Raw genomic sequence first — 72,089 nt, 5'->3', positions numbered from 1 at the left:
GTGCTACCTCTTGAATGGCATCCACCATGATGACTAGTACGACCCCCTCGTTGAGCAGTAAAGGCCACAACATTTGCATTATTATCAGTAAAAGGCTTAACAAAGAAGTCGTGGCTCTCAGCTTTGGAATGATATCCTTAAAGTGAGGCAATGGTGCGTGGGACAACATAGTGGTAGAGAAAGTAGAAAATTCAGAACCTAGACCACGTAGGAACCAATGAACTTTGTCTATGTCATCAATATGACAACCCATGGTAGCAAGTTGATCACAAAGAGTCTTGAAATCTCAAGAATATTCACTTACAGTACAATTGCCTTTCTTCATCAATTAAAGATCATCCTTGAGGTGTAATTCTCTTGCTTAGGATTTGTAAGAGAAAGAGTGTTCAAGAGCAATCCATGTATCACAAGAGGTTGTTAGGCCAAGGTCTGCACTCATTGCCTCTTCATAAAAGTGAGGAATACAATAGACTAAGAGTCAGTTGGCCAATTTGCTTATAGGAGAGATAGAGGATTCGGAACAGAGACATCATCTTGGGATATGATGGGTGAGGGTGGTGAGATTGTTCCATCAATATAACCAAGTAAGTTTTGACTAATAAGTAACGAAAGAAACTGACTTTGCCAAAGTAGATAGTTGGTGTAATACCCCGTATTTTAGCGTATTTATTTATTTCATGTGGAAGATTATTTTTTTTAATTAATTTAAATATTATTGTTCTTGTTTTAAAATTTATCGAATTTTCTCGTTGGATTTATTTTATAATTCTTAAATTGTGAAATTTACTTTGATGTGCTTTGGTGATATTAATTAGTGTTTGTTTTTAAATTTGCTTTTTTGCTTTAATGAATAATTTTATTGTTGGACTTTAATTATTATTGTTTTATTTATTTATTTATTTTCCCATGCACGGCACTACCCCATGCACGTCTCTCTTGGAAATTCTCCCTCTGCTCCTCCCTAAGGTTTTTCTTTTGTTTTTCTATATTTATTTACGTTACACTTTTTGCGCACACTGCACAACCCAGCCCCTCTTGCCGTTGTATTCATCTTCCCCAAGGCTCCTCAACCCCACGTTCACCACCCTTTCATGCCCAACCATTGATTCACGCACATCGCCATGCACCACGCTTCATGTGCTTTCACCTATCCAGCCATGCATAGCACCAGGTGATAGCCACTGCCCGAGCCCCACGAGAAACCGCACAACCACCACCGAAGGGTAGTCTCACTGCCAAACTCTTCCACAACACAATCCAGCCGCTGCCACCAGCGTCCTTCCCGTAGCAGCAACCCACGGATCAGACCCAATGCTACCGTCGCGTCCCGCCCTAAGCCATCGTTCAAGCCATTGAAGAAACCTTTGTTTTTGTCCCCGAAAACAGAGCATTTTTCTCCTTTTCTATTTGCTGTTATTCAACGCAAACCAGCCGAGCATCGCCGCCACACAACGAGTATCGTTGGGCGCTGCACTCCATCCAAGTTCGTCACTCTCCTCTCGATAAGCTACCCCCGAACTCAACTCTCCTCTCCTTCCCTCTCCGTCTCTTTCTCTCTGTCTCTGTCTCTCTCTTGCTCATCTCTCTCTCTCAATCTCAGTGCTCTGCCGTTGCGTGGACCACCTTCGACCTCCGCCCAGCACTGCCGTTGCGTCTCTAGCTCTTTTCTCGATGAGTACCTTGCACCTTACCTCGCCGACTGCTGCACCGTAGACTCAATCAATGTTTTTCTCAAGAATTTACGTAAACTTAGTTTTACACACTATTTGGGTATGAAATGACAATATTACCCTTATTATTGGGTGGTTTCAATTTGGTATTATATATTATATTAAATCTGTTTTTTTTTTTTTTACATGGTCTTTGTGGCAAGTATAAGAAATTTACAGAAAATAAATAGGGTTTTCAAATCGTACGATGGTAGCATATTATTTTTACAGTAAGTGGGAAATTTTATTTTGAACATTTTAATTATAATCTCAAAAAATCACTTAAGTATTTTAACTTGTTATTAAGTAAAGTTTTATTTTTAGGGTAAACAATATGGGTGTAATATTATTTTTTACACTTTAGATATGGTTTAATCTATTTGAAAAATATAGTTTTGGTTATTTTTAAAATATTTTGGGATAATTATATTATCCAGTATTAAACTTTATATTTGGTTTTTAATAATAAATAGGTCTGACTTTTAAATGTTTTAGTCAAGGTTATTAAATCAATATTGATGATTTTAGAAAGCGATGTTTTATAATTCGAGGTTATGAGATTTTAGGTTTTGAGGAATTAAATAGGTTATTTTAGGAGTTTAGGCTTACATATTGTAATACGTGATTAATTGGAAATTTATGGAAGTTACGTGATTATTTTATAGGTGACGATTAATATTTGTTCGGCAGTTTTTGAGGAAAATTCTAAAAAGCTAAGAAGTCCGGGTAAGCGGGGTTCCTATCCTAGACTTTGCATTAAATAAAATGAACTGAGGTCCTTTTTTAAAAATGTGCATGTTTTGCTATGAAAAGAAATCTGAAAACAACCTCAGATATTTGTTCTGCATTACTCATGAGATTCTGTTTAAGAAGAAAGTATTTTCTGTCATGACTGGTGTAGACATGAGCTTATTTTTGACATTCTGTTTCTGAACTTTGAAAAAGAGAGCGAATATGAAATTTTGTGTATAAGTTATGTTTTTGTGATCTGATTATGTTCAGTACTCTGTGTTGATAAGATGTGGCACTTGAAAAACCTTTGGCATGACTTTCTGATTCTGTTCTGACTCTGATTTCGATTCTAATATGGTGATTCTGATTCTGTTTTGCTCTGATATGTGGCCTTGTCATGGGATATAATAGTGACCTCTGGCCCTATCACGGGATACAATAGTGACCTCTGGCCTTGTCACGGGATGTAATAGTGACCTCTGGCCCTATCACGGGAGATAATAGTGACATCTGGCCTACCACGGGATATAATAGTGGTTTTTTGTTCTGAGTGCAATCGCTTTGGTAACACGGTAATTTATGTTCTACTTGGCTTTCCGCAGGATGCACAACCCTACCACGGGGATCAAACATGGTCTCTATTCTGATATGATATGATAAGACGAAGATGTACAGTCATGTTGTGCCAAAGGAGTTTTTGAATATGAAAAGTTGGTTTCTGAATATGAAATATTTGAGAAGTCGCTCTGATTTTCTGATAATATGTATTTTTTTGAGATTTGCATATTGATACTGAAATGTTTTGTTTCTGCATTCTGAACTCTGTGAAAATGCTCATGTTTACACACTAGTATATGTCATCTGCTTACTGAGTTGTTGATAACTCACCATTTATCTCCAATTATTTTTCAGATGATTTTTGAATAGACCAACTAAGGATCAGGATTATGGAGTATTGGTGAGATGATTTTTTAAGCATAGTGGATTACTCATAGAAGATTTCTGAGAAGTGGCGAATTTTATTAAGAGACTTTGTAGTATTCTGATAACGTTATATTTTGGAGTCTATAAAAATATTGATGAATTGTGAGTTTTAAGTTATAGGGAGTAACTCTTCGATCCCTGTAGGACCGGAGCGTTACAGTTGGTGGAGGTGAGTTTGATAGAGATCATATGAATCATTATATTGATAGAGAGAAGAGAAGAAGAAAATGAGGTATCTGAAGCCGTGGAAGTGGATTTGAATCCTTGGGGTCTCTCGTATACAATGAAAGGATTTTATTTCCCCACACATAACATAGTGTGTGATCTTGTATTATATAAAGTAAAATGTACAATCATTACGTTAAACACAAATATTACAATACTGAAATCTATACACTATCGTGCTAACATTCCAAAACCACACCAGATCTTTATACACGGTTTACTGCTGTCATGACTTTCTGATGAGGACATCTCCTATTAATGTTTTAGTTATTTTATTAATGTTTTGTCTATTTTATTTAGGGTTTGTATTGCCCTACTATTTACAGACATTTTTCTATTTTTGTTATTTTATTAATGTGTTAGTTATTTCATTTAGGGTTTGTATTGCCCTACTACTTAAAGACATTTTAAGGAATTTTGGAAGTAGTTGATTTTGAATACAAAGCTGATGCGCTAGCCGCCCCTTCCAGTCCCGCTTGCTTTCTTCTTCTCCCTCCCTCCTCTTCTCGTTCATTTCTCTTCTCTATTTCTTATTATTCTGTTCTACTTCTTGTCTCACTTCTATCCTACATCATATTGGTATCAAGAGCCGGTTCTATTGTTTTCTCAAATAATAGATTAATCCAAACCCGTCCATCTGAGTTCCCTTCGATCCAAGCCAAAGTAAAACCCATCGAAGACCTTGTCGAAAACTGGGTTCTCTTCAGTGAATCGGCCCTCTCCGATTCTCCATCTCGTTCTCTGTGAGTGGCCGCTGTCGCTACCCCTCTCGACCCTGAGCACACCGCCGGTAAGCCTCTCGACCTCCCCGTTACCTCCGTCTCACCCCTCGGCCTCTCCCGAAATACCCAGTGCCTAGATACCCAGAGACAACAGGTGCAAAAAAAAAAAAAAAGAGAGAAAACAGTACAGACCTCGCCAAAACCACTAGACTTGAGGCAGACGACGCCGGAAACACAACATCTCAGCTCCGATTCTTCTCCCTCTACCAGACGTCTAACTCTCCCTCGGGTTCTCCTCTCTCACGACTTCCAGCGCAGAAACAACCGAATGCAAAAGAAAGAAAGAAAGAAAGGGAGTCGGAGTGGCTTCAGCTTGTCCTTCCGCTTGACTTTCAACGATTGTGCACAATTATCGAGCAGAGGGAAGTTTTACTATCTCTTTCTTTGGTTTTACACTATCGGTTTGTTTTGAAAATGTATTAATTGTTTCTCTGTGTTGCTATTACCATAGAGAAGTTAGCCAAACCCGCATTTGCTACGGCCAGATTTATTTGACACTTGGATTTTGTTTTACTTCCTATGTCTTGTGTTTCCATTCTCACTTCCATAGCCTGAAGCTTTACTCTCATTTTTGCATTGATTGTCTTTTCAAAAAAAAAAAAAATCAGCATTGCTACGTGTTTGGACTTGTTTGATTAGCATTTGACCATTGCTTTATTATTTTAAACGTCAGTATTATTTGTTTGCCGTATTTTGAATTTACTTAATCCCAAAAAAAAAAAAAAAAGACATTATTATCTGGTTCAGTTGATATTTTTCATTGCTTGCATTTATTGTTCATTAATCTCTCCATTGCACTTCATTTAGCGAGTGTTGCATTGCATGCAGTTGCGTAGTGGTCGTCTTGTCACCTCTAGTTCCAGTACTCTTACCATGGACCCTTCCCAATTTGATGCCCTCACTCGGCAATTAGCTCAACTAGCCAATAACCAGCAACATGTACAAACTCAATTAGCGGCTATCCAAACTGAGATGGCTGCTACTCGTGAGGAGAACAGGGACCTAGCTGCTAGGTTGAACAATTTTGAGGAACTCCCTCATTCGTCTGACAACTTTGAAGTGTTCCAAAATAGACGCCATCGTCGTCGACGAGGTGATCGACAACATGTCAAACATGATCGTGGGGGTAGGGATTATGATCGTGAGCAAGAACGAGACCATTACCGCCAAGGTACTCAGTCTCCTACTCGCCATGAGGAGCGTTTATTCAGAAACATTAAGCTAGAGGCCCCTACTTTTGATGGTTGCTTAGATCCTCGAGTTTTTACTCAATGGATTAGGGATATGGATCGCTTCTTTACCTGGTATAGAGTCTCTAAAGATCGAAGAGTTCAATTTGCTAGCCTGAAACTAACTGGCACTACCCAACTCTTTTGGGAAAGTGCAGAGGATCTCCTTGAGAGGCGTCATGCGCCTCCCGTTGGGAGTTGGGAAGAAATGAAGCGTCGTCTTCAAGAGAAATACCTGCCCCAATCTTACAGGGGTAATTTATTGGACCAATGGAATGCCCTTACACAGGGCAATCAGCCAGTGACCGAGTATGTCACTCAATTTGATGAATTCCGAATGAGATGTCATATTGTTGAGGATGAGGCCATGACTTTGAGTAGGTTTAGACAAGGCTTAAAAGATGACCTTAGACGCGAGCTTGTCCTTCGGGGTGTCGCTACACTTGACCATGCTTACTCTTTAGTCCGAGACTATGAGTCGGTCATGAGGACTCCGTATGGAAGGCACGATGACAACCGCCCTTCCATCACCCCAACGCCCACCCTTTCCCCTAAGTCACTCTTAGGACCTCCGCCATCTAATGTTTCCCCCTCATGGGAAAATAAGGGTAAAGGTCCTGAAATTCCAAGGACTTCCTCCCGCTTGCAGTGTTTCAAATGTAAGGGTTTTGGTCACATTTCTTCCAATTGTCCTAGTCGAACCCTAGTCATTGAGGAACTTGAGGGTATAGTTGATGAACTGTTAGAAGATCAAGTCTATGAGCCTAATCTTGAGGAGTTTGGTGATTTAGGTGATGATGAGGGTACCTTCTTAGGTTGTATCCGAACCTTTCCTGTGGATTTAAGTTCTGTACCTCATGCTCCCGACACACCCAGATTAAGTGTTGTACGTTGCACCCTTACCCAACCAAAAGGTGCTGATGATTGGCGCCGTCATGCCATCTTTCATACTTATATCAAAATCAATGATAAGGGTTGTAAAATCATTGTGGATAGTGGGAGTTGCATTAATGCGGTTTCTGTGGCTACTGTGTCCCGTCTTGGATTACAACCAGTGCCTCACCCTCAGCCGTATAGTGTTTCTTGGGTTGATACCTCTTCCATAGCTGTGAAAGAGCGTTGTCTGGTTCCTATCCAGTTCTTAGAATATAAGGATCGTATATGGTGTGACGTCATTCCTATGGATGTCGGTCATGTCATTCTTGGCAGACCTTGGTTATTCGACTTAGATGTGACTATTCATGGTCGATCCAATTCATGTTCCTTTGTGTTTAATGGAAAGAAGATTCATCTTAACCCTTTACCTCCAAAACCTGTTGGTTCACAACAAACAAAGAAAATTGTGGAACAAAAAGGGTTAAATATCATTAACTCTACGGAGTTTGAGAGTGCACTCGTGAGTGCTCCTGTTGTGTTTGCTGTAGTTGTTATGGAGGTTCCTGTGGCATCTCCAGTAGTGGTCCCTGATGAGGCCCAATCATTTTTTCAGGAGTTTCCAGATGTCTTCCCTGAAGACCTCCCTGACTACTTACCTCCTCTACGAGATATTCAACATGCCATAGATCTCGTCCCAGGAGCGTCCCTTCCCAACTTGCCTCATTATAGGATGAATCCCACTGAGCATGCTGAGCTCCAAAGACAAGTGGGTGAACTTCTTCACAAAGGCTTTATCCGTGAGAGTTTAAGTCCTTGTGCAGTTCCTGCCCTTTTGACTCCTAAGAAAGATGGTTCTTGGAGGATGTGCATTGATAGTCGTGCCATCAATAGGATCATAATGAAATATCGATTTCCCATCTCTAGGCTTAATGATATGTTGGATATGATGGTTGGTGCCACAATATTTTCGAAAATTGATTTAAAGAGTGGGTATCACCAAATTAGGATTCGCCAGGGTGATGAGTGGAAGACTGCCTTCAAGACGAAGGACGGCCTTTATGAGTGGTTGGTCATGCCTTTTGGACTAACCAATGCCCCAAGTACTTTTATGAGAGTGATGACACAAGCTCTTCGGCCTTTCATGGGTAAGTTCCTCGTCTACTTTGATGACATTCTCGTTTACAGTAGGACTAAGGAACAACATCTAGATCATCTCACACAGGTTTGTTCCACTCTTCGTGAGACAAATCTGTATGCTAATGTGAAGAAATGCTCTTTCTTCACCGATCGGGTTGTCTTCCTAGGATTCATTGTGTCTTCTACTGGAGTATCTGCTGACCCCACAAAGATTCAGGCCATTGTTGGTTGGCCTGAGCCCAAGACTATACATGATGTCAGGAGTTTTCATGGTCTGGCTACATTTTATCATCGTTTTATTAAGGGGTTTAGCACAATCATGACTCCTATCACGGAGTGCATGAAGAGGGGAGAATTTCAGTGGACATCGGAAGCAGCTAAGGCTTTTAAGTTAGTCAAGAAGCGAATGACGGAAGCTCCTGTCATGCGACTTCCTGATTTCTCTAAAGTTTTTGAGGTTGAGTGTGATGCTTCAGGGGTAGGAATAGGTGGAGTTCTTAGCCAGGAACGCCACCCTGTTGCTTATTTCAGTGAGAAGTTAAATGATGCCAAACAACGGTACTCTACCTATGATAAGGAACTGTATGCGGTTGTGCAAGCTTTGCGCTATTGGCGCCATTATTTGCTACCTCAGGAGTTTGTTCTTTATTCAGATCATGAGGCCCTCCGCTACCTCAATTCCCAGAAAAGATTGAATTCTTGGCATGGCCGTTGGGTTGAGTATTTGCAAGCTTATTCTTTTGCTTTAAAGCATAGGAAAGGTGTTGAGAACCAAGCAGCTGATGCCTTGAGCCACCGTATCTCCCTTTTGTCTATCATGAATGTCAAGATCATAGGTTTTGAAAGACTTAAGGAAGAGTATGAGTCTTGTCTTGATTTTAGGGATACTTTTTTTGCTTTGCAAAGCGGGCAGTCAGATACCACTGATGGTTTCCGTTTGGAGGATGGTTATCTTTTTAAAAACCAATAAGTTGTGTATCCCTCGGACTTCAGTTAGAGACTTTATAGTTTGGGAAGTTCATGCCAGAGGCTTGGCTGGACATTTTGGACGTGATAAGACCATAGAAGAGATTGAACGTCAATTCTATTGGCCTAGCTTGAAGAGAGATGTGGCTAAGATAGTTAGCACCTGTAACACTTGTCAATTAGCCAAACAAAAGCGACAAAATACTGGTCTCTACACACCCCTTCCTGTCCCTAGTTGTCCTTGGCAAGACGTTAGTATGGATTTTGTGTTGGGACTTCCACGCACTCTGAAGAAGTATGATTCTATTTTTGTTGTAGTGGACTGTTTCTCGAAAATGACTCACTTTATCCCTTGTAGCAAAACTTCAGATGCGTCTAAGGTCGCTAGGTTGTACTTTAACGAGATTGTCAAGTTGTATGGTCTTCCCAAAACCATTGTTTCAGATAGGGATGTTCGTTTCACAAGTCATTTTTGGAGAACCCTATGTTATATGGTTGGCACTAAATTGAAATTCTCCATTGCTTACCACCCCCAGACAGATGGTCAAACTGAAGTTGTTAACCGCAGTCTTGGCAACTTATTAAGATGTCTGGTTCAGGAGAATCTTAGGAATTGGGATTTGATCCTCCTTACAGCTCAGATTGCATATAACAGTTCGGTGAATCGGTCTATAGGTATGAGTCCCTTTGAAGTTGTTCATGGTTACAAACCTAGGAAGCCTTTAGACCTTATTCCCATGTCTCCTCATGCTCATGTATCTGTGTCAGCTGAGGCTTTTGTTCAACATCTTCATGACTTGCATATTGAGATCAATAAACAACTTGAAGCTAGTAATGCATCATATAAAATGCAAGCTGATTTGCATAAACGACATGTTGAATTTAAAGTTGGGGATTATGTTATGATTCGAATTAGACCGGAACGGCGTCCACCTGGATCCGCTTCCAAATTGCAAGCACGTAGTGCTGGTCCTTTTAAAATTTTAAAGCGTGTTGGTCCAAATGCATATATTATTGATCTTCCATCACATTTTGGTTACCACCCTACTTTCAATGTTGAGGACTTAGTTGCTTATAAAGGCCATTTCAATCCCTCCAGTGATCCTTTTCTGCCTCCATCTGTGAACCTTGATCCTGACCCTTTTGTAACTCCTAATCCATTACCATCCATCACAGCACACAAAGATAAAATTGATACTATTCTAGATGAACAGATTGTGTTGACCAATGATGGAGAGGTTCAGCGTTTCCTTATTCGTTGGGTCGGTCGACCAAACTCTGACTGTACATGGATTCCCAGAGAGACACTACAGCAGCTTGATCCAGATTTATTGGAGCTTTATCGGAGCCAGCAGGACCTTCCTTTGCCTGGGTCACCAGCCACCTGTTCTAGAGAAGTGGGTAGGGACACCAGATTCAGACCTCCACTCACACGTGTTTATGGCCGTCGGAAGAAGCATGCTCAACCACTTAGCTTATGGTTGGGTGATTGATTGCAGCCTTAGTGTGACTCATCAACTCGACAGAGTCAAGCTTTTCCACCCCGGGAGAGTTGATGAGGACATCTCCTATTAATGTTTTAGTTATTTTATTAATGTTTTGTCTATTTTTTTTAGGGTTTGTATTGCCCTACTATTTACAGACATTTCTATTTTTGTTATTTTATTAATGTGTTAGTTATTTCATTTAGGGTTTGTGTTGCCCTACTACTTAAAGACACTTTAAGGAATTTTGGAGTTAGTTGATTTTGAATGCAAAAACTGATGCGCTAGCCTCCCCCCTTCAGTCCCGATTGTTTTCTTCTTCTCCTCCCTCCTCTCTCGTTCATTTCTCTTCTCTATTTTCTTAATATTCTGCTCTACCTCTTGTCTCACTTCTACCCTACATCACTTTCCTTGTGTATGTGATTGTGCTGAGTTAGTTGACTGGAGGGCTCCAGCTGTATCCTTAACAGGTTTGAATATAGTTCATTGTTTACAATCTCACTTGGGTTTTGTATCAGATATTTTGAAAACCATTAATCGCCTTCCTCTTTTCCGGGGTAGTACAGATTTTTTACTTGCTCCTTTTGAATACTTACCGATTGGCCTGTTACTCCTCATCATCAATTGCAGTTCAAATGATCATTCAGGCTGCCAGGATTCGATTTAATGACTTGGAATCATGATTTTGCCAGGTGGAATATTTATATGCGATATTGGTATCTGTTGGAGAAGGCAATTGACATGAAGACGTGATCAGTTGGGAATTAGGCACCGAGATGAATGCACAAAAGCGCAGGGTTGGTACTAAACTACCTGTACTTAACCATCTCCTAATTCCCTGTCATTCTTTCGAGTTTCTATGATAAAATTATTGGCAGAAACCACTACTTAAACTCACATCTAGACTGCATATATGGCGAATTTCCTGTTTGTTTGTTTGTTTGTCAGCAGTTTGCTGTGCGCAGTGCAGAAATGGCTGGAGGCGCAGATCTAAAAGTCCCTTCTTTGGTGTCAAAAGCTACTAATGATCGAAACCAAGAACATGAAAGTGGCGGCAATCACACCTGGCCTGGTTCTGATGTGTTCGTGTCTCCCAAAGTGCCCAAGGCAGTGTCACCAGTTTCATCTGTAGCTGAGGGGGAGACCATTATTAGGCGGCCTCGTGGGAGGCCAGCTGGTTCTAAGAACAAGCCTAAGCCCCCCATTATTGTCACCCGAGATAGTGCCAATGCACTCCGTGCACATGCCATGGAAGTTAGCTCTGGCTGCGATGTGAGTGAAAGTTTGGCCAATTTTGCTAGGAGGAAACAACGTGGCATCTGCATACTTAGTGGCAGTGGATGTGTCACCAATGTCACACTGCGACAACCAGCCTCCTCCGGTGCAATAGTGACCCTTCACGGTCGGTTCGAGATTCTTTCATTGCTCGGATCAATCTTGCCTCCACCAGCCCCGCCGGGCATCACCGGCCTGACAATATACCTGGCTGGTGCTCAAGGGCAGGTTGTGGGCGGGGGTGTCGTTGGTGCACTCATTGCTTCTGGCCCTGTTGTGATCATGGCTGCATCATTCATCAATGCCACTTTTGATCGCCTGCCATTGGATGATGATGAAATTGCTGCAGCTATGCAAAATCAACATTATCAAAACGGCCGTAATCATCCCCTTACAGATATTTCCGACTTGTATGGAATCCCACAGAACTTGCTCACCAATGGAACCATGACCCCTGAGTTGTACTCTTGGGCACCAGGCCGAACCATGTCCAAAACCTAGACCTGTTTGCCGAAATTCAGTATGTCCTATCATGCATAAACACTAAAAAATGTTGTGAAACTGTAATGGTGAAGGTCATGTAACTCGGTAGCGTCACCAGCCAATCCATATTGCGTTGGTTGTTATACTTATACATATAACTGCAGTGCTAATTAACAACAAAAAAATAAAAAATAAAAAAATCACGAAGTTGGTGTAAATATTTTGTTGAAGGGTCTGTGCTCTGGACTTTGCCTCAGACTTCTGACTGTGTACACCGATACGACATGCAACCCCTACACTTCCCCGCACCTACAGAAGTATGGCTCTGTCTACATAGGGTCATAGATGTACTTTGTGCAACCTAGCTCCACGTGTGTTTGAGAATGCAGATCGTGAAACTGTCTATCCGATGTAACTTGGATCCTAAAATTCAAGATTAGTTACAATTCCATAAATATTTTGATTTGTCTTGTCTTCTTAAATATATTGTTCTCACAGGCAATCAACTCCCAACATCAATTTTTCAAATTTTCACAAAAATAAAGAATGAAATATTGAAGTCCAAACCAGTAACTTGGATGTTGGCAATTGAGCCAATATGACAAACAAAATAGTGAATAGGCCTTGTTCCGGTGATTATTCAAAACAGTGGGCAAAAGCTCAGACTGGGCAACAAAAGAAGTCCAATTTAGTTTTAGTTCTTCATCTATCATAAGTTCGTCAATAATCTTGTATGGACATGCCTCATATCAGACCTTTTCCATCCCTTGCAATGCCAGTCTCAGTTCATTTAACAATGAGTATATCTCAGGCGCTCTGTTATGCAGCCTGCCACCAGAGACAAACTCATGAACTTCTCCATCGACTTCAATCAAACTACATCCTGGTTCTTTCTCAATGTGCTTCTCCTTCATGGAAAGCCTTTCCTCCATTGCTTCCTCAAAATGACTGGAGGCAGCATAAACATTAGACATTAGCAAATGACCACAGCTATCATTTGGATCCAACTCAATCACATGCTTTGCTGCCCGCTTGGCCATCTCAATGTTTCCAGAATTCCTACAAGCTGAGAGCAAAGACCCCCAAATAATGGCATCTGGGTTTACTGGCATACTTCTTATTAGCTCTTCTGCCTCTTCAATGAGTCCAGCTCTGCATAATACATCAACCATGCAATTATAGTGCTTTGTTGATGGCTTGATCTTGTATGTATTTGTCATTAACGAGAAATAATAACTCGCTTTATCCACCATGCCCGAGTGATTACAAGCTGTGAGAACTCCGAGAAAAGTAACATAATCTGGTTTCAAATTCTTAGACTGAAGCTTAGAGAATAAATGAATTGCTTCTTCTTCACAACCATTCATGGCTAGGCCAAAGATCATTGAGTTCCAACATGACAATCCTCTCTTTGGGGTGGCCACAAAAGTTTGAAGAGCCTTTTCAATGCTTCCACACTTGCAATACATGTCAATTATTGCCGTAATAACAATGATATTCAACTCAAAATTGTTCTTCATAATATAATCATGAACCCACTCCCCTTGCTTAAGTGCTCCTAAACGAGCACAGGCATTTAACAAGCTCACCATTGTAAACTCGCTTGGCTCAATATTCTCCTCCTGCATTTTGGAAAAAAGCTCCAATGCCTCCATAAACATCCCATTCCTAACACAACCACTAATCATGGTGTTCCACGAAACCGTATTTCTGGATGGTATTTTATCAAATAACCTCCTGGACTCGTGAATTTCTCCGCATTTAGCAAGACCAATAATCATGGAATTCCATGCAACAACATCGGACTCAATATCTTCGTCAAACAGTCGACGTGCCTCGCTAAGAAACCCGCCGTTCGAGTACATATGTAAGATGGAGTTTCGTATAAATGGATCATTCTCAAGACCCAATTTTATAATCCTCCCATGGAGCTGAGCTCCCTCATGGGCTAGTCCAAGTTGAGTGTAAGCTTTGAAAAGAGAGGGATAGGTCAACCTTTGAGGTTCAACAGGTGAAGACATTAGCATTTCAATGAAAAGAAAGAGTGCTTTTTGTGGAGTTGAGCTTTGAGAGAACCCTCTAATGATGGTATTCCATATAAAAATGTTGGGATTTTGGATATGAGTGAAGACCAAGTATGCGTAGTTCATGTCGCCGGCGGGTGAGGCACAGAAGGTCAAGATGCGGCTAGCGGCGATGGTGTCATTTGAGAGGCCAGTTTTGATTAGGCTGGCATGAATCTTTCGAAGGTCTCTCATGGTGGTGCAATGTTTGTCAAGCATGGTGAGGTAAGGTTGGTCCGAGATGAATTTGGATATGGAGGCTGACGATGGAGTGAGGGAGCAACAACATGGTACCATTCCGTGTGGTTCCTGTTTTCTGTCGCTCCGTTTCTCTTATCTACTCCTACGGGGAATGCATAGTCAAAAGAGAGAGGCAGGGGTGGGATGAGATATGACATGTTGGGATTGATGAGAAATTTGTTTTCTCGTTGAGAAAGGATTTGAGAGCATTATTTGCATGTTTGAGTTTATTTAAAAGAACTGTTCTATTCAACAGTCTTATATTATATATTTATTAAAAAAAAAGATAAATAAAAAATAAAAACAGTTGTATGATATAAAACTGCTGAGTAGAATTTATTATGCAAAATTTGCCCGAAAATAAAACTTTTATGTGATTTGTTTGTAAAACTTTATTTTCATAAAAATTTGATGAAGATAATTAGAGGAGATTATATATTTATTAAAAAAAAGATAAATAAAAAATAAAAACAGTTGTATGAGATAGGACTGCTAAGTAGAATTTATTATGCAAAATTTGCCCGAAAAGAAAACTTTTATGTGATTTGTTTGTAAAACTTTATTTTCATAAAAATTTGATGAAGATAATTAGAGGAGCCTTTTTTAAGAGTAAAAAATGATAGAATTATTGTTCAGATCCTTGTTATAGATAGATAGACCTCACTTAGTTCTTGAAGACTGGTTTGGGGAGTGAAATGAAATGAAAATTTTGTGAATAGTAGTGAGATAATTTGATTTGAATATTTTTTAAATTTTGAAAAAATAGAGAGAAAAAGTTGAATAAAAAATATTATAAATTTAAAATATTGTAAGAATATAGTTTTATAATATTATTTTTGTTTAGGGATTTGAAAAAGTTGGAATTGCTTTTATTTTTTATTTGAAAGTTTGAAAAAACTGTAATGATTCATTTGAAAAGTTATAATGATTAGTTTAAAAATTTTGTATTTGAATTATGCTTGGGAAGAAGATAAGATGAGATGAAATCAAATCAAATGAGAATTTTGTCTCATTTTAGGCCCCAAACAAGTCTAGTAACTTCTGAGCAATTTTACATAGCTCTTTTCCTTCTTTAAATCACGAATGCCGAGGTGAGTCTATATCAAAGAGACAGATGATAAGTTACCTCCGAACTCCCCTCCTTGATAGTCTATGAATGACCATTCATTAGGCAACGTTTGGAATATGAAAGCAACTGAACTCATCTTAGTTTGAGTTCAAATTTAAGCCTAGCCCAACATCCAAACACAAAACTCTCAAATCACTAAACATCACTCAATTCAAGACCTTTTTACACATGAGACTCACAACCTCTTTCAGCTGAAGACCTTTTTATATGTGAGACCCACAACTTTTTTCAACTGAAGACCTCTTTACACGCGGGACCAACAACTTTTTTTAATTTTTCATAAGTACATCTAAACTCATCTTAACATCCAAACACATTTAAATTCATCTTATGTGGGCCCCACAAAACTCACTCTACCATCTCAAATCACTACTATTCATAAAGAACTCAACTTATTTCAACTCAACTCAACATCCAAACGCAACCTAATTGTTGAAACTGAGTAAATCTGGATTCATTATCTTTCAAATAAAAATGGATGCATGAAAACATTTATGAAAACTCATGACCCCAAAGCTAGAATGAGGGATTATTCCAGTGGAACTTCCCAGTCTACTCCAAAGTGTCTAAATTTGGAGTGATATCCCACGGGTTAAAGACAAACAATCATGGTAACGACCTCAAGATGTTGGGGTGCCCTCCTAGGGCAGGGGCTAGAGATGTTGAATGCATTCTTGAAACGGCTCAAAGATACCACATAGGATATGCCTAGGAAATCTCTCGACCCATCGTCATCATGAGGACTCTCTCTTTCGTATTAAACTCGTGGAAATGTGTCGTAGGATTGGCACGGGAACTCCTCAATCCGTCCATGATGATTGACACATGGTAAGAATTACGCACCCAAAAATCCACATCAACATCGATCCGAACCACTCAAACCCATAATATCAAAATCACAATGTAAAGATAGTCCATAAGCATAATGAAGAAGATGTATATTATTTGGATGAGAAGAAAGGGAAAAGTTACAGAATATGCAAGGCTAAATCTCACAACATACCCACAACATTGATGTTGCTCCCTCCGTTGTTCTCTTTGAAACCACTTGCTTTCTTTGAAAACTCTTACTCTAAAGAAACTCCAACGTTTACGATCTCATAAGTGATATTTTGTCCCTTGTCCAATCCCTTATTTAGGGCAGGACCATCAGCTATCCCTCTGACCTGCTTTTGACTCCAGACATGCTTGAATAAGAACCCTACAGTCTCTATCATCCCTCTGCAAGATGACAGAGAAAGATTGACAGTACAAGACATGCACGTTCCCGCGGCTTCCCTTTAGTGTAGTCCGCAATCCTTCCCCGAGTAAGGGTTTCCCATGTGGCAACGCATCCATACCTCTAGGGTTAGATGATATGACTTATAGAGTTGTAATCTTCCTTTGGCAGACTCACTGCAACTGTGACCTTTCAAGTGGAGTATGGGCCTCTATGTATGACAATGCTACCTTCTGAGCACTTCTGGCAAAATCATTTTGATTGTCAGAATTCAATTCAAGTTCAGTTATGCTAATACTCCTGGCATAATCATTCTGATTATTAGGGTATCTCATTTAAAATACTCCTGATGGAATCATTCTAATTGTTTGAGTATCTCTAACGGAATATGTTAACCAGAATCATTCTGACTGTTCCTTATTCCTGACAAAACGACTGGCAGAATCATTTTGATTGTCAGAATCCAAGTCCAAGTTCATATTAAGTAAAGAAGTCAGTTAAAATTCATGTAAAGTTAAGTTTCAGTTCAAGTTCAAGTTCAAGTTCATGTCAAGTTAAGTTTCAGAATTCAAGTCCACGTTCATGTTAAATAAAGAAGTATGTTCAAGTTCGTGTAAAGTTAAGTTTTAGTTCATGTCAAATTAAGTTTCCGAATTCAAGTTCAAGATCATGTTAAGTCAAATCTCAGATTAAGTTCATGTTAAGTCAAGTCTCAAATCAAGTTCATGTCAAATCAAGTCTTAGTTTAAGTCCAGTTCAGTTTAAACAAGTCAAGTTCAATTCACGCTTCAGTTTAAGTTATGTCAGTTATGTTATGTTGTATGTCAAGTTATGCTATGATTACTTCTGACTTTGATTATGTATTCATGTTTTTACTGCCATGCATGCATCATTAACCTGTGTGGAGGTTTTATGTTAACTTGCTGAGATTTGTAATTAAACCTCACTGTGGTAGTTTCAACTATCATTCCCCCCCCCCCCACCGAATGGTAGATCTTGTTACAGGATATGAAGGGGAACCGAGAATCGACCAACTGGAAACGATCGACTAAGCGACGGTGCGATGTCGATGATGCTATAGTAGTTAACTTAAGTTACTACTTGTACTATGGAGTTGCATCTCCAGTACTCTTTTGATAATAGCCATTTTGGACAATGTTATGATCTCAGTTGTTTAATATGTCCTTTAGTATTAAGTATATTTTAAGTATTTGGGATATTTTCAGTTTGGTGCATAGTATTGCTAAAGAAAAAAATTATCCTCTGCAAATATTGCATAATGCTATATGCATGTTAGGAACATTACAATCTTATATGTCATGAATGAGAGCAGATAACCTTGTATTGCATGTCTAGACACTTCAAATATTCGTTCGACCCCAAGCAGAATTTGGGGGCATCATAGGGTGGTATCAGAGCAATATTTCTCCGGGTTTAAATTCACATGTCCTTAGGAAATGCACCAAATATTAGGCTTGAAATCTTAGTCTTTGTTAGGCATGAATTTCCTGAAGTATGAAAAGTAGTACGAGATTATAATACGTGTACTCGTGTGTTTCAAAACGGGACACATGACTCGGGGCAGAATACCTCGGAACCCTGAGGGGGACAACAATCAAGAGAATCAAAATCCCTCGATGGATGGAGGATTAGGTTAAGCTATTTGTATGCTGACTGACGTGCTTAGACACCAGCAGCAGCAGCAAGTCCACGTATGCAGACTTGAAGTTAGGGGTTGTCTGTATGAGAAGTTTGTGATTCATCGTTACCCGAATGTTTCTGGTAATGAAGGGCCACTGAGATGCGAGAAATGGATTATGGATCTCGAGATGACATACGAGATTTGGAGATGTAGTAAAGACCAAAAGGTCATATATGCTGGATACTTATTCCAAGAAGAAGCTGGAATATGGTGAGACACACGTAGGTAGCTTATGATGGATAGACGAGTTATGTCAATCATAAGAGATAAAGTCTTGAGATTAGATTAATACCTGAACGATCATCGAGGTACCACCTAGAAGGTGGAATAATTAATTTTGATTATGAAGAAGTAAGCTAGTCCAAGACAGATGGAATACCTTGAGGAATTAGAGAAAGTGATTTCAGTTATGTATGGATAACTTTTTCTAGCTGAATTACAAGGACACTTGAAGTATATCGCTTATATTTTTCTAAGGAAAAGTTTTGGAAGATTATCCACTTGGAGTTTTAGATTAAGAGAGTATATCAGTATGACTCAACCTACTTTGCGGAAGGACTCTATTACCAATTGTTGATTAGAGTGAGAGACTTAAGGAATGGCAGAATTTTCGTGATGCAAATATCTGTGGTGAATAAATTTTTTAGAAGTAAGGAAAGTAGTGATTTCACTTAAGCAATAATTCAGTGACCTAGAAGGTTAGCCTAGAAGTCATTAAGTTTAGGCAGTAACCTTTGTGAGTGTTATATTTTTCTCTTTTATGGTGATAGTTATTTTGTGTAACCATGTGATGGTTATAGATTAGAATAGTATGGACTACGAGAGAAAGGCATTACCTCATGAAGAACGTTCCCTGCCTCTACACTCGATTACGTCGATAAACCAAAATAGCTTCAAGGCTAGGATGGCACAGGACCAAACAGAGTCCAACAGAGTAGCAAGGAAGTGTGTAGCAACCGCCAACGCTAAGGCAGCAACGTCAGGCTCATCCATGTCATCAACTCACAGTGGACATTTGCTAGTTGAGCGTCAGGAGCCAGAGAGTGAAGATGAAGAGGTCATACAGCATCCCGACCCAGGTTACCATGGCAACATGGTGTATGATTAAAAGGAAGACACATTCAGTGATGGACAGTAGGTTTGGTGAGCATCATTTTCTCCTTATCTAATTGATGGTTACTTGCATCGATTTCGGGGACGAAATCTTTTTTTTTAGGATGGGAGATTGTAACAGCTCGCTAGAAATTTAAAGGTGGAATTTCTATTAGCTTTAGGAATCTCGTGAAAACCCCATAAGTTTTCACGAATCGACCAATTGCATAGGTTTTAGTCTGTCAACATAGTCAGTGTTATCACTCACTATGGTGCCAGAAGTGCGATTCTAATTATTTGAGTTAGTTATAAGCGTCAGACTGCATTATAGTCTTTGCCATTAGACTTAATTGATTATTTAGGACTTTAGGGCGCAATAAGTCCATTTTCATATTCTTAGACGAAACGCATGTCTGAAATTATGAAATTATTTTTAGGGACACTTCGAGGTTGAATTTCGACAAACGATTTTCACTGTAGGTAAATATGAATATTTAGGATTTTACAGTGTCAAATTTATTATTCACTTTTCTGGAGTGAATAGCAACCTCAGTAAGTGCACCGAGTGCAATATTTTCAAAATCACAGTGTGGAATGTCCAAACTAAATTATAAAAGTTTTATTTTGACACTCGGCAAGATCTTAGCCACACATAGTGAATAGTGCTAGACATTTGGCACCATGAGGAATGTTTCACGGATTTGAATGAATCAATGTGTGACATCATGCCACCTAAGCATAAATCATATTCCATCCGAACAATCAATTTGTGCCAAACCAAAGAGGATTTCCATCCTAGTGAAATCCTATATGGTTGGAATCCAAGTGAGAACCCAAAAGCATGATTGAAATCGAAATCCTAAACGGTTTTATGCAAACCATAAAGTTGACTTCCAAAACCTAAAAGAAGCAGTTTTTAGCATTATGTTTAATCGCTTGATTAAATTACTTCCACATGATATTAATCCTTCAAATTTGTGTTAGAACATCATTATCCAACCTTGTTAACCATGTAAAATTGATTGGGTTAAGAGATATTGGATTTGGGCTTGATAACAATCCAAACTCTCTTAAAACCCTAAAATTTAGGCTCATTCGGTTTAGGCCCATTAAGACAAATTTGGTCATCTTAGTATTGATTTTTGACTAAGCAAGTTCACTCCCCACATGCCTAACCAGATTTGTTCAAGAGGGCCTAAAAAGTTCTTGAAGTAAAAGACTCAAGGGCCACCTCACTCTTTCACTTCTACACTCCACCAAGAGAGATATCTTAGGCTGATTTTTGTATAATGTAATGGGAAGAAAAGGTCAACACTCAAGCTTTATTTTAGTCCTATCACTTTCCATAACTAGTGCAAGAGCTCTCCAGTCCACTTCCCACAAAAAGCAACCCTTGTTTACACTTTTCTTTGATAGAACATAAAAAACACTATCGGTTAGCTTTCTAAGCTTTTCTAAGGGCAGGTTTCGATGTGGGATGAGACACAAAATTCTCATTTCATCATTACACATTTTTTCAAATTTCCATACAAAATATAATAAACAATTCCACTTTTACAAATCTCAATTCAACTTTTTCAAATCCCAACACAATAACAATACAAAAACATAATATTTTAAACACTAAAACAAAACACAAAATTCTCATCTCACCCCCCAAACCTGCCCTAAGTGTTTTGCACAAATTTTCCTTCATAAAAGTTGTTTCCTTTTTAGTATAATTTACGTGGATATCTTATTTGTTCCATTGGAAGATCGTTTGATCTGTCAAATGTTGTTTGAACTCCAGAAAGGTCATTCCGGGTGATAAACTGGAGAGTGTGTTATATTTTCGAGTTTTTGACCAAACTAATGGATAGATCTTGGTCCAAACTTTTTATGGAGTATTTTTAACATGTGAATATGATTATTTGTTGAGGATTTTTTGCATGATTAAAAGTTTTGGTGAAATAGTTTCTTAGATCTAGAAACATAGAAACTAGAAGAGGAAAAACAATTTCTGTTTTTAGAAAGTTTAAATTTTTTATGGTCTAATTTTAGTCCAATGGCTTTGATATTTTTATTTGAGGATCCTAAGCCTCTTATATATATGTTAGAATATTAGTTTAGAGAAATTTGATGTTAGATTCAAAGATATGAATTTGTATGCAAGAGGATATTCGGTTAGGCTAAAGTGTTGATGTTCTTGGTTAAATCCATGTTTTGGTTATTTTTAACAATGTGATCTTGAGTTTAAAGCTTAGATCTATTTTAGCATACCTTTATAACCATGTGATGTTTTGGTTTGAAGATCACATCTTTTAAGTCTTGGATCAAAAGGTTGATCAAAACAAGTTAGAAACAAAAATCTGTTTTGAACTTGGAAGAAAAACCAAATTGTTCAAGTATGTTTCTAGTGATTTTAATGACTTTTGTTCGTGATTCAAAACAGGATTATTCTTAGGAATATGTTATGAGTATATTAGAAGAAAATATTTGGTTTAATCATGAGTGTTAAAATTTGAAAGAATTCCAACAAAAAGCAAGGGAATTAGCTTGCGTAAGTTTCGGCCCTATAGAGTTTTAATGGTAGTGTTTAGTTTTAAATTTTCTGAATTGATATTTGACTTTATGACAAAATTTACATGAGGTATGTGAATTTTGGTGATTTTTGGAGTTAGGATGCAAAATCCTTAAGTTAGGGGTAAAATGGTCTTCTTTCACTTGTAGAGGGTAAAATGGTCATTTCACTCTCAGTTCATATTTTTACATATTTCTAATTTTTAGTGATTAAGTTCTAATTTTTAGAAATCACTACTTTCAGTTCCTCGTGATCGTGCCTGGGTTTTGTTCAGAAACACGAAGATCGAGGTAAGTTAGCTTTTAACTTACTAGAAGTTTAATGTGTATGAGTGATAAGTAAATGAACTAAATTATATATATGTATGCTATCATATGTGTCATGCCAAGTTATTACATATTTAACTGTTACATAGAATTTATTCTATCACCAATTATTCATCTGTTACACAAGATATTCTATCACGTATTGCTATACATTACTATACATTGAAAGTATGCCATGTTAAGTTAAGTATGTCATCTATTACACAAGTATGTCATGTTAAGTATGTTGTATGTTACATGATATGCCATGTTACGAAATGTTTCTATCTCAAGTAAGTTATATCTTTTGAGTTACGTTCAAGTCAGTTATGTCTAGGATACTCACGATGTAATCACTATGATTGTTTGAGCATCTCCATTTGTAATTCACGCGAGATACTTCTTGCGAAATCATTTTGATTGTCAAAATTCAGTTCAAGATCAGTTATGCAGATAATCATGGCTTAATCATTCTAATTATGAGGGTATCTCATTTAAAATACTCATGATGAAATCAATCTAATTGTCTGAGTATCTCTGACGGAATATGTTGGGTGAGCTCATTTTGATTGTTCATTATTCCTGATGAAACGACCGGAGTAATCATTTTGATTTTCAGAATTCAAATCCAAGTTCATGTTAAGTAAATAAGTCAATTCAAGTTCATGTAAAGTTAAGTTTCAGTTCAAGTTAAGTTTCAGAATTCAACTCCAAGTTCTTGTTAAGTAAAAAAGTCATTTCAGGTTCGTGTAAAGTTAAGTTCAAGTTCATGTCAAGTTAAGTTTCAGAATTCAAGTTCAAGATCATGTTAAGTCAAGTCTCAGATCAAGTTAATGTTAAGTCAAGTCTCAGATCAAGTTCATGTCAAGTCAAGTCTCAGTTTAAGTCCAGTTCTGTTTAAGCAAGTCAAGTTCAGTTTACACTTCAGTTTAAGTTATGTCCATTATGTTATGTTATATGTCAAGTTATGCTATGATTACTTATGACTTTGATTTTGCATACATATTTTTACTGTCATGCATGCATTATTAACCTGCGTGGAGGTTTTCTGTTAATTTACTGATATTTGTAATCAAATCTCACTGTGGTAGTCTCAACTACCACTTCCTCCTGAATGGTAGATCTTGTTATAGGATCTGATGGAGAGTTGGGAATTGACCAACTGGAAACAGTCGACTAAACGACAGTGCGACATCGATGATAGTATAGTAGTTAACTTAAATTACTACTTGTACTATGGAGTTGCATCTCCAGTACTCTTTTAATCATAGCCATTTTGGACTAGCATTACGATCCCAGTTGTTTAATATGTCTTTTAGTATGAAGCATGTTTTAAATATTTGAGATATTTTCAGTTTGGTGTATAATATTGCTAAAGAAAAAAATTATCCGTTGCGAATATTGCTTAATGATGTATGCATGTTAAGAATATTGCATCTTATATGTCATGAACGGGGGCAGGTAACCTTGTGCTGCATGTCTCAACAATTCAAATGTTCATCCGATCCCAAGCAAAATTTGGGGGCGTCACAAGCTGTGTGATAGAAGCTACGTTCACTAACTTCTGAAAATCTTGTATCAAAAGATAAGCCACTTGTCATGGATCCCAAGTGGCTTATCTTTTGATACAGATAGAATCTATATTCACTAACTTGCCTATTGGCACCCCACCATATCGCCATGTCCCCTTGGAGCAGATAGCTCGCATCAACACCTATTAGTCCTCTATAAAACCACACAGTTCAAAAGTTCTTTCAATGGCCATAATCTATCTTTCCACTCTCATTGGTCCATCGTTACCAAAGAATCCTGGATAACGATAAACCAAAAATTGTTCATATGTACACCCCTGTTGTTTGTGCCTAGGATGGTTAACTTGTTGTATCTATATCTTGCGTTGGAAGTATTCTTGTTCCTGTTGGAGTATATCTAAAATATGGTTAATTGCTCGTGCTACTTTGTTGTCTCCTTTGCCATGGGGTTCGTTTTCCCCACTGTTACACATTTGGCGCCTGTTTTCGTGCAACTCTCAATTGCACCATACTGGAATCTTACCATACAACCCATGTCTATTACTTTCTAGTCTATCTCTCATCTAATTACTACAGATCAAACCCAGTCATGCCTAAATTCAAGCGTATGTTCCTACAGATCAATCCCTACTTCTCTGGTGTTGTCCCTACATGACATCGTGGATCTACCTAGAGCCGTATAACGATCTGATACCAAGTTGTGGCACCCCGTTCCTAGGTAAATAGTTTGTTGAGGATCCTTGGTGCTAGGGATGCCAGTCAGTCGGAAACACCCCAATGTTACTATCTGATCTAGGCACATAATTATGGATCAAATATGCGGTAAGAAGAATAATTTGTAATGGAATAAGTAAAAGTTTAGCTAGAGGTCTAAACTAATAAAATATTCATCTAATAATAATAATAATATCTGCATGTCACTATTATTTCCCAAATAATAGTATACAACACCATTTGTTCTTCACTTACTTCCAGGTACGATAAATCGGACCTAGTTTGTTGCTTGACCAAGTAGTACATATTAACTAAATGTAAACAAAAAATAATGGAGACAAGCCTCTATTTTTATGACTCAAGAGGGATTTGTCCTTCTTTCTCAGAAAACTCCTCTTGGGTTACATCTGCATCAAGGCCTATGGTTCTGATAAACAAAACCATATGTAGGTTAAACATCTATGACAATACTACTAATAAGAGACAATGCAAATGAATATGCACGCACTGTTTCATGTAAATGATCTGTGAACACATATATTTGTGCTTGGTGAGAAATCGCGCTCTGGCAAAAACACGAGTATTCATAATTATAGTGAGAAACCACCCTATGAATAAAACTTAAGTCTATAAATATGGCAAAGAATCACCCTCTGAGCAAATATCAAGTATATGTAAATATTATCGAGGTGAGGAACCACCCTCTTATCAAAAGGCAAAATTCATCATATCTCATCATATAAATAACAAGCAAGGAGTCATTCCACAATTCGACATGGAGAATCACTCAACCCGGTCAACACCCTCAAAGACAACAACATGATCAACTCGTGAAATCACTCTACCCGGTCAACCAACATGAGGACACCACACTTGATCAACCCGAAAAATCTCTCTACCCATATGAGACTCGAGGCAATGTGTCGTAGGAATGGCGTGAGGACTTATCAACCCATCCATGATGATAGACACACGGTAAGACTCATGCACCTAAAAATCATAATCACCACCAATCCACGCTATTCAAACTCATCATTTCAAGATCAATGTAAAGATAATCCCTAAACATAATGGAGAAGATATATATTGTTTTCATGTAGAGAAAGGGGAAGTTATAGAATATGTAAAGCCTAATCTCACAACATACTCATAAACATTTACCCGACATTCTTAGTACAATAATAGGAGCTAACCTACATGAATTGTAAACGCTTGCCATAAATTCAATGGATGAATTTCTTTAGACTTTAAGAAAATCGTGGTTACCCAAAAAGGTTGCATGATTTGAGCAATTGGTAAGGTTTTATTCTGTCATCATAGTTAGTTTCTTACTTGTAGACAAAAATGTGGTCTTTTTTTTTTAGGTAGTTAGAAGTGTGAGATTAAAAAATGGTTTGACATTAGTCTTAGATGAATATTTTATGATTTTATGGCACAATAATTCGATTTCCTTTTTATGGATTATAATTGCTCGAAAACGCCTTTTGATTTAATCGAGGGGATAAGGAGTCAAATTCTATGAAACGAATTGCACTACTAGATTTGTATGATTATTTAGGATTTAATGGTGCATTGTTTATTTTTGCCTTTTTCATAATGAATAGTAACATCCATGATAGTGCCATGTGGCACTGAGTCCAGTCGATTTTTAAACCACAGTGTGGATTGTTCAACTCAGTCTATAGAGGTTTTATTTCGATATTTGAAAAGATATTAACCACACTTGGTGAGTACTATAACAAACTTGGCACAAAGAGGAACCATGAGATGGAAATATGAAGCAAAGAAAGAAAAATTAAGTATTGTGATCATACCACCTAAGCCAAATACTATTCCATCCAACCATTCATTTTTGTACCAAACCAAAGAGTGTTTCAATCATAGTAAAGCCCCAAAACCTTGGTGGAAGCCAAAACCCTAAATGATTTCTCAAACCCTATTTTTTATCAATTTTAGCTTAGTGATTAATCATTTGATTAAATCAACTCCACATTCTATTAACCACTTAAATTCATGTATTTACACCCTCATCTATTTCTTTTATCTTGGTAATTTAATTGGATCAAGAAAATTTGGATTTGGTGTTGTTAGAAACCAAAATCCCAAACTAAACCCTATTTAAACCCTAAGTGAGGCCCAACCAGTTTAGGCCTAGCTTCATATGCATGTGATATGAAAACCAACGGTACAAAATTCATAAAGTATCACATTGAAAAATAATGTAAGAAATGTCTGATTAATAAGATGGATAACTCTCAAACTACTTTAGGTTGGAAGGCCAAGGATGGAGGAAGTGCTTGTGGGATACTTGTTCCTTGATAAGTTGCCCTTTAGGTTCATTGAAGGGGACGGTAGAATAATTTATTAATTACTATTTTAATTACCATTTTATCAGCAAGACGGTAGAATAACTTTGAATCGGCACAATGGTGGACAGTCAAAGCAGATCTATTATGTGCATTTGTAGAACTTAAGTGCTACAAAATTAATTAAGAATGTTAATTGTAATATATATACATATAATATATTGAACGAATATAAATGTAAATAATTAAAGGATATAAATCTAAAATACATGATAATCTGGAGTTGAGAAAAGATCACAACACTTTCTCCAATCGTCTAACTTCATCTGCTAAAAATGGGACTGTGCAGCCTCTTCCAACTTCTCCAACTTCTTGAAGTGGTCATGGCATCGTCCCTTGTGATGTCGGAATAGTGTAGCTATCAACTCATTCACAGTTCTCGAATCCTCACTACGGCCAAAGTCCAGGTCAAATTCATCCTAATAAGTGAATTATGTCAAAAATATGATATACTAATCTAGATGAAAAAAATGTACTCTCAAAGTAAACTCACCAGCACACGACTCAGAATATGCTCTTTAATCTCATTCGGAATACTCACTATGATCGCATATAAAATGGAGTATAATCTCGAACTACTATGCCAATATAGGAGGAAAGTGCAGCTACACTATCATCCACTCCTCCAGTGGAATTATCAGGAATGGTGACCTTGAGTTTTTCGTGTCTTTTATTTTTCTTAAGAGAAATGTCACGTGTATAGCCACAACGGCGACAAGCGGATGCATCAACTAATAGGTAATAGTATAATTATAGTTATATAGTTATTGAGACAAAAAGTATTAATATATAATTAATTATCAACAACATTTCCTTATTGGTAGGTGTCGACTGGTTATCGTTCTCTTGCGTGTTAACTTGATCTTCAGGAGTGAATTCCTTAGGTGGGGAGTCCTCAACGGGTTTGGGACTTGGACTTGGCGGAAGAGACACATTTCTTCGTTGTCATTTTGGCGGTATCCTTGAAAATGATTAATATGATGAAGAAAATTAATTAGAAGAAATTATGAAAAGTATAACATTTTATAATCACCTATATGAATAAAATATTTAGTACTTTTATTCTTCATTTTCGGATGTATTTTCCATACCTGTTCCAGAATCTCCCTTAATAACATCTTCATCATCATCATCAACCTCTTCTTCGTCTTCCTTATCTACTTCCTCCTTGGATTCTTCTTCGTCTTCTTTTTTCTGACTCTCCTTCTTCTTCTTCCTCACTTACTTGAATTGAATGATCATTTAATACGGACGGGTGGGACGTCATCGCTACACAAGGGGAGCAACTCAAGTGCACCGAGGTCAACAAACAAGTTAATACCCTCTCCATCTTCTTGGTAGGCCTCTACAATCGGAGTGTCATCTTCATCTCCACTATTCTAGTAATCCGCACTAGTTCCTGCTTCATATATATTTCGAGGGACAAATTTTTGTATGACTCGCCAAGTTATCTCTCCAATATCTTCATCAACGCTTTTCATTGGAATTAAGTAATAGACTTGGCTAGGTTGACAAGCCAATAAGAATGGATCATCTTCGTACCATTTAGATGCAATATTGACACTCGTAAAGTGATTATCCTTATGTATCGAAACTCTACCACTGTTTAGATCCCACCAACCAAATTTAAAGACATATGTTACAGACCCACCCAGATATTTCAATCCGATAATATCACGTATGACACCATAATAGTCAATATCATTTTTTCCATAACTCTCATCGACCAACACACCACAGTTTTGAGTCTTTTTATTACGTTCACGGTCCAGAGTATGGAATCTATAACCTCGAACTATGCATGCAGTATATCGAAGTGCTCTATTTGAGGGACCACGGGCTAGTGCATACAATTCAGGAGAAACTAATCCGGGATCACGAGCACCATGTTCCAAAATCTATTAATTGAAATAGTATATACTTATTAAAAGTTACCCAGAGTTAAAAGTTCCAAAATCTAACATATATGTAATTTTAGTTCATACACATTGTTCAAACCATCCAGGAAATTCTTCCTCCTGTCTTGCAAAAGTTATAGTTAAACTTCTTAACTAGAATTATTCGAAACATGCAATGACATACCTGATATAATCATCAATCTCCCAGCAATTATTGAGCACGTACCAACCAACTTTACCCAACTTTCCATCAATTAAATAGTAATCCGTTTGTGCACCCAAGGGTCATATATTCTGGGAAAACACCGATAGCTCATGAGGAGGCAAAGCAGCAAGATCAACATTTCGCTTTTGACTAAATCATGTCTCAACATCACAAAGATATAGAGAGCAAAATGTTAACCATTCATCATGTATATAGGCATCTGCTATTGAACCCTCAGCTTTGGCTTTATTCCCAACAGTGAACCTCAGTTGACCCAAATGTCTTTCAACTGAATACATCCAACGGAACTGCACCAGTCCACCCAACAATTCCTCCCGAGATAAATGTATTGCTAAATGAACCATGACATCAAAAAAGATAGTAGAAAGATATGCTCAATTAACATACTATAAGCAATGTTTTCTTCCATCTTCCGCAACATATCTCGATTTACTACCCGAGAGCACAAATCCTTAAAAAACATACAGAGTTCGGATATGGCGACATGTACATTAGATGTCAGCTTCCCATGAATTCCCACTAGTAATAACTTCTGCAAAAATATGTGACAGTCATGACTTTTCAATCAACTAATTTTCCAGTCATCAAGGCTCACGCATCTACCAATATTTGAAGTATAACCATTTGACAACTTCATACCTTGCAACCATTTGCAGAAGTCCATCATCTCCTCCTTCGTCATCTTAAAACACACATGCGGCATGACTACCCTGCTGTCTTCCACCCGCAAATGTAGATTATGTTTAATTCTCATTGTCTCAAGATTTTTCCTCATCTTGATCATGTCCTTCGTCTTTTTGTTAATACTCATCAATGTACCTAGTATATTATTACATATATTCTTCTCTATGTGCATTACATCCAAACTATATCGCAACATACAGGACGACTAATAGGGCAAGTAAAAAAAAATACTACTCTTTGTCCAATTCAATTATGCTGCCCCTCATTTTCTCTTATTCTTTTCCCGACCTTTGTCAAAATTGTTCGCTCTAACATATATCAGTTGTTCTACTATCTCTTCTCCATACAACTCATTTGGTGCAATTATGTCCTCTACTCTTCCATCAAACTTAGCTTATTCTCTTCTCCATGCATGATTTGTTGGTAGATAACGTCGATGACCAATAAAACATAACTTCTGAAAATATTTTAACCCTAGCAGTTTCTTTATTACACATCGGACACGCTAACTTCCCTTTAGTACTCCAACCGGAAAGATTCTCATATGCCAGAAAGTCATTTATCGTCCACATTATCGCAGCATGCATTTGAAAAGATGTCGATGTGGATGCATCATAAGTTCTGACGCCTATTTCCCATAAATCTTTTAGCTCTTCAATCAACGGCTACATGAATACGTCAATGTCATTCCCAGGTCATCTCTGGCTGGGCATAAGTAAAGTTAACAAAAAGTTAGGCGCTTTCATGCACCTCCATGGTGGAAGATTGTACGAAATCAACACTACAGGCCAAGTGCTATAACTTGTACTCATATTCTCGAAAGGGTTGAATCCATCGGTTGTGAGTCTCAGACGCACGTTCCGAGCTTCTATCCCAAACTTTGGGTATTGATCATCGAAAGATTGCCACGCAAGTAAGTCAGCTGGGTGTCTCATATATGCATCATCCTTAACTCTTTTCTCCTCGTGCAACTTCATATCATGAGCTACTTTCTTACACATATATAGTCTTTGTAGTCTAGGTCTCAAGAGAACATATCGCAACACCTTAATCAACACGTTTTTCTTACCCTTCCACCTTAACTCTCCGCATACAGGACATGTTTGTTTTTCCTCGTTCTCCTTCCAGAACAAAATACAATCATTTTTGCATGCATATATGGACTTTTACTCAAACTATAATCATTTTCTCAACTGTTTCGCTTCATAAAAGTTATTTGGTAATGCATACCCTTTGGGAAGTACCTCATTAAATAAATTCAATACCATGTTTATCGCTTTCGTAGGCATCCCACACAATGACTTAATGTGAAGCAACCACACAATAAATGACATTTTGGAATGTTTTGTACAGCTTGGATAAAGCTCGCGCTTTACATCTTCCCACATTGCATCAAAATTTATAAATTCAGTCCCTCGACCACTTGAGGCATTTTCGTCAACCTCATCCATAAACATCCTAGCTCCAATGTCACCCAACATCTCCTCCATCTCATCTCGCTCATAATCATCATCCTTGTGCAGCAAATAATTCGAATGATCGAACATTGCATCCGCTGACTATCCATACGGCTCACCATGCAGTACCCCATCGGGTGTACCCCAGATCCATACCATTCACAAATATATGACTTTTAATTTTAGCCAACCCTATTGCACACAAAGTTTTACACCCTCGACATAGACACTTAATATAACCACGACTATCAACAAATGCCTGAGCAAAATCAATGAAAGTTCTTACTCCACGCGCATAGAGTGCGTAATCCTTTCCAAGTCTATCACCTAGATGCATCCAACTTTTGTCCATTTCTAAAAACATCTATCTATTAGTAACACATATATAGAAAATTCACATGCATGTCATGCTCTAATTCTCACTGCTCTTTTGATAAGGTAGTTGGTCTTATTCCATTCAAGATTATATTATCCATATTGCACATATTCCATCACTCTACTACTTTCCACGTCAGTAGAAATTTTGGTAGCACCTCCAGATAGTTCTCCAAGTATACATGTTCACATAGAGGGATTGTGACCCTACGAACAATATACCCAAAAAACAGTAGAGGAAGACACCAAAACTTCATACTAAACGTGTTCAATAAGAGTAACAAGAATGTGTAATACAGATAATATAATCTCAAACTGTCCACACTGGACAATTCAGGAATTAGTGGACACCTAAATGTATACTAATTCCCAAACGGGTCTAAGGTTATTTATACAATGTCACACAATATCTATAAAAAAAATACTACAAATAATATTTCCATGTTGTTTGAATTAAAAATGTCAACCAAATAGTAGTGTTATATTGTTAAACTAAAGAGAGATGGAAACATATGTTCACAAGTTTCCTATCAGTAGACAACGAGGGAGAATGATTTTGAAGAAAAGTCTAAATTTTAGTCTAATTACTTAACTGTCACAAACTCTCCGACCTTGAGAGTTTTTGACAGTCAAGCAATTTGAAAGACATTTCTTCAAGATAATTCTTCCACATTGCCTACAAGACAGGAAGCTTGTGAGCATATTCTTTCATCTCTCTCTAGTTTAACAATATATAACACTACTGTTTGTTTGACATTGTTAATTTATAAAAAAATAAAAATTATTAGTTATGGAAAAGAAGCTTCAGATTTTTCAACAGGCAACAAAGTATTTTATAGTGATCTTGGATTGGCTGGGGCTATCTTATGCGAAATACTATAATGATTGATCTCGGATTATTATTCCTAAATTATAATTTTAATTGTTATTATAATTTTTATTATTCCTAAATTATAATTTTTAAAGTTATTATATATCTAAGTTACTTATTTATTGATACCTATTATTTCTTATTATAATTTATACTTTTTTATTTCTTATTATTAATATTATAACTTAGTATAAGTTGATTTATTTTAATTACTTACAAAAATAAGGACATATTAGTTATAATTAGTTATTATGTCTAAAATGCTTACTACTATTTATATACTTATTGAGTGAGTTATTTATTTATATAGACAATAAGTATATAATTTCTAATTAAGCATTTATTTGATTCTTATTTATTTACTCTCTATTTTATTTTAAATAAGTATATTTATTTATTCCAACTCTCTACTTATTTGGTGGGTTCAATACTTCTTTCTTGAAGAGTATTTTACTTTCTTTATTTATATATATATACTTAATAATATAATGATTTGGAACCTTACGATGGTAGGAATATTTAATAAGTTATTATTAATTATAGTTATTATATGTATATAATACTTTATATATAGTTAAATTATTTACTTCTAAGTTGCATAATAATCATATTCTAATTAAACTAGTATGAATATATTATTTATACTTATTAAATATAAAATATTTATTCCCATATTAAATGTATATTAGATGTTTTTAATTTTAACTTAAATTAAGTTCCTAAACTTATAATTTTCTTAAGAAAGACAAATTCAGAAAACATAAAAAAATATTATATAAAAAAATTCACATAAATCCACAAACTAAACACAATATATTTCTAACCCTATAAACATATTCAATAAAACTTCACAAACAATAATCACAATATTTCAAATCCATAACATAACATATTCACAATATTCCCACAACAATATTTCTAAACATATTAATTCATCAATAAACACCATAAACTTACAAAATATTCACAAAATTCATAAATAATAATCACAATATTTCAAATCTATATCACAACATATTCACAATATTTCCACAACCTAAACATATTAATTCATCAATAAATACCATAAACTCACAAAATATTCACAAAAATCACAAACAATAATCACAATATTTCAAGAGTAAGCATAAACACAAAACAATTTTCCATTTTAATTCATCATATTACACCATCCATATCATAAAGATTTTCTTCTAATTCATCAATATAAACAATTTAATTCCCTCTAATTCATCAATACCCAATTGATACATATTCACCATATATATACAATCAAAATTCACTACTCAACTCACAATATTCTACCCATGTCCAATTCATCAAAATCTACAATCAACTCACATTATACACATCTCATATTCACATTATCCACAATAAAATCACAACAAAATGTATAGACATATTACTAAAGTTTAGAAATATATCTAACGTTGATAATATCCTCTTACAAATCAAAAGCTTTCAACTTGCCAAAAAAATCAAATCCTTCAAAAAAAATACAACACTAGCTTGTTAGAGACTTATATAAAATAAAAAATATAAAAATATATAAAAAAAAAAAAAACACCACAAGAAAAATATCACAAAATTGCAAAAAAGTAAAAAAGAAAAGAGTTTTTCCTCACCAAAATCAACGAAGAGTTCCAAAATATTAACCCTATTTCACTCTACTCTCTCTCACTCTAACCCTCTCTCACTCTAACTCTCTCTCTCTAACCCACGACCCTCTCCCACTATCTCTCTCTTTCGAGCACGAGAGAAGCAGGAAAAATGACTCTGCTTCCTCCCGTGCGTGTATTCATGCAAAAAAATATTTCATTTGATGGAATGTTCGAACGTTTAAGTTGTACGTTCGAGCGTTAACATATCCTGCCCAAATTTCAGATGAAACATTCAAACGTTCAGAAATTTAAGCTCAATTTTCAGCTGAAATGTTTGAACGTTAAATTGTAACATTCGAACGTTACTTCTCATAACAAAGCCTAAAATCAAGCAAAACATTTCCCTTCATTTTTTTCTTGTGTTCGAACGTATATAATTTAATGTTTGAATGTTTATAAATTTCCTCTCAAATTTCATCCATTCATGTTCGAACGTTAAATTGGAACGTTTGTACATTTCAGCTCATCACAGAGCTGAGGAAATCGAGCAAAAAATTTCTGCATTTTTTTTCACATTTGAACTTAAATAATGTACGCTCGAACGTGAAGGGAGGACATTATTCAATAGTTAGTATTTATTATTATACTAGTTATATATATATATTATATAACACAACATAATTATATTATATTATATACACTATATTATAACTAATATCTAATATATTAATATAATATGTTATAGCTAATATTATAACTATTAAATATATTTTTAATAGTTATTGATTTTCTCGATTTATTTTTGAAAACATTATTCAATTTTTTTGTGTTGAAACCCAATTCAATTTTTGAAAACTTTCGAACGGTAGTCTATTTACGTTCGGAAATTGGTGGAATTATGGTTCCTAGAAATGGAGCGGGAAATTTCCCACCATTTTTTCATTTACGTTCGAATGTTATGCCATATACAATCAAACGTAGCATTTCAACGTTTGAATGTCAACATTTCTACGTTTGAACGTCACCAATAACATTTGAAAGGTTTTGTATTTCCGTACAATTAATTATATAATTCTGCTTTAAATTAAGAATATTTTTGCAAAATATGGTTATTATATAAATTATTTTATAAAAATATTCCTCGTTTAAAATATGGTTTACGAAAAGATTATAAAAATGATTGTATGTATTATATTGTGAATTATTTTTCCATTATATATATAGTATTAGTGTATAGTAAGTATATAGTAACATACAAATATACTTGTTATTATTATATTAGACTATAATATATATAATACCTAATATATTATGTTATATATTATAACATTATACCATATAATATATTAGCATAGTATTAGTTTCATATTATATGTTATAACTGTAACACACTGCTTAATTAACTCTTAATTAACCCTTAAATACTCTAGATTAGGCTTTTATTTTTAGGTTAATCACTTTCATTAAGGTTGATAGTGGAATTAATATTAATATTGGTATTTAGTGTTAATGAGGTAAGGATTAGAGAGGCAAGCCCATTAGTAATTTTGGTAAGGCTTTTTAAGACCCAAGTGCATTCATAGGCCTATTCCAAGAAAACCTTGAACCAACCCCTTAGAAAATCAAGGCTAGTCTTGGCCAAAGTATAGGAAGGCATAAGGTTTTTGGTGTAGATTGGACCCTTGGCCTTTTTCAAGCTCATATGGCCCAAAGCCATGTTTGAACTCATTTTATCATTCAAAGACCAAAGGTCCAATACACCATACCATTGGTTTCCTTAAGCCCAAATCACACTCAAAGTACCCAAATTAAGTTTTGAAAATTGGCTAAGGCCATTAACCATCATACTTGAGGTTAGTGCACTTTAAACTATGTTTTGAAGCTTAATCATGTTGAATCTCTTCTTAAATTTTTTAATTCAAGTTTTTTTGAATTAATACTCCCTTAAACTATAATTAGACCATGTTAATACTCTAGCTAAACTATTATTCATGTCATTAAGAAAATGACAGAACAAGCCCAAACCATGCTTCAATCGGTTTTGTGCATTGCCCTTTGTAATGTTTGGACTGTTTTGCCCTTGGGTCCAACATTTTTGTGGTTTATCCTCAAGGGTAATATGGTACTTAAACACCTTATGAGACCCTCCTAAACTCAGTTTGAGCCTTGGACGAAATTGGTTGCATCAACCAACTCAAAGAATCAAACCGGGTGCACCTTGGTCTAGTTTGTGTAGGAACCATTTGGATTGAATTTGAACCAGCCTCTTGCTATGGTTTGCACCACCACCCCATGCCACCTCCTTCTCCACCCAATCACCAAGAAGTCTCATGACCATCATGAAGGATTTTGAATCATTTTTGTTGCCCAAAAAAATCCAAAACCGAACTGATTTTTTTCCACCACAAAACGACCTTCATCTACCTATTTTCAAGGGTGGTTTGAGGGATTTTTTGCCACCCAAATGATGCTACATGAACTGGAGTCATCTACAGGACCCTTGCAGCTACTTTGGAGAGGAAATGATGGTAGTTTAGGGTACTATTTCATTCTGCACAAGTGACCTAAGCTCATGCAAGCAAATCTAGAAATTTTCCAGATTTGAGCACCTCCCACTTCACCCAATCACCAAGCACCCAAGCCAACGTCCCTCACCCCTTGGCCACCTATAAATACTTTCCTCCCCTTCTCATTTCACCCACACCACAGTTCCAAGCATCATTTTGAGCCTTGAGAGCCTTGGTGAGTTCTTGAGTGTTCTTGTGTAATGCAGTCTAGAGTACTTGGAAGGCCACGAGATTTGTAAGTTTTCTTCCTTTTGATCTTAGCTAGCATTTCAAGCTTTTTTTCCAAATGTTGGTACGGAATTTGGTTGATTTTTGAGAAGGTTATGATGCTTAATGCAAAACCAGGTCAATTAAAGGAAGGTTTGAATGATTGAATGTTTTTAATTGGAAATGTAGCTACGGCATGTCCTAATCATGATTTGATATGATATATCATTATCCTAACATGATTATGGAAGGTTAAATTTGTGATTAGAAGCATGTCATAATAGGTTTTAAATCTATCTTGTTTTGATTATCAAGCATGAATCAATTTTAAGCATGGTAATTAAGGATTTCTTAGCTTTGATTAAGTGCTGGGATGAACTCGATTACCAAGGATTAGACTTCATAATGTCCCTAAAGACATTAGTGATCGTTAGTGATTAATTGGATTAGATTTCATAGGCATGCATTCATAGGGATCAGTAGTTGAAAATATACATAGGCATCCACTAGGATGCATGCCACAAGTTAGGACTAATTGGATAAATTCCACTTTGAATTTTGAAAATCTAAGGGCATATTTGGTTTTAGAATACCCAAAATATGAAGTTCATGAAATTGGGTTAAATTTGGAGCTCATTTGCAATTAGTGAAAATTTAGGGCCTAAATGACAATTTTTGAAAGTCCAGAGATATTTTTTTGAATACCAATTTTTGTGAAACCTTTGATTTTGAACCTATCCATAAGAGTATTAACTCTAACTTAGTATACACACAATTTACATAGCTACAATGCTAATTTCGAATTTTTTCGAAAGTTTGTAAGTTGGCCTCTAACTTACGCCTTGATAAATTTCTTATGAATTATTGATAAATGCTTCATTTATTCTTCAATTATCATTTTGAGCATAATTTATCATGTTATATGACAAATTGAGTGCAAGCTTATATAACATGTGACATTTACACCATTTTTTCATATTACATTTATAAAAATCATTTTTTTTGCATGGAATTTACTACATTTACACATGTCATAAAAAATATTTTATAAAATATTGCATGAAAATCATTTTATCATGACCCTAAAGGCTAGGATGGGGAATTATCCTAGTGGAACTCCTCTGTCCACTCTGGAGTGTTTGATAATGGACTGGTAACCCCTAGGTTGATGAAGAACAGTCAACAGGCTTCGAATGGGTTCTCTTTAAAGAACACCGGAGCAAAGTCAACATGTTATGACACCTAACGCTGGTGGTGTACACGTTATGATTTTTATGATGTTATATTATTTACCAATGCATTAAGAATGAGTCTATAGACAACGTAGTTTCAACGTAAGTTATATTATGGTCACTGGCAAGTACTCACAGTGCATATGGGAAACTGTGACATTACCACACGTTATATTACTAATAAAGATAATGATGTAAGTCTATGATGAAGAAAATCTATGATGAAATTTTTATGAAAAAGTTATGTCTTTTTAAAAATGATGACGAAATTATTTACCGAGTAAAAACCCGTGTCTTCATTTTTTAAAAAAGATGTTGAGGAATCTGGATGGGAGACATGTATACTAATTTTCTGCATTTCATGCATTGCATATTTATCATTTTTCATGAATGATTTATCTTTGTGTCAGTTAGTTGTTTAACTTACTGAGATTTCTAGTAAATCTCACCCTTTTATTGATAGAACTTGTGTCAGAAATTGACCAGGATGAGATTGATGGAGCACTGGATTCACTTGATTGAGGAGGAGTCGAATTTGGAGAGGAAGCTGGACTTAATTTTGATGTTCATAGCCCAAGTCCTTTATGCTTTAGATTGCATTAAGAGAATGACATGACTTTGTATATAAGTCTATGCTATTTTAGTATTTCAAACATAATAATTATCTAATGAAGTTGGGATGTTTTAGTTATTCTGGTATATTTTTCACCTTAACCTTTTATTTCCGCTTCGATTATTGCATACTCCTAGTTGCATACTAGGATGCATTGCATATTAATTATCATGAACGGGGGTATGTAACCTAGTGTTGCATGTCCCGACGCTCTAAGTCTTTGTTCCATCTCAAGCGGGGATTGGGGGTGTCACATATACTAATAGCATTACTATATAATTACTATACTATATAGTAATACTATATATTAGTATTATATATTATGTAATTACTATATTAATATTAGTATTATATACTATATAGTAATATTAATATTAATATTAGACAGCTAACCAAGAATTAGGGTTTGCTAATGGCCAAAACGGCATAATTAATAAAAATATAATAACAATATCACATATTTATGCTAAATCAGTTTTTTTTTTTTTTGAAAAAAGAGCCGGTAGCCATATGGTAGTGGCCCCGTCCCAAGTTTATTTAAAAACCCTCACTTATGGTGGAGGAATACCATGGTTACAAGCCAAGTATAAGGGAGTTAACAGATAAGAAATAAAAACAAAAACCTCCCAAATACAAACCAACAAAAGAACCGAAAGAGAAGAATCAAAAAGACAACACAGCCTAAACAAGCCTATAAAAATAAACATGAAAGTAAAGACTAACAAGACTAAATCAAAACAATAAAAACATCTAAACATGCCTAACAAAACCAGAGACAGAAGAAACAAACCTGGAACGCAGACTAACAACGAAAATACGGAATGCCTAAAAAATCAAGCTGCACAATACCTTTAAAATACCTGGGAAAATCTTGATTGTCGTTATACGTATTGCCACACAATACGAAATGCCGTTTTAGGAAAGCCGAATCCAGTAAGGTAGGGGAAAGAACAGAGGAGGGTGAAAAAGGTAATGTCAACCAATCTATTCTGATGGGCAGCAAAGAAGGGGTGTGTGTTAGTGGGCAGAGGAGATCATCTATTCTTGTTCCTGTTTTCCCTGATGTGATCAACCCCCCATCGGATTTGATTAGCAAACATCACGACGTGTGCGACACCCAGCAGGAGCCTGTTATTCAACTTCCTGTGGAGGACACTGTGGTTGGTATCGAGGATGCTAATGTTGTTTTTCAAATGGTTACTGGCCAGAAATTGATTGATATTAGTGCCCAAGACAGTGAAGATGATTGTGAGGATGTTTGGTGTGATAGTGTTCCGCAGGTGCAGGTTGATGGTGAAAAGGTGCAAGAAGAATTGCCCAGTTCGCGTATGCTGGTTTTCCAGGGGGAGAGGGAGCGGTTCTATGATTCTGAAAATGAAGTAGGTGCTCTCCCTGCAGTGATGGGAAAAGAAAAATGTTATGAGTCGGATGCAGATCATATTACAGTAAATGAGATACCAAATCTGAAGGAGGATAAGGCTCTGAGAAAATCACAACGGGTTCATACCCGCTCCCAAAAGTTGAATCTATGACTGATAATATTTTTTCTGGAATATTAGAGGGCTGGGCAATTCAAGAGGAAGATTGAAGAAGCTCCTTTTTAAATTTAAGGTTTCTTTATTTGCTATTTTGGAACCTTTTATTGATGATACTCGTATGGCTTCTCTTGGGTATTTTTTGGATTTTAATCACTATGCTTCAAATGCTAATCAAGGTGGAAAGTTATGGGTGTTCTGGAATATTCCTAATATTTTTGAAATGGTGCGTTGTACGACCCAAACTGTGTCTGGTTGGTTCAAGTGGGATGTTCACTGCGTTTTTGTTACTTTTGTCTATGCTAAATGCTCATATGTTGATAGAAGAGAACTTTGGCATGATTTAGAAGAGTGGACAGATTTGGATCAGCCATGGTTAGTTTTGGGTGATTTTAATGTTATTCGTAGGGATTCGGAAAGAGTTGGTGGGAACCCTCGGCCTTTTATTTCGATGTTAGAGTTCAATGATTGTATTGATCGTTGTGGTCTGTTAGAGACATCTAGTTCTGGTCAGCGCATGTCGTGGTGTAATGGACATGGGGGAGTGTCCAAAAGTTGGGCAAACTTAGACAGAGTGCTCATGAATAATTTTTTTGCCAGTCTATTTCCTTCAGCTCATTTCAATTATTTGAGCTGTAAATCTTCTGATCATTGTCCGATGGTTGTTTTCTCTGATCAACTACCTATTTCCTATGGCCCTTCTCCATTTCGTTTTTTGAATATGTGGTGCTCACATGATGGGTTTATTATGTGTGTGAAGGAAGCTTGGAACCAGCAGGATGCAGTGTCTGGTCTTCTAAAGCTTTCTGTTCATTTGAAAAGAACCAAGATAGCGCTTCGTGCTTGGAATAAAAATGTTTTTGGTAGGGTGGATGTGAATATTCATGCACTGGAAGAGAGGTTAGATTTCTTGGAAGCCAGCTTCAATCTGGTTTTTCTGAGGAGATTGAGGATGATTTTGTGGCTACTAAGACCGAGATTGAAATATGGGAGAAAAGAGAAGCTTCTCGTCTTGGCCAAATTGCTAAAAAGAATTGGTTGACTGAGGGAGATCAAAATTTGAAGTTTTTTCATTCGGTTATTAACCAGAGGTGTAACAAGGGGCATATCAATAAAATGGTCCTTGCCGATGGGAGAGTTTTGAATACTGCTGAAGAGGTTCGTGAGGAGGCGGTGGTTTTTTTCCGTAATGTCTCTGCGATGGAACATTGCGACTTGTCGAGGCTTATCGAGAAGAAAATTTCAGATGAAGAAAATCTTTGGTTATGCGCGGGACCTTTAGAATTGGAAGTGAAACAAGCTGTTTTTTCTATTCCAAAGAATAGTAGCCCGGGGCCTGATGGTTTTGGTTCAGGTTTTTATATGTCTTACTGGGATATTATCAAAGAGGATGTGTTTGATGTAATGTTATTTTAGACAACTTATTAAGAACATAATATATTCTTAAAATCTAATATCAATTATTGAGAATTAATTTTTATTATTTTTAATAAATTTGAAATTAATAATATGTACTATAAAATATAATATTTTATATTATATATTAACTATATATAATATACGTTACATATATAATATACTCTATAATACATTATATATATAATACACTATATATATACTATATACTATATATATATATATACTATACAATACAATATATATTATAATATAATATTAGATATAGTATGATATATGTTATAGTATACATTATAATATATAACATTATTATATTTAATATATTTTTAAAAATTCAATCGTGAAACGTTCGAACGTAATATTTTTTCACGTTCGAACGTTTACTTCCACATTCGAACGTTACTCAGAATGATGTTCAAACGTTTCGTGTATATAAGCCCAAAACCGAAACGGGGAAACGTCATTTTCACGTCATTACCGTTATTTCTCCACCGTTGCACGCCACCACTAAACAATCACCACCGCGTTCAAACCCCGCCACAGCTGTTGCAAAAGGATATAGGCATCCCTCTTTTATCCGCTTACATGTTTTTTTTAAAGATTTGGTAGGAAACTTGTAAATCGAACGTTAGTAGTGGCTGGATCTTCAATTCCATTTTCCGGCCACCACGGATTATCATTGGCCAAATGGTCACCGTAGAAAATTTTTTTGAAATGTATACTTCATTTCTATGGTGACATTTGGCCACTTAGAACTGTGGTACATGATTTTCGAGAATGGCTTAATCAACTCAGCCATTCTGTGTCATAACGTTCAAACATACAACGTTTCAAGTACATAGCCGTTATGTCTTCTACGTTTGAACGTATATTTTGTACATTCGAATATTACTTTTCGTAGCATTTACGTTCGAACGTTAAATGCTAACATTCAACTTTTCAATTTCTTCGTCGTTTTGCCTTCCACGTTCAAACGTGTATACTTTATGTTCGAACGTAAAACACATATGTTTGAACATACCACATTTCAAAATTCTTAGCCGTTATGCCCTTAACGTTCGAATGTGTATATTATACATTCGACCGTTAATTGTTATGTTTGAACGTTAAACACATACGTGCGAACGTTTTATCTGAACGTTCGAACATTTGTTATATTATGTTCGAACGTTAATGTGGAGCAGTTTAAAATTAATATGAAAGATGCATCAATAGTATTAATAATTTTTTTTCCTTTTCTATTTTCATGATATGGCTCATCCCTTGCATATCAGGAAACGGGGGAGGGCAGGAGCCACTCAGGACACTGCTCGGATCGGGGCTCGTACTGTTATGGTGGAGCGAGAAGTCTTGATCAACGAGTTCGACAAGCTTAGATGGGAGCAAACGAAACTCAGAGATGTCTTCATCAATAGAGGCTTGGGAAATATCTGTACATTAAGGTTGAAGGTATACACCTCAATGGTTCAGGAGTTCTATATGAGGATGCACTCCATGTCTCAGGACGCATCCTTTCACACTGTGACTGTACGCATTGTTTCGTTTGAGATTTTACCAAATGTCATTGTCGAGGTCCTCGGGATTCGTCAAGTAGTTGAGACATCGACTACGTTGACTCTCAAACTGGCAACACAACCGTGGTTTGCACATCTACATCTGCACACAACACACTTTATGTAGATGTAGGCACTTCTGCATCATCTACTGGCCCAATTGAGCCATCATCAGCCATAAATGCAGACCGGTCAGAGGTCGAGGGTACTGACTGTGACGCTCAGGATCATGGCCGAGACAAGGATTTCTGCATCCTCACCTAGAGAGACCGCATGCAGATCGAGAGGAAGAACACCTTCAACCAAATACATTTGCTACCTTTCTTCCGCATGTTGCAGCTTATTGTTGCAACAAAGCTGGATCCTGTAGCACATAAGACCACATTTAGTCAGATTCGAGCACAATTATTTATAAGAGTGGCACGTGGAGATCCCATCGATTTGCCACTGCACATCTTTGAGAGGATCTGTTACGAGGCGAGCATCATCTCCACGAACAACCTCTCATACGGTGTCATCATCAGCAGACTATTACTTGCTCAGGAGTGCCAGTCTAGCCGGAGGAGTGGGTCACAGATAAAATGAGCCCCCTCGACATGAGCACGCATTGACGTAGCATTGGACAGGCAAGGGGGTATCCTCGACGTTAGCCACCCCTGGAGCAGATCTAGTTCTTCTAACGCAGCCAGGGCCCAGTGTGGGGAGTAGTAGTCAACAGCTGACGAGTACATCTGCTGGAGATGCACAGCCTACTTAGGCTGATGCAGTGATCTAATAGCTGATTACGTATATCAATCGACAGATTGTGGCTATAGAGGAGTCTGTCACCGAGATAGCCCATCGTATATATATCCTCAATGAGAAGGTTGATAACTTGACTGAGGAGATACAGAGTACGAATTTCGTGAACAACGTGTTCGTCTGAGTGTTGTTTAGGAAATTCTATCATATTTTGTATTTTACTTTTAATATATGTAAGGAACAATATTATTTAATATATCAATTATTTTTTAATTTCAATTCTCAATCTTCTTTAATGTTAGATTTTTCAACTTTAATACTAAATCACTACACTTCAAATATATATAAACATAAATACAAATATATATATATAAACATAAATATATATTTATATATAAATATATAATTATATATTACAAATTGTGTATATATAAATATATATTAAAATTTTTTAAACTTGTTCACAAATTATGCACTATAAAAACCACATAGTTTTTAAATTAGAGTCATATCTAATTTAAATTTACAGTTAACGTTTGAACGTTAATTACTAACGTTCAAACGTTGGCGCCAAAACATTTCACGTTCGCACAAAAGTAGCCTCAATGTTCGAACGTATATGTGACATTTGAACATAAATTTCCCCTCCGTTCGAACGTCAAAAAAATCTCATATATCTTTAGTGACAGTTTCCAGAAACCGCCATGGAAAATGCTTTTTAGTGAAGATTTGGGTTTAGTGAAGGTTTGGGGACTATCACAATTTACCAACCATCACTAAAAAACAATTATGTTGTAGTGACAATGTCTACTCCCAAAGAAGATGAATGAGGTGAGAAAAATATACTACTAAACTAGTTATTTTCGTTAGCATAAAAAAAACTTTAAACTAAGTTATTTATTATTTGTTTGCTATATTTTTGCAGTAAAGTTGTGGAGACTTGGAGTTTTGGACTGGGAGACTTGGCGTTTGAGTTGTGGCATTTCTTTTTTTAATTACTATCTAGTAATTTGTAATATTATTTTATAAGTAAGTTGGTTATGGCTAGATGCATGGATTATAAATTGTAATAATTTTTATGTTTCATTTCCTTTACTTCTTTTGGTTTTTTAACTTTTTTTTTCCTTTTATTTGGAGTTTGGATAATTAGGGAGTTTTTTTAAAAAAAAAAATTTATCTGTTTTTTGTTTTTAATTTTATTAGTATGATTGATAACCTTTTTGGATGGATATAGATAATTTTTTTTTTTCCCTATTTTCTATATTTTTCTTTTATTTAGAGTTTGGATGTTATTGGCATATGGCATCCTTTTCCAATTTTTTTTTTTCTATTTTTTGTATGTTTCTAGGTTAAAAATGGGATAAAAGTCAAGACTTGGGCCAAAATTTGACTAGTAATGTCAGTTGGGTCGGACTGAACAGACTGATAGACCAATCAGACCAAATGGTTCCGATTTGGTCCAATTCATATGGGAGTTCAGTTCGGTCCAGAGTGGGAAATTCCTGGACTGAAGGGGTCTAGTCTAGTCCCAAAAACCCCCTATGGACCAACAGGACCGAACCAAATTCACCCCTATTCTTATATGATGTTGTTAAGACTTTCATTTATATGTTAAAAGGTTGTTTTTTAAAAGAGTTGGTTTGAATAATTATTGGAAGCACGTTTTGTATGAAAAGGTTCAGGTATGGCTAAATGTTGAAGCTTTTGGGTTGCTTGAACTTTTTTTGAAATTTTTGCCATATGATTTTTGGATCTATTGATAGGATCATGTTTAGGACTTGATTACATGACATATAGTTTTTTTCTAGATCAAGTTCATGAAGGAGTTGTTCTAAGGTTTGGATGTTAAAGTGAGTTGAGTTGAGATGATAAAATATTGTTAGAATATTACTTTTTAATATTATTATTATTTTGAAATTTGAAAAAGTTGAATTGTTTATTATATTTTGTGTTGGGATTTGAAAAAGTTGTAATGATGAGTTGAGATGAGTTGAGATGAGTTGAGATGAGTTTGGGATCCAAACTATTTGACACTTTTCTTATGAGGATTGTGTATTTTTTTTTTATTTTTTGAAGTGTATGTTTTATGGTCTTAGCATGATTTTAAAACATAGGATATAAGTTTTAATGTTTCATAAATCGATCTGAGTATACGGTTTGAAGTTGGAAATAATTGCAACAAAAATCATGACTTTTACCGTAAGTACTTTTCGACCATTGGTTGGTTTATATTTCTGTTATGCTTTAAATTTTATGATTTCATATTTTGACTTAGGAAAAAATTTACATGAACAATATAAATTTTGGAAGAATTTGGAGTCCGTATGTGAAACCCTTAATTTAAGGGCAAAATTATCATTCTCTCACATATAGAGGGGCAAAATGGTAATTTTTTCATAAGTCAGTAAGTTTTATTTTTTTAAGCATTTAATGGGATATTATAATCCTTAGAATTATCTCATTTCAGTCTACTCCCTACAATCATTGTAAGTTGGCCTATAACTTACTTTCAGGATATTTGTTTGTTTTGTTGTAAGAAACCATCATTCACATATATTATGCTTATTATAAATATTATGTTATGTTATACCATGTCTATGCCATGATTTATTTCTATTACATGTCTATCTGTTACACGTTATGTTATGTCATGTCATGATTTATTTTTCAGTACATGTTTATCTTTTACACGCCATGTTATACCATGTAATTAGTCACACAAACATGTCACGTCACATTACGCCATGTCATGAGTCAAACAAGTCCATCAAGAAATATTTTTCCAATCAGTCATATATGGAATACTTGTAGCATAATCACTATGATTGTTCGAGTATCTTCATTGATAAATCAAGCAAGGTACTTCTGACATAACCAATCTGATTATTAGAGTACTTCTACTAAAATCCTCATGGCGTAATCATTATGATTGTCAGAATATTTTCATTAAAATTATTACTAGATACTCCTAATATAATCATTTTGATTATTAGGGTATCTTCATTGAAATACTCATGGTGTAATCATTATGGATGTTTGATGATTTCTGACAAAATATGTTGGGCGGAATCATTATGATTGTTCATTTATTTCTGATAAAACAACTGGCGAAATCATTCTAATTGTGAGGGCATTTCACGTACATGTCGTTTCAATTCATGTCAAGTATTTTCAATTCATATCACATTCATGTCAATTTTAGTTCATGCTAAGTTCAGTTCATTCATGTCATGTCACGTTTGTGTTTAGCCACGTATTTAGCGCATATCATGTTTAATTAACCAATTTTTTTATGGAACAAGATTCCAAGTTCATGTTTAGTTTTCAGTCCATGTCATGTTTAATTCACGTTCAAGTTAATTATAGTTCTTGTCCGTTCAGTTGAAGTTTGTTATTGTTCATGTCAGTTCAGTCCATGCAGCTCATTTGTCAACACGACACGTTATTCATGTTCACGTCAGTATTCATATCTTTTTACTAACATGCATGCATCTATATATTGCTAGTTTAAGTTGGTAGTTAATTTGCTGAAATTTGTAATCAAATCTCACTTGATAGTCCCAACTACCATTCCCCTCGGAATGGTAGATCATATATTAAGATCTGGAGAATCAGTAGAGGATCCCATGGACAAGGTCAACTAGGCCACGATGTGACAACGAGGAGCTCATCACTTCGATGCACCAATTTTTAGATAGGATTATGGATATCTTATTAGAGTTGCGTGAGCTACTCATCGCGCTAGCCTAGCAGTTATGATAGCTTATTAATATACTTAATGAGGGTTGTCTCCAGTACTCATGCTGTTATAGTTCTTTTTTACAAGCATTGTAACTTTTGAACGTATGTTATTATATGATTTTGAGGTACACTTATGTCATTTTGGGATATGTCATATCTGGTACATAGTATTGCTCAAGAAAAAAATTATTCACTGTGAATATTGCATATTACTAGATGCATGCTACATGCATTGTATCTTTATTTGTCATGAATAGGGGCATGTAACCTTGTGTTACATGTCCCAATGCTTTAGAGTTTGCCAAATCCCAAGTGAAAATTATGAGGTGTCAGAAGAAATAATAAAATACTATCGTGGTGTTGGCGCTGTTGTTCCCATTGCATGCTTGAAGTCACTTGCTTTCTTTGAAAACACTGACTCCAAAGAAGATCAGACACTTCAGGATCTCAAACATGAGATTTTTCCCATTCCAAAGACTTTTATAGGGTGAGACCGTCAGGCATCCTTCTGACATCCTTATGACTATTGATATGATGCTTAAATAGGAGACATTTGATCTCAACCGTCCATTTACCCTCTTGACTTGAAGAATTGTAGAGGCCAAATGACTAATGGGCCAAGGCACTTACGTTCCTATGGCTTGCCTTGGGTCCAATCCCGCAGTCCTTCCCTTAATAAGGATCTCCCACGTGGCACTGGACCATATCTCTGAAACTAGACGATATGGCCTATTGGCCCGTAATTTTTTTCTCCGCAAGCTTACTCCAAACGTGATGTCTCTTATGGAGTATGGGCCTCTACATACGACACCTACTACCTCTAAGCATCTTTGCATAATCTCGAAGAATATCCATATTGGTCTTGTCCTTGACCAGTATTTGTCCTTTGAACGTTACTCTCCTTCACCTGTAGCTCCCCCTTTGCTGCAAATCGTTCTTTTCCAAAACCACCAACTTTTTCAGTTCTTCGTTCTCGCTTGAGTACAGTCAACACAATCCTTGCTCACCTGTCATAGGGTGAAAAGTCCTCATCTTCCATAGCATCTTACCCGTGGGATGAATTTCTTTAGACTCTAAGAACGTCGTGAAAACCACGGAAATGTTTCATAGATCATGCAATCGTTTAGGTTTTAGTTTGTTAGCATAGTTAGTTTCTTACCCGCTATGGTGACAGAAGCGCTATTTTATTTATTTAAGGTATTTAGGAGTATGAGATTGAGAAACAATTTGTGCCATTAGTCTTAGATGAATGTGACCATGCTAACTAAGCTAAAGATTATTCCATCCAACCAAGCACTTTGTAGCAAACCAAAGAGAGTTTCAACCCAAGTGAAACCCCAAACCATTGAGATCCAATTGAAACCCCCAAAACCATGGTGGAAGCCGAAACTCTGAAAGGTTTTCCCAAATGGTTACCCAAAATACTATCTTTCTAGTTTTAGCTTAAGTGATTAGTCACTTGATTAAATCACATTCACATGCTATTAACTACTCAAATTCATTTTATTACACCCTCATTTATTCTTTTATATTTTGGTAATTTCATTGGGCCAAGAAGATTTGGATTTAGACTTGTTGGAAAACGGAACTCCAAACCAAACCCACTTTATACCCCAAAATGAGCACCAATCGATTAAGGCCCACCGAAAAGCACCATCCAAACATGGCTTCTTGAGGAAGTTCACACACTTCCCTAGGTGTACTATGGCTGCCATTGTTAGCCCAAATAGTAGTTAATGGGAGGCCAAACCACCTCCCCTCTTGGCAATAACAACCAAATACCATGGGCTGAGTTGCTGCCACTACATTCATTATTTTCCCCCTACTTTTACGTATGTTACACTACAATCACTATAAGATAGCCTTTAACTTACATTCAAGACATTAATGTATGTGTGGTGATAATAATTTATTTTTCATCTTCATTATGCTTATTATAAATGTTTTAATATGTCATCCCTTGATTTATTTTAAGTACATGTTTATGTACTAGTAAGTTAGCCTCTAACTTCTTGTATATTTTTGTATGTGCGATGGTAAGTTAGAATTTTCATATTATTGTCATTTATGCTTATTGTGAATGTTCTGATATGCCATGCCATGATTTATTTCAAGTACATGTCTATCAGTTACATGTCACGAATGCCATGTCATTGTTAATTGTTACACATTTATCCATCACATGCCACGCCATGATGTCTGTTACGTGTTTATCTATTACATGCCATGAATATCATGTCATCAGTTACATAGTTATCAGTTACACGCAATGGATACATGTCATGAGTCACACGAATCCATCAAGAAGTATTTTCTCAATCAGTCATGAATGAGATACTCGTGGCGTAATTACTATGATTGTCCGAGTATCTCTACTGATAATTCATACAAGGTACTTCTAGCGTAATTATCTTGATTGTTAGAGTACCTATACTAAAATGCTCATGTCAGAATCATTATGGTTGTCAGAATATTTTCATTAAAACTATTACACAGTACTCTTGGCGTAATCATTCTTATTGTCAGGTATCTCTATTAAAAACTCATAGCGTAATCATTTTGATTTTTTTAGTATCTCTAATGGAATACATTGGGTAGAATCATTATGATTGTTCAAATACTCTTGACGAAACAACTGGCAAAATCATTCTGATTGTCAGGATCTTACAATGTTGTATATTTTATTAACAAAGTTTGGTTCATGTTAATTTCAGTTCATGTCAGCTTAGTCCATGTCAGCTTTCAAGTTATGTCAGCACATATCATGCATGCATTTTGTATAGTGCTAGTTTAAGTTGGTTGCTAACTTGTTGAGATTTATAATCAAATCTCACTTGGTAGTCCCAACTACCATTTCCCTCCAGAATGGTAGATCATATATCAGGGCGTGGAAAGCCAGTTGAGGATCAACTGGATGAGGTTGATTAGGCTACGATGCAACGACGAGGAGCTCATCACTTCAATTCTCTAATTTTTAGATAAGATCAAGGCTATCTTAGCCGAGTTGAGCGAGTGGCTCAGCGAGCTAGTTTAGTAGTTATGCTTTTAATATTGTACTTAAGGAGCGTTGTCTTCAGTACTTAGTTATGACGGACAAGCTTTGTATCATTACAGTTTATCATTTCATCATAAAGTTATGAATCATATGATATTTTGGGATATAGTATTTGGTATAGTGATTGTTTAACTAAAGAAAACAAATTATATGTTGGGTATATTGCTTATTGTGCTAGGTGCATTGCATCTTTATCTGTCATGAATGGGGCAGGTAACCTTGTGTTCAATGTCGTGATGCTCCAGAGTCTGTTTGATCCCAAATGGAGCCTGCAAGTGTCACAGGTCTCTTCCCTTGCTTCGACGATGTGCCCAGACTGCCCACATCTAAAAGACGTGGTCGCACCTAGCCAACACTATTCCTCATGAGACTTGTTGCATCAATTGCTTAAAGGTGTCTAACCATCCATGCGACTTCCCAAGGTCACTAATGGGCGCATCCTTGAGCTAGCCATAATATTCTTGGGCGATCCATAATTGGTTTCTTCCCCAGTTTAAGTTCTTCGTTTCTGTCCCATTAACAAGGCAGTCAAGTTGCATTGTTCCAGCTCGATGAGGGATCTACTTCCACTAGCCTCTGAAAATTCTGAATCTACAGGCACGCCACTTGAGTCCAGATTTGTGGTTACAATCCTTCTTGGAAGTTCTTAGCTCGCATCTTCTCTATGGAAATGTGATGCGGGACAAACCTTCTCAGCTCCATAAATTTCGTGGCGTACTACTCCACTGACATGTCGCCCTGTACAAAGCTAGCAAAATCCTTCCCAACCCAATCTTGTGGTCACCTATCCTCTACTCGCATATCATCTTACTCAGCCTCCATCTTGCTTGCCTAATGCTATACGCACCTAATTTCCTGCTCACATATCATCTTGCTCGCCCTTGACCCTGTTCTTCCAATGTTGTGCTCTCCTATCCCCTGCTTGCCTTCGATCTTGCTCGCTCAATGCCATGCTCACCATTCCCCTAGTCGCTTATCATCTTGCTAGCCCTCGACCTTGCTCGCTATTGCCCTGCTCACTCATCATCTTGCTCACCCAAGGCTATGCTTTCTTGGTTCGTCATTCCATCTAGTATGATATTTGTGACACCCTCGACCCTCGGTTGTGGTTTAGCGAGGAACCACGATACTTGGGATGCAAACCAAATGGGCTACATTACTTAACATAACGTATGAACCTTGTGTCCTCGTATGCTAAGCACATGTGTGTATAAAATTCACAATGGAAAGTAAAAGGTATTAGTCGGGGAAACTAATAATAATAGAACCAATGGTCTATGCATTACTTGCCCATTAAGAACAATATGCATATGTCACAACCACATCATCGTTAAAATAATATCGATTGAGATTTGTTCATCACTCCAACACAAATAATATTACACCATAAATTGTTTATCGCCAAAATATAATTAAAACATCCTAATTATAAGAGATTATAAACTTAATGGGGACAGGGCCCCATTGCTATTCTTCGAGCTGTACAGATCCTTCATCCTTGAAGTAACCTTCCTAAGTTACCTTTGTATCAAAGTTTACGGTTCCCTAGGCAAAATCATAGTAGGACTACTACGGTAAGATTTCAATGAAATCTTAGTAAGTTAAAACCCAAAGCAATAATTTTAATATAAGAAATGGCGATGCATATGAATGCAAAAGTTTTAGGTAAATAAAAACTAAAATCACATTTATCATTAGTTTACCAAAGTAGCAACCTCCGAACAAAACAACATAATCATGACTCCTCGTAAACATTATTGAGCGCCAAGTGCCCAAATACCCATTAAAAATCATCGAGTACCCAGTGCCCAGATCTATAGTAAACAACACTGATCACCCAATGCCCAAATAAACTCTTAACATATCATATCATTTCCTAGACCCTAGGTTCCAGATCCACACGTGGAATCACTCCACCACTCACACCCATTTGTTAACACATGTCACTACGACTCCCCTTCAATGGCCACACACACACCTTGGCTCCCTTTGCCACACTATAAATAACGACCACGCAAATGATTTAGTAACAAGTGATGCTTTGGTTAAAACGTCACCATTGAAGTACAATAATGATAAACTACCTGCTACTTTTTGAGCACTCTTATGCTATCTCTCATCATTCCAATTCTCATACTGGCTTGTTTGTTGCTTGCCATGAACTACTTCTACACTACACATTGCTCACATGACTGTTTTTGTTTCCTTTTGGATCTGCTTGCCTTATGTATTGTTAGCATATAACACCCGGACTCAGAAATTGTATGGTTGGGCTATGGATATTTTTTTTTTATTTTGAGCTTTTGGTCGTTTCTTTAACCTTGGATAAAACCTATTAGTTTATGAGCAGTTCCTCTCACGCACGACTCTAGCACTCCCACGCACGTACGCTTCTCTTCTCCTCAGCTTTAGGGTTTTGTATTTATTTTTGTATTTTTGTGTTTCCAATCACCCACGTATTCACACGTTAACTTCAGTTCACACACGTTTCCATTTACGGCAGCTGCTCACATATATAGATAGAACTCGTACGTTGAAGATGGAAGTGATCTCTAACCTAGACTAGAGCGCCACTACACCATCCAGAACTCAGGCCGCCTTCAGCATCAACGCAACCCGTGCATGCACAATATCTCCTCGGATCGCAGCTCCACTTCGCCGTTGCACCCCCTTCTCAACCACCGTGGTACAACTCCCACTGCCCAGCCACCCTGTCTCCTCCACGGTCAAACAAGCACCGAAGATGCCTCTATTTTAGTCCCCGACAACAGAGCAGGTTTCTTCTTTGCTTGCCGCAGTTTGACGTAGCCCAGCCGTGCAGTACCACCAGCCACTGCCACGCCCCTTCCATAAACCGCAACAACCCACTTACTCGGCCAGGCCACCACAAGCCGCCTGTCCCGTCCGTTGACCCATATCCCTCAGCCATTCAATACAGAAGAGTAGCCTCACCAAAGCCGTAGGACCTCTGTTTTTGCATCCCGAAATAGAGCCACCACTTGCAGCCATTCCTTGCTCTTTCTAGCTGTCATCAACCACGGCAAGTGTATACAGAAACTGCCGGCGAAGACTTCCTATCACCCCAATCCGCCGCACGCCGCCTCAGGCCCCGGTAAGCTCACGCCATTTCTTTTCTTTTTCCTCTTAGTTTCGCTCCGTCTCTCTCTCACTCTCTCACTGTGTACTTCTCTCGTTCATCTCTCTCTCCCTCTCTATCATTTTTCAACTACCCAGGTGTTGCCCACACCGCCGTCGACCTCAGCCTGCTCCCTGGGCCGTCACATGCTCCCTTCTCAGTGAGTATCTCGCGCCCTTGCCTTGTCAATTGTTGCACCAAAAACCGTGAAACGTTTTCTTAGGAGTCTACGTAAACTTAGTTTTACATACTATTTGGGTATGAAATTACAATATTGCCCTTATCATTGGATGGTTTCAATTTGGAATTATGTTTATATTAAATCTCTTTTTACATGATTTTTGGGGGAAGTATAAGAAATTGTACATAAAATAAAGGATTTTTTTTTAATTGTACTATTGATAGCAAATTATTTTTATAGTAAGTGTGTAATTTTATTTTGAACATTTAAATTATGATCAAAGCTTTTTTTATTATTATTATTTAATGAAATTTTTACTAGTACTTATCTTAAATGTTGAATGATATCAAGGAAATTTAGAGAATGAGGATATTTTAAGGTTATGAGAATTTTAGGTATTGAAGAATTAGTATAGATATAGTATAAGTTTAGGCTTAAATGGTGTAAATTTTTTATTGATTGGAAATTTATGAAAATTATGTGATTATTTTATAGGTGACGACTTTTAGTTGATTTGGCATTTTGAGGAAAATTCTAAAAAGTTAAGAAGTTCAGGTAAACGAGGTTCATATACTAGTTTTGTATAAAAGAAATAAAATGAAGTTGGCTTTGAAAATAAGCATGTTTGTTTTTTTAAAAGAAATATGAAAACGACCTCAGATGTTTATTCTGCATATGCATAAATTCTATATAAGAGAAAATATTTTCTGTCATGACTGGTGTATACATGAGCTAATTTTGCGCTTTCTGTTTTAGAACTATGCAAAAGGAGAGAATATGAAAATCTAAAAGTTTTTGCTATGAATAAATGAAGATGTTTCGGATTCTGTTTATTTCAAACATGTGAAATGATCTAAAGCTTTTCAGTATTTTGTTTTGATATGATGTGTCATCTAAAAACCTTGGCATGAAGTTCTAATTCTGTATTTGAATGTGATCTGGTTCTGATGATGTTCCGTTCTGTTTCTGTTAAGGCCCAGCCACGAGTATAATGGTGGTTTATAACCCTACCACGGGGGTGAAACATGGAATACGGTCCAGCCACGGGTATATAATAGTGGTTTATAACCCTACCACGGGGGTGAAACATGGAATACGGTCCAGCCACGGGTATAATGGTGGTTTATAACCCTACCACGAGGGTGAAACATGGAATACGGCTCAGCCACATGTATAACGGTGGTTTATAACCCTACCACGGGGGTTGAAACATGGTATACGGCCCAGCCACAGATATAATAGTGGTTTATAACCCTACCACGGGAGTTAAACATGGTATTTGTCTCGATGTGATGCTATGAGATGATATGAATATAATGATTCAGTTTGGATATGCCAAAGGACTTTCTTTTTTTGGAACAAGTTTGTTTTTCTGAAAATTTCGCTCTGATATTTTGTAACAAGTTTTGTTTATACATTCTGAACGAAAATATGTTGTTTCTGCATCCTAAAAGTAAATGTTTTGTTCTGCATATCAAACTTTATAAATGCTCATATTTACATGCTAGTATATGCTCTCTACTTACTGAGTTGTTGACAACTCACCCCTTATCTCCATAATATTTTTCAGATATTTTAATGGTTCAGCTGAGGATCAAAATTTTGAGATTTTGGGTGAGATGAGTTAAGTATAGTGGCTTGAATCAAATTTTCTATATGATATTGGAAATTTGGAGTCTTTTTTTTATATTGTTGAAATGTGAGTTTAAGTGTTAGGAAGTAACTCTCCAACCCGTGCCGGACCGGAGCGTTACACAGCATGCCTTTTGCTCGCCCAATATAGAACATGTATTTCTTTGGTCGCCTTGATCATTGCTCGCCCAAGATGACGTTCGACTTGCTCACTTATACTTCTTGTCTTGTGTCTTTGCTTGCCATGACGTATTGCTCTCCTTTTGATTGCTTGCCCAATATTTCAACTCACTTTTTCCTCGTGTCTCGTTCTCCCATTTGGTATTCCATTCATTACATGTTTAAGTATCTCCCTTCTATCTTTCTCGCAATTGCATTTGCCCTCTTGCGGAGAGTTCCTTCCTTTGATCAGGCAAGGTCCTCACAAGATCTCAAGTGGATAATACAATTAAGCCAACACTAGGTGACGTGTTCTTATTAGAGTACGCAGTTCTAACAATAGTCTTGGCTATAAATTCAGATAAACCAATCTACTCCCATCTGGGAAATGTGGTTGAAGTTAGACAAATGCTCAAGAGGTTCAGATCCTATAAGGTGACCCATACTTGCGGAATGGGATGCTAGAATTGGGAATGAGACAACTTACAAGCTTGCTCGTTAGCTTGGAATGTGCAAGAAATAGTGGTCTAGTGGGATTCCTATTCAGATTTCATTTCTAATAATGTACAGACTCGTTCTCAGGTGTAATTTGACTGTTTTCAAATGTTAAAAAATATTTTTTCTTATAAAAAAAATAAAACGGTTGGAAGTTGGAACAAAGAAACCAAAGGAAGAGGATATCTCTAGAGTTGTTGAATTTCTGATATGTTAATTAATATAAGGGCTAAAACCCATGCTTAAGCTGGCCTGAAAGCACAAGACTCACATCTTCAAAATGATTTTCATGGTTTCGATCCCCCTCCCCCGATGCATTAAACAAAAAAAAAACCATGCTTGAGGCACGATTACCAAGAAAGCAATCTAGAATGTGGCTAAGAAAAATGAGCCGAAAGTTTTAACATGGTCCTATGGCAGTTCGGATTGAATATATATAATTTCCATTATATGGTTCTAGGCTGGCCTTGCTTTTTGGCGCATGCCCTGTTTCGCTAACTCTCATTGTATATTTCTTTAATGTTTTTATAGTCCTTTTCTTATTTGACTCAAATAACGCTATAACGCTAACACTTGTTTTCTTCTTTCAAGCACTTCCTCCACTTTAATTTTATTAAAAGAATAATATTATATATAGTCGTAAAATGTATAAATATTATATAATCATTTTAAAAAAGAATGAGATCTATTATTAAAAATTACTTTTATTTTATATGAGTCCTATATTTATTTTATTTTTTTAAAATGATTATACGGTACTTGCATACTCACGACTGTAAATATCATTTATCCTTATTAAAAACTAAAGGAAAAATAAAGAAAAAAAAGTGAGAGAGATCTGGTTATATTTATCGGTAAAGGTATCCTACCTAGTCATTAAATATATTATATATGATCTATCACCTACGAAATTTAAAATTGGCACTCTAATTTAGCTAGTAAGTTACTGGAAATTTTGTCCAAAACCACGTCAGCCCAAATTTGACCTCATATAATATTAAGCTAAGACAGATGACTTTCTGAAAATTTAGAATATGGAAGAATCCGATGGACTGCAGCCCAAGTCCAAAGCTCATGATGCGGTACTCTGTTCTATTATAAACCTTATAATGACATGGTTATCCAATAGTTTAAACTCGGTCTTAATGATTTTTTCCCTATTCAAATGGGGTAGCAGTTTTATCGTTTATGGCTTTCTTATGTCTCGCAACTATGTGATTGATACTAGGAGAATCTTCCTTTATAACAAGGCAATTTACTATCACTATAAATATGGTTGTGTATATCACAAGTTCTAGCTTTAGATTTTGCACAGAATGCATGGTTTGCGTGTCTCGCATGTGAAAACTTATGGGTAGTATAGAATATAAAGAATTATAATATGTAGCTTAACTTTAAAAATGAAGTTTTAGGAGAGGTTTGGATTCAAAATTCACCTCAATTCATCTCATCTCATCATTACAACTTTATCAAATTTTCACATAAAATATAATAAACAATTCAATTTTTTTCAAATTTCAATATTACTTTTTTAAATTCTCACACTAAATATAATAAATAATTCAACTTTTATTCTATTATTTACAAATTATCTCAACTCATCTCTAAATTTAAACATCTCCTTAATGTTTCATATTATTACCAGAAGCCGGAAAGTGTAAAACTAGATTGATTCTACGCGGTGTCCTGTCACTAGGACTCTCTTACACGTACAAGACGTGGTGCAAAAAAATAATGATGTCTCGTTTATTTATATAGATGAGATAAAAATTAAAAGTTAAATTAAAATATTATTATAATATTATTTTTATTTTAAATTTTAAAAAAATAAAATTATTTTATTATATTTATAAATATGAAAAAAAAAATAACAAAGAACCTTTGTGATAGCTGTGAGGCAATTATGTTAAATGATTAATATTCACACGTCTTTAACAATTTTATACTTGATAGTCTATGTCAAGGCACATGATCAAATGAATTGTCTAATGTGATCAACAATCAAGAAGTGCCTTTATGTGGAGGTTTTGTTTTTTTCTATATGCGTTTATAATTTTTAAAACAAATACAACCATATGCATATTAATAATCCAATTGGTCAAAAGTGCACGCATAGAATTGAGTTTTGGATGGGCCACTTTGAGGACAAATTTCTCCAATTTTATTTGCTTTTTGACTTTTGGCCCCCACAAATAGGCATCTACTCCATGTTCGTCCCAATTATAACGGCAATCAAAGACTAAAACATGTTTTTTTTTTTTTTTTTGATGAATAAAATGAAATGAGATGAATTAAAATTAAAAATTAAATAAAATATTAATAAAATATATTTTTTAATATTATTTTTATTTAAAAAAAAATTGCATCGTTTATTTTTTTTATATAAAAAATTAAAAAAAATTATAATGATAAGATTAAATAGATAGGATGAGATGAATTGTAAAAATAAACTAGACTTAATTCAACTCGAGGGGTTCAAATTAATTGTGAGTAATTGTAGCAATAAACAACTAATGGAAATATAACAAGAGGCGGTGATATTCATGGGGAAGTTGTGAATTACTTAGGTAGGACCAAGGAAACGAAATAAATCTTTGAAATTCACATGGAGTTCATGATTAATGGTGGATGCCTGCTATGAGCTTTATAGGAAGAGTTGAGAAGCCAGTCTGAGGACTGATTAGACTACCAGAGGTTGAATGGAAGGGCAGTGTCTGTGTCACAAAAAGTGAGTACTAAAAAAGAGGTTAAAGGCTGTTTGTTGACAAATTTGCGTTGGACAGTTTTGTGTCGTTGTGGCACATGACCTGATTTGAGCTTGAACGTCAAGTCACCAGTCACCACTCTTTCTTTAAAAACAAGTAATCAGTAAAAGTGAAAATATATGACAAGATTGTAAAGCTGAAAAGGAAAATGAAATGTGACATTCTTGAGTACGCAGCTGGTAGTAGTGGTCATCTAACTACGCAACGAACGCTTGCCTAACGACCTTAAGAAGAAATAGAAAAGAAAAACAGAAAAAAAGCTCGGGAGAAGAAAACTTAACTGTCAATTTTAGTATCTCCTTTCCGTGACACCTCCCCCTTTTATTTCCTTTTCTATTCTTAGGTGTTTTAATCAATTATGCATTAAATATGATTTTTTATTTTTTATTTTATTTGAGATAGAAGAATTTTAAATTTCAGACCTCCATTTTAGAAACTGAAGATTATACCAATTAAATCACACGCTATTGACTCATTAAATATAATCTTAGATATCCCAAACAAAAACTCCGGTTTCATAAAAATTATGTTAAAAAATAATATTAAAAAAAAGGCAATGAACTTAAGGTGCCGCTAAAATAGACCATTTGTTATTATCTAATTGGGTAACCGAATGATTTCGATTTGAGGTTACAGGACATTGCTATTGGCTATTTTGGTAAATTCATTAAATATTTTCAATTTTAATAACCTTATCCTAATTCAGGAAAAGTAATAATTGATAGGGATGGAGGGAAAGGATTAGATGGTCCGTATCTCTTTTTTTTATTTTTGAAATAAAACTCAATACTTCGTTAATCTAATTTAAGTAAAACAAAGTTTATCTTTTTCCAAGCAGTTTACAATATTTTCAGTTTACTAACTTCAAAGCTTCCTTATCTAGTGTATGAGCCACTGAATTTTTTTCTCTATGAGCAAAATGCAAAGACCAATTTGATCTATTTTTTAACACTGAACGTATATTTTCAACAAAAAAATCAACACCGGATAAATCATCTTCCTCACTATTAACGGCTATAACAATAGCCTTGGCATCTCCTTCAAACACAACCTTTTAAATGTTCAACTCATTACACAACTCCAATGGCTTCCAGAGTGCATGACATTCTGCAACTGATGGATCCTGAATATACTTCCTCTGATCACAAACAGCCACCATTACCTCTTCCTTCTCGTCTCTAATCATAATTCTCACTCCCATTCTCTTTCTCTTTAAATCTAATGATGCATCCCAATTAACTTTCACGAAATCAGCCTCTGGTTTTTGCCATTTGTGTTTGTCCCCTTCTGCATTTGATGGGTGATCATCCTACCTCTGTGTCCTTTGTGAATTCATGTACTCTTCAAGCCCTGTTATAGCTGAAGTGAGGATTTTCCTAGGACAACAGAGTCTCCTCGAAAACACTTTCATTCCTCCTGAACCACACTTTTCTGAATAGGACTGACATCTCTTCAAGTTGTGGCATGTTCAATCTTGTCATCAATTTCTCCCACAGTTGCATAAAATCAGCCTCCTTATAGCACCATTTTTGTACTATGTTTCTCTCATCAGCCCATATATCGTTTGCTATTGTGCACTCCCAAAGAGCATGCATAACTGATTCTTCTTCTGCAAAATAGATGGGACAATTTGGGTCCTGCACTACCTTCCTTTTAAATAAGTTCTTTCTTGGTGGGAAGCAGATTATTTACTGCTTTTCATAAAAACAACTTGACCACTCCTGGAACTTCTAGATCCCAAATATTCCTCCATCTCTTATCTTCCATTTCTGAATATGAACTTGAACCTCTACTACTTCTCAATCTTTCAAGTTGCAAATAATATGCACTACTGACAGTAAAAGCCCCTTTCTTTGATGGACCCTCATATTATCTTATCTTGTGCATTACCTCTACCTAAGGGAATATTGAGAATTTGCTCAGCCTCTTCACTTGTAAAGATGGCTCTCACTCTACCTTCATCCCATACCCTCCCTATTCGGTTTGTCAATCAAATCTTCCACCTTTGCATCTTCCCTCAGCACAGTCACTGGTGACTAAAATAAAAAAGATGATGGTGTTGGCATCCATTTAGAACCCCAAATCTGAATCTTACTACCATCCTCCACTCTCCACCTTAAGCCCTCATGAAGCAAATCTCTTGCGGACCAAATGCTCGTCCATATAAATGAGGGTTGATAGCCAAGTTTTGCCTCCAAAACATTTGATTGCCCAAAATACTTTTCCTTAAAAAACCACAGCTGCTAGAGAATCAGGATGTTTAAGAAGCCTCCTTCCCTGCTTTGCTAAGAGAGATAAATTAAAGCTCTCCAAGTCCCTAAATCCCAGACCTCCCTTTCCTTTTTGCAATCCCAAATATTCTCATCTCTTCCATTGGATACCCGCATCCTTATGTTGCTTCCTCCACCAGAATTTAGAAAATAACCCATTCATGTTCTTGCACAGCTTCACAGGAAGCTTGAACACATTCATGGTATATGTAGGGATGGATTGAAGCACAACCTTTATCAATACTTATTTTCCGGCTTGTGAAAGAAAGCTATTTTTCTAGCTGAAAATCCTCTACCAGACCCTATCTTTTAAGACTCTAAAAGAGTTGGATTTAGATCTTCCTACCAAAGCTGGAAGACCTAGATATCTCTCATAACTATCACAAACAACAGAAGCCCCAGCCACCATAATCCTTCTTTTATCCTCCTCATTGATATTGCTACTAAAAAAGATAGATGACTTCCCTTTGTTCAAAAACTGTCCTGAGGCTTGTTCATATTTGTTTAACAGCTCTTGAATCTTATCCCATTCTTCCAATTTGGCTCTTCCAAACAGTATAGAACCATCTGTAAAAAGGAGATGATTGATACTTGTCCACCCTCGAGTCACTTGCACACCTCTAATCAAATTCTGTTTCTCATAGCAGTTAAGCATAGAGCTCAGCCCCTCAGCACAAATGATGAAAATGTAAGGTGACAAAGGATCACCCTGCCTTAACCCCCTTGAAGGCTTAAAAATGTGACCTACCTTTCCATTAATCTACACTAAAAAAGTTACTTAGCACACACATTTCATGTTGAGCTTCACACATCTCTCACAGAAACCAAGCCTTACCATTACTGCCTCTAAGAACTTCCATTCCACGCGATCATAGGCCTTGGACATGTCCAACTTGATGGCCATACTTCCCACCCTCCCCTTCTTTCTTATTTTCATAGAATGTAGCATTTCATAAGCTATCATAATGTTGTCACTTATCATTCTCCTGGGTATAAAGGCACTTTGAGTGGGAGAAATGATTGTTGATAACACTTTCTTAAATCTGTTAGTGATAGCTTTTGACACAATTTTATAAATGACATTACAAAGACTGATGGGTCTAAAATCACTAACCATCTTAGGGTCTTTCACTCTAGGAATCAAAGCAATGAAAGTATAATTAAGAGCAGGATCCATAGAGTTACCATTTAGAACAGATAAGGCTGCCTGGCACACTTCCTCAGCTACCACCTTCCAATGGTTTTGGAAAAAGCAAGCTCCAAACCCATTTGGACCCGGGAGCTTTAAAGGTCTCATTTTCTTAATTGCCTCTTCCACCTCCTCCCTTGAAAAGCTCCTCGAAATCCAATCATTCATGTCTGGGGTAACCTTTGCTTCAATGCCTCCAATACAGTCCTCTATCGCCTCTCTATTTGGATTGTTTGTCTGAAAAAGTTTCATAAAGTACCTTTTGAAAGTTTCCTCAATTTCTTCACGCCTAGTAACTCTCCTATTGCTTTCATTCATCACTTCTTTAATAAGGCTGCTTTTTTTCCTTTGATTGGCACAAGCATGGAAATACTTTGTATTTCTATCTCCAAGCTTGTACCAATTTGTCTTTGCCCTTTGACGCCACCTCAAATCCTCTTTTTACAGCAGCAAGTTCAGTTCTTCCTTCACTCTCCTTATCTCAAGTGCATTACTACTATTTTCATCCTCTTGTAGCCACTGAAGTAATCTTGATTTTTCCTCAATGTCCCTTTTCCTTCATTACTTAGCTTCTTACTCCACTTCTGAAAAACTGCTTTACTATTATCCAGTAACTTCACCACCTTGTTCGAAGGATTCCTCCCCACTACTTCCTTCTTCCATGTTGTCCTTAAAACCAATTCACAATCATCTTCTAAGGCCCAACTTGCCTCATACGGAAATGATCTCCTCTTAACCCATTCAACTTCTTTTTGCTTCAGCAAGTGAACTAGCAAATGTTTATGACCAGAAAGCTACCAGAACTTCAACCCGTGCCTCCTTATACACCTCTCTCCACTCAGTATTTGCAACGGCCCTATCTAACCTTTCCTTAGTAAATGATTCATCACCATGTAGATTACTCCAAGTAAATTTGTCCCCCTCCCAACCCAAGTCATAAAGGTTCCCATCAATAAGAGCCTCCCTAAATAAAGCCATCTGACCCTCAGGTCTCACTCTTCCTCCTTCATTTTCACTGTTAACAAGGATTTCATTGAAATCCCCCACTACACACCACCCAACCTGAGTTTTTGGTTTAAAAGATTTCAGCAAGTCCCATGATTCATTCCTTTTAGCAATTTCAGGCTGACCATAGTAACAAGTCAGCAACCATCGTTTATCAAACCTTTTAGCAATTCCAGATCCAAGCATTAATATGCATTTGGGAATAATTCACAATTTCTATTCCCACATTAATATTCCAAAATAATGTCAAACCACCCTTTTTTCCCACTGGATTCACAGTAAAAGAGCCCTCACAATCTAACCTCTTCTTTAGAAACTCAATCCTTTTACTTCTAATCTTGGTGTCCATGATAAAAACCAAGCTGGGTTTATTTTTCTCTGCCATCATGCAGAGGTCTTGAACTCTCCAAGGATTTCTCAATCCTCGGCAGTTTCAACTTAAGATTTTCAAAATGCTTGGAAGGGCTGAAACTCAGCCTCTACCACTTCAACCACACTGTCTTCTCCCTCTATACCACTGCTCCATTTCCATTTTTTTTCCTCTTTTTCCCACTTTCCTTTCCTTTTACCACAGATTCCTCATTCCTCTTTTTATTAACAATAATAACTGTTGTGCAATCATTCTTTCATTTTTTCCTTGCTTTCCTCTTCCATGTTCCTTTTTTTATGGCCTGCTTAGCTTCCTTCCAACCCTTATTTTGAACTGCCTCCTCAATAGGACTTAGCTCTCTCTCCCCATTTTCAATGCTCATACCACTTGCTTGAAAAACTACCTCCTCTCTCAGCTCCACCTCAAACAGTTCTATCATACCCTTCTCTACATGATTTTGCCCTATCCTTGCATTCATATTCACCTCCTCTTTATTAGTAGTAGGAGCAAACTCCCATTCCCTCCCCTTATTAGAGCTTTTCGAAATATCATCATTTCTCTCTTCCTCACCTCTCAGTTTTTCCCCCTCGCCTCCATCTCCCTCTCTATCCCCCTCTTCATCTTTATTTTCTCTCCTATCCTCACTTTGAGACTGTCTAGTATCTTCCCTCCTCCAGTTCTTTAACCCCTCTTCCCTCCTGGAAAAATTACTAGAATTATTAACCCTTTGAAACTGAGTAGCCCTTAGCCATGCACCATATTGCTCTTCCTTGTTTTCTGAATCTTCCAATACGCTACAACATCCATTTGTCCCATGAGCAATGCATCCATAGGAAAAACATATGTGTGGTAGTTTCTCATAGCTAAAAGGGACCCAAACACTCTCCCTTTATCTTCAGAGTACGACCTCTTGCCAAAGCCTGTGTCAAGTTCATATAAACCCTAACCCTCAGATAACTTCCCCCATCCACAACCATCATCCTGAACATCCACTTCCTCAACCTTACTAACTGTACTACCAATCTGTACTCCTCTTTGTTTTATCATGCATGATAAAGACAAGCTATGCATCCTGATCCAGAAGCTTTCATGGCCAAAACTTATGCGATGCAGAGGAATATGACCCTTAAACTCCCTCAATACTAACAGATTGTTATCAAAGAGCCAGCCTTCCTGCCCAGACTCTTTGCTTATCCTCTCGGTTTGCAAAAACCAGAACAAAAGTGTTCATACTAACCTCCATGAGCTTTAGCTGCCTTACTGATTATCCATATCTTCGCCATTGTTGCCTCTAATGCCTCCCTGCTTATGGTTCTAGATGAAACCATTCTTCCCACTAAGCTCTCTGCTCCTTGTATTTCAGTTCCTCAGGAACATTATATTCTATAACAATATTAGAGACCTCCTCTTCCAGTTGCCTTAGTTTCCGCCATTTCTCTTCCAAAGCCTCCATTACTCACCCACTCCCCTTCTCAAAGACCACCTTTCGAGCACCTAGGCCCCTTACGTTGAGAACCTTCACCGCAGATACACTCGCAAAGACCTATGACCACTGTACTCACACACCTTCAGCCCCCGTACGATTCTTCTTTACCACCCTACGCCACCCTGATTCCACTACTTCTGTTATAATCGTTTTCATGTCCCACTCACTTTGCTCCACCCTTTTTCCAAAGAGAGAAAAAGGAGGAGAATGCTTTATCCCTCCCGTATCTCTATTTGCACCTAGAGACACCGTTATATTGGTGAGCGAGGATTGTGTTGTAGTGGGGAAGTGGCGAGGAGGGGGTGAATCTTGAGAGGCTAAGCATAAGAAATGTTTTGAAATTGTGAACTTGTAATCCATTGCCCCATTATTGTGAAGAGTAATGTTAGATATAAATTTTAAATATACAAGTCTTCTAAAAAAATGAGTTTTTCATATTTTTCTACATAGGGTCCACTTTTTTTTTTATAAAAAACTAACATAAAATTTATACAATTGGAACTTGATGAATACGTAGATGCCATCTTCCTTTTTTCAATTACCATTTATATCTTAAAGTAATTATTATTTTTAGTTAGATAGGGTGATTTTGAACTCCATGCCTCTATGTTAGAAGTTAAGAATTGTATCAATTATATCATATGCCGACAAAATATATATATATATATATATATCCCTTGTCGTACTGGAGACAAAGTGTAGAAGTAGCAATCGTTTAGATCGGTCGTGGTGACTGGAATTAATCGTCCTATAAAACAGTAAAAGGAGAAGCATAAAGAAAAGAAAGGCAAAATGTACACATCATCGCCATCATTACAATCATCACTTATCAGCCCACATACCAAACCTATATTCCATAAAATTGTCTCTTTACTTTTCTTTTTTCAATCTTCTTCCAAACTTTTCCCTCCTTTTTGCACCACCTCTTGCTTGCAACTTCCTACACCCTCCCTCTCACCCTCCCTCTCTCTCTCTCTCTGTCCATTTCGATGCACTTATTCTAGAAAATATATTTAATGTTCATATCAATGGGTACACGCCCTCTTCTTCCCAACACAATGATTGATGCTCAAGATATCATTGCTTCACTTTCTCTATTTCTAACCAAGTGAAAGGCAGAAGTAGATAATCTTAGAGCAATAACAGAGGAAGAGCAGGTGAGAAAGAACAAGGCATTAGATACAGAGAAGCCACAAGGATTGAGGATGGATGAAAGGGGCTTTAACTGTCTCATATTTCTCCTACTAGGTCATTTCCTCTGTTCAGGTGCGCTGCTTTCTCCGGTTTGCTCTGCTTCTTTTCATTAGCAAAACTCCATTTGGCTGTTTTTCCCCCTTTAATACTTGACTCTCTTTCTTTTAACTTGTATTCATATGTTATTTCCGTTGTTCCTTAGCACCAAAAGGATTTCTTAAACCTCAGATGTTCATTTAGTTATAAATATGTAATTTCTGTCTTCAAATCATAGTTCTTACTCTTATCTGGCTGTCCTTGGGCATCAAAGGGTCCTAAGAAGAAAGATGATAATTCGAATTCAGTTGTTACTCTTTGAATTCATAAATCTATTCCTTTAATTTTCTTCTTTCGTCAGATCCGGGAGGTTAATTGAAACATCAGATTTTGTGGATGAACGTTTTGTCAATTCAAAGGCAGGTCTTATGGCTTGGATTCGTGCTTTTTCTGGTTATGCTTTGAATTCATACTTCTTATGCTTTAAATGTCGGACTTCGAATCTCTTTGCTTTTGCTTTGCTTTGCTGCTGCTGCTGCTGCGCTCTCTCTCTCTCTCTCTCTCTTTCTGTTCGAAAATGATTTTTCTTTCACCAGATTCATCTCATTGAATTGGGTACAGCTTAGTACAAATTATTCGGTTTTTCAAATTTTCAATGATGTTGCTTGCTCGATTTCAAAATTTTGACCTTTTCCTACTGATTTTGTGACTTTTTTTTTATGTTGTTTAATACTTATGACCTCCGTGGAGTGGGATTTTCCACATCACAAGTCTATTTGTTTCAATTTCGTGTCGTTTTCTTCTTATTGAAACAGTTCGTTCCAGCTGTCGGATTGGGTTTATCAGCCCATAATCATCTCGGACGAAGTGTTAAATTGGCACTTACTGTGAGACAGAGAAATAATAATTTCTAACTTTTAAAATGGAAGTCTGAAATTCGAAACTTCTTAAAAAAAAAAAAAAAAAATTGATTAGCTCCATTTGGGATCCCATTTTTCTTCCTATCGAACAAATTGGAGACATTAGAATCATATTTTACTCACACCATGTAAATATATTATTTATGTGCAAACACGTTACGCGTGAATGTATTTAAGATACATATATTGTTATGTCTAGTGATGTAATGAGCTTCAACATTAGTTATGTGTTTGGTATGCCAATAAAAAGACATAAAAGTAAAATTTAATTTGTGCGTTAAATAGTATTAACAGACCTCATGTGTTTTTACGCTTTTCGTATTACAATAAAGAGAGAGCACTAATTAGACTTTATGTCAATATAGTCTACCAAATGAGATTTAGCACGAGGAATTCTCTATATATGTTGGGAAAGTAGTACTATAGATAAAAACTAAAGTTTACCTCCATTTTTGAACTTCAAGTACAGGTTCCACTTTAACAAACAAGATGTCAATGGGGCGCGTCAAGGCAAAAGTCCAAGAAGACAAACAGCCACAATTCACTTCACGGCCAATTTCCACAACCCAGAAAGACATTACCACTCCAATCACAACGGTTCCTACAATAACTCCAACCACACCTTCTTCAACAACACCAATAATAAATCCAAGCTCAACCCCAGATTCAGTCATTCCAGCCACCGTTACCCCAATTGCAAACCCAGTTGCTTCTACACCTACACCACCTGCATATTCAGGAGGAGCAAGCTGGTGCGTTGCTAGTCAAAGTGCCTCCAAAACAGCGCTGCAAGTAGCTTTAGACTATGCCTGTGGATATGGTGGTGCTGATTGTTCAGCAATTCAGCCTGGTGGAAGTTGTTACAACCCCAACAACATTCGTGACCATGCATCATATGCGTTCAATGTGTATTATCAAAAGAACCCTGTTCCAAATAGCTGTAACTTTGGAGGAACAGCTGTTACCACTAGCAGTGATCCAAGTAAGCTGTCTTTTTGTATTCTTTTGGTGCAAGCTCTTGTTTTATAACATCAAGCAGTTTCAAATGAGTAACATTGGATTATTATGCTGTCCTTTTGTACTCTTTTTACCCTCATCGCAGGTGCAGGGACTTGTCAGTATCCATCCACTAGGTGAAATCTCCTAACTAGCTGTTAGTTTCATTTATTTTGCCGCAACCACTTGAGCAGGAAAGAAAACCTTATTAGTGTTTGGATTGGGATTGCATGCTTGCAGCACAAGTTCATCAGTGTTGAACACAACAAATTCAAGCGGGTCAACGGTTTTTGGTGCAGTTCCTTCTGGCCCCTCTCCTCCATTAGGGGCTGCCAAGTTACACAGCTCACCAAATTCCATCATCATGGCATCTCTCATGATCATGTTGCTGGCCCATTTTCATCTCTGAGAGGGACTCTCAATAGTTTTAGGTGCAGTTTCTTCTGGCCCCTCTACCCAATTAGGAGATGCGAAGTTAGACAACTTACCAAATTTGTTCATCATGACATGTCTCCTGATCATGTTACTGGCCAACTATCATCATGGCATTCAATACATTGAAGAGAGAGTGCCACATGGTTTTTGCAGCCATAATTTTGAATTGGGGTTACTCATGGGCTTGATTTGTATATTAGATGTTAGTGATAAAAGAGGGTCCTCGTAGTGGGGAAAGGCGGGAGCAATTCTGGAGGCTTTTTCTAGGAGGTAGTAAACCAATAGTATAGTTTTGTTTCTTACTTTTTCCTTTTTCCTTCCCTTTTTTTTTTTCCTCTATTTTCGGTGTTGTTATAACAGAAACATACGATTGGGCTCTTCAAACTTGGTTGGGAGGTTGTAATTATATATGGTACTGAATCCATAAACCTTGTACAGATTCTCTAAACCATACATACAAGCAAGCTTTTTATCTGACGCTCCTACCCGCTTCAAGTCTTTTTTAAATATTATCGGACCCCCCAATTCGGTTCCCAACCGATAGGGTGTTATTATGATTAGAGAAAATATATTTGTAATCGTAAATTATACAACTGTCGCGTAATCATTTTGAAAAAAGTAAATAAAATATAAGATCTATATAGAAAAAAATTAATTTTTTAATAATATATTTCACTCTTTTTCAAAACGATTATACATCATTTACGCATTTCACGACCCAAAGCGATTATCCTCGTATAAGGAGGTTATCTCCGGTTGCACTCTCCTTACTTTTTCACCCATAAAAAAATGGTGATCGTCCAAGTCTTTTAAATGCTATTAATGATTTTTTTTTTCTTTTTTAATCACGACCCAAGTGACTAAACAAGACTCATCAAGAACTCTTCCATGATTACTACACCGACTTGCAAGTAAAACGATTCTTTCAAAACACCCAACAAAAAATTAACGACGTGGGTAAGAATTATGTCATAAGTTTTGACCAATCAAAATGATGTGAGTTAAGAGGTGGAATACTTTCTTCATCAATTATAGTTACGTAGTCGACTTTGTCGGAATTGAAATCTAAAAATCTGACTCCAGCCTCCACAACTCCGCCTTCGATCATGTGCAGTGAATCTGCTTCATTTCGACTCCGAAAAAACGAAGCGGATGCCGGATTTGATTTTTAACAAGGGAACCAAGCAAATTTTCAATTCGGGATTCCAAAAAATAAAGCATATCAGTTTGGTCAAATCGTAAGGTTTAAAATCAATATCCAAACAAATGAAATAACGTACAATATAATGTTTACAATAAACTCAAGCTTGAAGGTCCTTTGAAACCGACCATTGCTCCTATGGTATATGTTAGGCATTGCTTGAAGATATTGCGTGTGGAAAAGATGAAGTTGAAAAAGGAAAGAAGGATTTTATTCAAGCAAATCAGCCATGGGTCTGTTCGAGGCAACCCAACCTCCACAATTAGTCTAGAATATTCTTGGTTCTTGTCTGATAATGCTCTACGTTTTACCCTCCTTCCCTATATACCTTTGTGTAACGCCCCAAACCCGGGTGGTTTGGAGAATTACTACTTGTCACTCATAATCATGTCTCCCAACACATTCGAAGAATAATCTCCAAAAAAACTTCATAAATGAAATCAATCTCAAATCTTCTCAATAATCTCATTACAAACTCCACAAAATCTTTAATGCAATAATAATAAATCAAAGGGGTCCATAACCTCCCGGTAGTCATAACAACCCAACCAATAATTTCATAAATCTCGCTGAAACCCAAGATATTACTAAAACTCAAAGAGATTAAAACTAGGAACACCAGAAGTCCTTCTTCTACCAACATCTCCTCAGCTTAAACACAAACAGCAATCTAATCCAGGTCCTCATTTGGACTCTCCACATCATCTGAAAAATATTATAATGATAGGGGGTGAGTTATCAACAACTCAGTAAGCAGAAATCATATGCTAGTGTGCAAACATGAGCATTTACAAAGAATAGCATGCAGAACAAAATATTTTTCAGAATTATCATGCAGAACATAACATATTTTCAAAAGTAACAGAGCGATGGTTTTAAGACACGTACAACCCATAATACTTTGGCATAATATAAACTGAGTATCATCATCAGATCAAAACATAGCATCAAACAGAGCAGAGACCATGTTTCACCCCCGTGGTAGGGTTGTGCTAACCCCGGTGGCCAAACCAGGCAGAGACAGAGGTGAAATCTTTCCTTTATTCTTCTCGGAGCCCCGAGTGTGCACACAGGAAAGACCACAATAAAACCACTATGTTTCCAAAGTGGGTGCACTCAGAGACAGAGAAGTTGGTACCAACCCAAACAGAGCAGAGCATAACAGAGCAGAGCAGAGCAAAGCAGAGACAGAGTCAGATACGAAAACCAGTACACCATGCCAAAGGTTTTCAGATATTATATCAAAAAATTACAGAGTACCAAAACAGAATCAGAACAGTTTACACATGTTGAACACAAAAGCCAGAACAAATAAATGCACAACTTTTCATATTCCCAATATCGCTCTTTTTCCAGATTTCAGAAACCACATGACAAAATTTAGCTCATGTCTACACAATGCATGTCAGAATATAATTTTCCTTTTTCACACAGATTTCATGAATAATGCAGATAAGTGACGGAGGTTGATCTTTGTTTTCATAAGTTCCCAACACAACACAAATTATGCAAGTTTTCATAAAATCAACCTCAGTCTTATTAGCTTGTATAAAACCCAGCATAGGAACCCCGCTTACCTGACTCCTGCAGCGCATTAACTATGACTTGAATACGGTCTCTATCCGTCTCGTCACCTATTCATAAAAATAATATAAACTAAAAATCCAACAATTTTAAAATAAGAGAATAAATTTTAAATTAATAACAAATAATCTTTCAGTTAAAAAAAAAATACACTAAAAATACGGGGTGTTACATTTGACACTTATAACAGAATTGAAATACATGAAAATAGTAAGAATGATAGTAAATGACAGGGACTAAAACAGAAAGGGTCACAGCCCTTGAGCACTGCGTTTCAAGTAAGTGAAACACAGTATTGCGATAAATCAAAACAGCCCGTGTAGCTTCCATACACTGCATTTCTTCTTCCATTATTCAAACTACATCGTCCCACAATCTCCCACTTTTTCAGTTTACTTGCATGACTTCAAACATAACACTTCACTTAACTTCACTTCACAGTTTGCCCCTTTCTCCCGT

At 36.5% G+C, this 72,089-nt stretch overlaps 5 protein-coding genes across 7 annotated transcripts in view; 4 read left to right on the top strand and 1 right to left on the bottom strand.

Moving 5' to 3' along the window:
• The window catches only part of LOC118348609, a 12,618-nt gene extending 3,974 nt beyond the window's left edge, over positions 1-8,644 (top strand). The window contains exons 2-3 of the mRNA XM_035690655.1: positions 5,261-5,417; positions 5,493-8,644. Coding sequence (XP_035546548.1) covers positions 5,261-5,417; positions 5,493-8,644 — 3,309 coding nt within the window. The remainder of the gene's footprint in view (positions 1-5,260; positions 5,418-5,492) is intronic.
• A 2,452-nt stretch (positions 8,645-11,096) lies between these two features.
• Positions 11,097-11,900, top strand: LOC118347723 (AT-hook motif nuclear-localized protein 16-like). Its single transcript, XM_035687831.1, has one exon. It carries the CDS (start codon positions 11,097-11,099, stop codon positions 11,898-11,900), a length of 804 nt encoding a protein of 267 aa, XP_035543724.1.
• Positions 11,901-12,436: 536 nt separating this feature from the next.
• LOC118347721 (pentatricopeptide repeat-containing protein At2g42920, chloroplastic-like) lies at positions 12,437-14,283 on the bottom strand. The gene has a single exon (XM_035687829.1). The coding sequence runs from the start codon at positions 14,240-14,242 to the stop codon at positions 12,632-12,634; it is 1,611 nt and encodes a 536-aa protein (XP_035543722.1). The 5' UTR covers positions 14,243-14,283; the 3' UTR covers positions 12,437-12,631.
• A 25,908-nt stretch (positions 14,284-40,191) lies between these two features.
• Positions 40,192-41,112, top strand: LOC109021643. The gene has a single exon (XM_019004324.2). It carries the CDS (start codon positions 40,192-40,194, stop codon positions 41,110-41,112), a length of 921 nt encoding a protein of 306 aa, XP_018859869.2.
• A 25,118-nt stretch (positions 41,113-66,230) lies between these two features.
• LOC109021761 (glucan endo-1,3-beta-glucosidase 12-like) lies at positions 66,231-69,322 on the top strand. 3 transcript variants are annotated; one of them, XM_035688172.1, is made up of 4 exons: positions 66,231-66,530; positions 67,884-68,396; positions 68,517-68,547; positions 68,623-69,322. In XM_035688172.1, the coding sequence occupies exons 1-4, from the start codon at positions 66,470-66,472 to the stop codon at positions 68,969-68,971; spliced, it is 954 nt and encodes a 317-aa protein (XP_035544065.1). In that variant the 5' UTR covers positions 66,231-66,469; the 3' UTR covers positions 68,972-69,322. The 3 variants fall into 3 exon arrangements, with proteins under 3 accessions (XP_035544065.1, XP_035544066.1, XP_018860018.1); XM_035688173.1 differs by having other exon boundaries at positions 67,879-68,396; XM_019004473.2 differs by having other exon boundaries at positions 66,233-66,530; positions 68,651-68,913.
• Positions 69,323-72,089: the final 2,767 nt, after the last annotated feature.

The sequence above is a fragment of the Juglans regia genome, chromosome 1, assembly GCF_001411555.2.
Source record: "Juglans regia cultivar Chandler chromosome 1, Walnut 2.0, whole genome shotgun sequence".
NCBI classification, from domain to species: domain Eukaryota; kingdom Viridiplantae; phylum Streptophyta; class Magnoliopsida; order Fagales; family Juglandaceae; genus Juglans; species Juglans regia.
This window is presented reverse-complemented; position numbering and strand designations above follow the sequence as displayed.

Coding starts and splice junctions, on each gene's coding strand:
- LOC109021761 (XM_035688172.1), top strand. CDS start 66,470: ATGGATGAAAGGGGCTTTAACTGTCTCATATTTCTCCTACTAGGTCAT. Junction 68,397..68,516: donor TACCACTAGCAGTGATCCAA/GTAAGCTGTCTT, acceptor CCCTCATCGCAG/GTGCAGGGACTTGTCAGTAT. Junction 68,548..68,622: donor TGTCAGTATCCATCCACTAG/GTGAAATCTCCT, acceptor AAACCTTATTAG/TGTTTGGATTGGGATTGCAT.
- LOC118347723 (XM_035687831.1), top strand. CDS start 11,097: ATGGCTGGAGGCGCAGATCTAAAAGTCCCTTCTTTGGTGTCAAAAGCT.
- LOC118347721 (XM_035687829.1), bottom strand. CDS start 14,242: ATGGTACCATGTTGTTGCTCCCTCACTCCATCGTCAGCCTCCATATCC.
- LOC109021643 (XM_019004324.2), top strand. CDS start 40,192: ATGGCTTCTCTTGGGTATTTTTTGGATTTTAATCACTATGCTTCAAAT.